This window comes from Hydra vulgaris, chromosome 14, assembly GCF_038396675.1.
Source record: "Hydra vulgaris chromosome 14, alternate assembly HydraT2T_AEP".
In the NCBI taxonomy this organism is placed as follows: domain Eukaryota; kingdom Metazoa; phylum Cnidaria; class Hydrozoa; order Anthoathecata; family Hydridae; genus Hydra; species Hydra vulgaris.
In genome coordinates, this window is record NC_088933.1 from 38,946,384 (window position 1) to 39,005,721 (window position 59,338).

At 27.5% G+C, this 59,338-nt stretch overlaps 3 protein-coding genes across 4 annotated transcripts; 2 read left to right on the top strand and 1 right to left on the bottom strand.

Annotated features, from left to right (window-relative positions):
• Positions 1-812: 812 nt before the first annotated feature.
• LOC100214351 (rRNA-processing protein UTP23 homolog) lies at positions 813-30,106 on the bottom strand. Of its 2 annotated transcripts, none has more exons than XM_065818537.1 (8): positions 29,978-30,106; positions 24,648-24,782; positions 8,748-8,837; positions 6,307-6,450; positions 4,568-4,642; positions 3,176-3,255; positions 2,397-2,594; positions 813-985 (listed from the first exon to the last, which is right to left on the bottom strand). In XM_065818537.1, the coding sequence occupies exons 2-8, from the start codon at positions 24,733-24,735 to the stop codon at positions 890-892; spliced, it is 771 nt and encodes a 256-aa protein (XP_065674609.1). In that variant the 5' UTR covers positions 24,736-24,782; positions 29,978-30,106; the 3' UTR covers positions 813-889. The 2 variants fall into 2 exon arrangements, with proteins under 2 accessions (XP_065674609.1, XP_065674610.1); XM_065818538.1 differs by lacking the exon at positions 813-985 and adding an exon at positions 2,151-2,283.
• Positions 30,107-31,722: 1,616 nt separating this feature from the next.
• LOC100206203 (translocon-associated protein subunit delta) lies at positions 31,723-34,973 on the top strand. Its single transcript, XM_065818508.1, has 5 exons — positions 31,723-31,911; positions 32,889-33,085; positions 33,168-33,257; positions 34,549-34,614; positions 34,688-34,973. The coding sequence occupies exons 1-5, from the start codon at positions 31,860-31,862 to the stop codon at positions 34,793-34,795; spliced, it is 513 nt and encodes a 170-aa protein (XP_065674580.1). The 5' UTR covers positions 31,723-31,859; the 3' UTR covers positions 34,796-34,973.
• A 20,106-nt stretch (positions 34,974-55,079) lies between these two features.
• Positions 55,080-56,079, top strand: LOC100201051 (pre-mRNA-splicing factor ISY1 homolog). Its single transcript, XM_065818562.1, has one exon. The coding sequence runs from the start codon at positions 55,133-55,135 to the stop codon at positions 55,955-55,957; it is 825 nt and encodes a 274-aa protein (XP_065674634.1). The 5' UTR covers positions 55,080-55,132; the 3' UTR covers positions 55,958-56,079.
• The last annotated feature ends 3,259 nt before the right edge of the window (positions 56,080-59,338 follow it).

Sequence of the window (59,338 nt, forward strand, 5' to 3'; positions counted from 1 at the left end):
ACATGTCAGAAGTTAAAAAAGTTCGATTTACAGAGAATCTTACTGGCGGGTCTAAAAAATCCATTCGAATTGTGGAGGTTTCGGAATTATAGAGATTCGAATTATAGAAAGTTAAACGTAAGAGTTTTTTAAGCGCATTTTACTGTGACTTTGCATTTAATCGAATTATGGAGGTTTTCGAATTAAGGAGATTCGAATTAGAGAGATTGTACTGTATTAAAAGTTCAATAAGTCTAGCATAAACACCAAATAATCTTAAAAATGTATGAGTGATTAAAAAAGAAAATGTCTTTACAACAAATACATAAAATAAAAAATAAATTTCTCTATTTTACTATCTTTGCAACATTGAGAAAAAAGCTTTTGAATGTAAAATATCATGTAAAATTACAAGAGACGAGAAAAGAGAAAGAAAGAGACAAAAAGAGGTAAATGTAACTGTAGACGAGAAGAGGTTAAGGTAACTGAGATAAATATAAACTGAAGTGATAGATTCAGAACGGGCTAGTTAACCATCTGCTGAAAAACGATCACATTATTGTATACATTTTGAAGATTGCAAAGAACTTGTCCAAGTAAACTACGTTGGGCCAACGTAAGAACAACATGATGTGTTGCTTGGGAAATTTCAAAATTTAACTGAAATAGTTTGAGTTAAATAGCATTTTAGTCCAATAATTTTTTCACTAACAAACTAACTGGTTCGTCGCCTTAGTACCCCTTAAGTATACTGTTCCATAGTTTCACACTAATAATGGTTATCAAACTGACTACTATTGCACTATCGTACTATAAAATCATTTTAACAATGATAAAAAGTAAATTTTTTTTTTTGAAAGTTAAATACTTTATTAAAAATTTTTTAATTTAACGGCATCATCAAGTTACATCATTGAACAACATCGTTGTCGGCTGAGGCATTTTTCATTTTCTTCAACTCTTGAAGCACATGAGCTGCAATTTTTCTTTTTTTCTTTCTTCGTTTCTAAAAATAAACTTAAAAAACAAAACAAGGATAATACAATTTAAATACAATAGTAATACCTGTATATTTATTTGGTAAATTAAGCTATCTATGTTTTGCATGTTATAGACATTGTTAAAAATAGAGAATAAAATCTTTTTTTAAATACTTGAATAATAAAGACAAGAGTCAAATAAGTCAAAGCAGTCAGGTTGTTGTGAACAAGCATAAAAAACAACAACAAAAGTTTTGGAAACAGTTAAAAACTATATTTGTCAAATTTTTCAATTTTAAGTTTTTAACATTGATTTTCTTAAAGCAGAAAGTCGAAGTACTTAAAAAAAGACAAAGCATGATGAAAGTATGTTTAAAGAAGAATTTAAAGCAAAAGCTCAATCGAAAATTATCCAAAAGTTTTTGTGTTATATATTAGAAATTCTTTATCATAAAAAAACGATATGTTTATATAATAAAAATTCAATGTGCAATTCTTCAAAACTGCTACACTGCGTTATCTACTAGTTTCAATTGAAAACATAATATCATTACATCTTTAATAATCATCTAAATGAATCCATACCAACATGACTTTAGAAAAATGAATCCAGAAACATAGTCATACTTCTAATTTATACTAATTTTAATTTTAAAATTGTTGTATACATTACCCCACCCAATAATGCACCATTCCGTCTTAAAACTAATTGAACCTAACTATCTGGTAATTTTTCTTACAGATAAAACATTTTCTATGTGTTTGAACTCGTTTTAATAGTTTAAGGTTTTCGATAAAAATATCTCTTTAAATGTATGCGCCATTTTGAATAAAAAATATACTTAAAAACTTGCCTAGTAAGCTGATAATTAAAATTTAGAGAGCTGTTTTAACCACCTATAACATACAGAAAAAAAAAGCTTCTACCTAAAGTCTTTCTTCTGAAAAACTGATAAATGTTGATTAGACCCACATTAACCTTAGACCAACATTACTCCACCCTACTCTATAATTATTTTATTAATAATTTTTATTTTAATAAGTTATTGAGATTATCAATAGTAATATATTGTAAATATAATTAAAAGTTTCTTTCCAGTCAAACGTCCATGATCATCATAATATTATTACATTAAAACAATTATAAATAGCTACAAGTTTTATCTAACATACAGGGGTTAAAAAAAGTACCAAATATTGGCGTCCATTGGACCGTCTTTAGATCTGTCTGATGGGGCAACCAAACTTAATTTTTTTCCGACAAATAGATGATTAGTTGCTCCCTTTAGCGGATCTCGAAATGGTCCGAGGAGCGCTTTGACCCCTGAACATATTATATTACAACATATTATTAAATAGTTAAACTTTAATAGGCACTTTTAAATTTTAAGTTTATTTCATATTAAACTTTATCTTTTAAAAAAACTTTAAAAGTACCTTGATAGAGTTTGCATCTTTGATTGGAATTGAATCTTTTGCTTTCTTCTTCTTTTTTTTCATAGCAAGCGGATTAACTCCTTTTGCTTTTCTGCGTTTAGGTCGAGGTTCTTTTTCTTCTTCAACATTCTGAAGTTTTTTTAACTGCTGAAGTCGCTCTTTTTCGACGCTTGATGTCATAGTTTTAACTGAGTCAATCTATTTAACATTTTTAGTATATAAAAATATGCGTAGATAAACATTTTTACATAATGTGTTACTTAAAGTATATTGCATGTAAGCAATGTATTGCTTAAAGTATATTGCTTAAAGCTGCTTACACGCAAAATATATAAATTAGTATTAGTAAAAGTACGCATGCCCATAAAAGTTTAATAAATAATAAAATAAATCTATAGTACAAGAAAAAATTAAATTTTTGAAAGTTTTTGGGTTATCAAGTTAAAAAAAGAACTTAAATGATAATTTTTTAAATGTTTGTAAAATGGATGGTGTATCCTTAGAGAGATTCTAAGATTAGTCACATATTTATGGTAAACATTTAGATAAGTTGTGCTATTTTCTCAGTTGGCTGCTTAAACTGATTATCTAGAATCTTTGATGACCTTATAAATAAATAATTTCTCTTGGTCACTCTTTAATTTTCTTGGTCTTGCTCACTCTTTAATTTAGAAACACTTTTATAAATATTTTAAATACATAAGTAAAAATATTCCATAAATAAATAACTAAAATAACAAATGATTTGTAAATTAAAAAATATATATATATATATTAACCTGATCTCCTCTATCTAAAGTACCTTTAGATGGTTTCTCCAACACAAGTGAATTGTAGTGAATGTAAAGTAATGGCACACCTGGTAATGATTGCAGTAGTATAATTGCAAAAGTAAATTACACAAAAGAAAAGTTTCATGCTAATTTCTTTTCATGAAAACTTTGAAGTGACAATTACAAATATGCCACAAAAAAAAAAAATTAAAATATTAAAAAAAAAATCTATAAATTTAAAGAAAATAAGTCACACAATAAAGTTGGAAGGAAAAAAAAGGTAGTAATCCAGTTAGGTAAATAAGCTTTTAAGGAAAGCCAATATATGCACATTTTTAAGTAGATTTATATTATTAACAATTTTATATCTCTTTGTATGCAGTATTAAGTGTCTTATATTGTTGTTGGAAAAATTTTATACACAATTATTTCATTGTTGTTGGAAAAATTTTATATAAAATTATTTCGTTGGTATATAAGGGAAATGCATTAAAAAGTCCAAAAACATAATTTTGAGATAATGAACAAATAAGTTTTTGCGCAATATTTAAAATAATAAGTATTTGTGTAGTAGTTGAAATAAAATATCTTAATAATTCATTAATAATTGATTTATTAAATTTGTGTGGTATATCAAGCGATAGAGAATTTAAAATACTAAATAGTGGTATAAATAACTCCATACTGCCAGAAATGGACTTGCATTTCCCTTGTATACCGACGATTTGTATAAATAAAAAAAATTACCAACTAGAAATTATAACTTTAAAACTCTTGAACCTGAATGCAAGAAGTTTCTTATGTAAAAACAAGTTGATTGTTTTTCTTATTTTACATTCAATTTTTATCAAAACTTTATTTAGATTTATTTTCGTTCCTAAAATATTATCTTTTGTTTTAACTACTATTTATTAGTATAATATTTATTAATATAATAATAATATAAATAATATTTAATAAAGCACTAACTACGAAAAACAACGAAATATAATTTCTCATAATCCCACAGCTACAATTGCAACCACAACCACAATCAAGACGTTAGTTTTTACTCATGGCATAACAAAAAATGTTTCAGATGTGTTAAAACATTTTTTGAATATTTATTTTCCCAGATGAGTATTTGAGTCAAGGAGGCTATTATTTATATTTACTACTAAATTATATTTACTAAACTTAAAAAAAATATAATGCTATAATAAATAAATCTTTTACTTCTGGAACGCAAACCTTGACAAACTAGTCTGTTGCATAAAAAAAGAAATAGAGTTTGGTAATACTTGGAATGTGGTCAAATATTCTTTAACTTTGAATAGAGACAAATGATCAGACAATGTTAAGACAAACAAAAAATTGAATAAAGATTGACCGAAAATTTTTTTTAAAATAAACTATTACCAGGAATTTTTTTCAACTGATCGCAAAGTTCTTTATCTTGAGTGGACACAAAAAAATGATGAGGATTATCTTCACCTAAAAATAAATGTATATCTATATTTAAAATAAATTAAAATTCTTTATGGTATAGAAAATAAAAATTAAAACATCAATTTTAACAAATTTTTATTTCAAAACATTCCATAATAATATAAAGCATGTACATGAAATAAGTGTGACAGAAGAAAAACAACTAAAAAAAAGATACTCATCGACTTTTATTTAAAACTAAGTATTAATTTTAATCCAATAATATAAGAAGATAAAATAATTCAACAAAATTAATTTATACCTGTGGGCATCTAATAAATTTTCAAACTATTGTTTTGGTGGTACCCATAAGCTTGCGCACAGAATAACATTCAAAACTATTTGATTCTTTTTAAATGTCTTTTTTAAATCTTTAACGTTTCCGCATATTTTTTTTTCATTTTTTGATTCATAATTACCTACTACTTTGCAATAATTTTAAATTCTGGGCAGTTCGAAAGACTTGCTATTTTAGACATAACTTTCATGCCATTTTGTTTATACCATCTCATAGCCAGTTATAATGACTTGATAAATCAGGCCAGAATACGTCTACTACCATGTGATTTAGTAAGAGGTAAAGACACTTTTGTAAACAGTCTTAAACATACATTTTACCAGAAAGTGTAGAATCAGAAATAAAAGGTGTTGATATTTTGTCATACTTGCAAATAACTTGCCAAATCAAGGCACTTTTAGCAAACTTATCATGTTTTGTGTATTTAAATTTCTTATCTGCTTTTCCTCTATATTTGTGCATTATAATAGACAGCACCAGAAATTAGCTGATTATTGTACTTCATATAAGTTCCATCATCTTCAATAACTCAAAAATTTTTAGAAATATACTTGTCATACAACTTTTTTCAGGGGTTCTTCCACTTTTATTTTTGAATTTCAGAATGATTAGGCACATTTTGTGATTTGAAAGCTTGAAAAACATGTTTAATTCAAACTTTTACAACAAAACTATGAGAAAATCTTTTTGTGCGTTCCCTAAGTGAGAGGTTTATTAGTGAGAGGTTATTCATAAAACTGTTAACCAGTTTTCTAACTAGTTAACAGTTATCTATCTTAAAAAAACTCCTTTACTCTATTACCAGACTTGCATTAGATCGATTTTGTTTGGGAAAATTGTTAAATAACATGACTGACAGTGTAGCGATGTATTTGCAACTTTTTTGCAACTGTATTGTAGTTTTTATTTGGATTTTCCCAATATTTGTGCAAAATATTTTTCTAATGTCTTCTTATTGTCATTTTTAAATCTTATTTTAAGGTAAATCGAAAAACCAAAACATTTTTTTGAAATTGTTACATATTGCCAACAAAATACAAATACAAACACAATTAAAAATATATTAATAAAGCCACTGAAAAAAAAAAGATGTGTTTACTCTTTCACATTGATTTTGTGTACACGCTTTAACAACTTTTTTGAGTTGTTGATTTTTCTGAATCAAAACAGTTTCAAAAAATTTTTCATTTAAATATGATTAATTTAACACAACAGTATTTAATTTAATTCTATTGAAAATATAAAAACAAATATTTCAATAAATGTCTAATATCACAATATGATCTGTCCTCAGTAATAATATTACAAAACAAAGTAACCATGTTGATATAAAAAATTTTTTCAAGAATTTAAAAAATTGATAAAATCATACCGATTATACTTAATATACATGCTTGAGCGCTTACAGGTTTTCTGTGGTTACATTTTCGAAGTTTAAACTGTTTACAAACTAACACTGCTCCATAAAGTTGTGGCCCAAGAGATTTTCCTTCTTCAAGAATACAATTTGTAGTGTCGTTGATGCTAGTTAAAGATTATATATTTGTCATTATAAAAAAAAGTTATGTATGTACAAAAAGCTTCCCATCACTCACACATACACACACACACAAAGGAATATTAAATATGGATATTGTAAACCTCTCCTTTTACTACAAATTTTCTTAATTGTGAGAAAATTCAAAAAACTGCAAAAGCTGAACAATAATATAAATAATATACTAAAAATATTTCTATAATAACGATTTGATCTAATTTTACTTAAAACTATTTATAACTACTAATAGTAATACTAATGATAATAATATAATAATTATTTCTATCTAATTATTATAACTATAATTAAATTAAAAAAAGTTTTTGATAGTTTAAATCGATTGATCATGAAAAATTTTCTCTCTCTGTATAAAAATCTCTGTATATATATATATATATATATATATATATATATATATATATATATATATATATATATATATATATATATATATATATATAAAATATATATATTTGGGTACAAGCATTTTATTGCTTGTACCCAAATGCCACACGTGTACAGCAACCTTTGTAAAATATGAAGAGATATGGTTGCAGAGATAAAACTACAACCATAGACTTTTAATATCTCAGATATAAAAATCTATAGTATTATTAGCTAATACTATTTTATAGCATTACTATTTTCAATTCATTTAAATAAAGTATTGACACTCAAATAAAAGGATGTTTTAGGAGAACAAAAATGTGAACTGTTTATATACAGCAACTTTAACAGACGTTATAGACTTTGTTGTTACTCCAGGCTTAATCAATAATCAGCCAATACTAAATTTTGGGAATGAAATAAATGAAACTAGAGTACAAGGTAACATTTTTATAATTTTGTCATGAAGTCATAAAAGGATATGCGAATTTTAGGTTTATTATCAATACAAAGAGTTCTCTCTCAGAGCCTGATCCTATCAACTCTACTAACTTGGATAATAATTTTTTTTTTTAAATGTCAATTCACCTCCTCAGGGCCATGAAGGCCACTACAGTCATGGAGGATACTTGAATTGTGGTTAAAACCCTCTCTTAATTCTATAACTCTGAATCATGAACCTTAACGAACGTGGCCGCTGCGCAAAGAAGCAAGTTGAGCGTGGTACTACCAGGGATGTGGTGGGGAACAAACTCAGAACTTCTTGCTTATGAGGTGAGTACTCTACCACTACACTACTACCGCATTTTGTCGCATAACTTATCAGGTCATTTAACAAAACAACAAATATATTTAGAAATAATTCATTTATGAACTTTATATATTTTTGATTAATACTTTATAGGTTTTGAACTAGATATGGATGAAGTTCCTGATTATTTCAAGTGATAATTATTTAGGTCAAAATAAAGTATCAATGTCGGTATTGAAAGAAATACCGTATTGAAAGAAATTCCTGTAGCAAATAAACCTGTAAACAAAACAAAGAAATGTCTAGTATATGCTCTATCTACACAAGTGCAAAACGCTTACAAATAAAGATAATAAATCTGCAGAGGATAAAAATTGTTTTTCTTATGTGTGCTAATATATAACAATATATATGAAGAGGAAAAGAGATCAAAGCTGTGGCTGAATTGTGATTTATGTGATCATGCTGTGCACTTCAACTGTGTTCTGAAGAGCATTGAAAAACATACAAATATAAAAAAAAATCATTAAAAGAAATAACTTTCCTTTTGCATGCCTAAAATTAAATAAACAACTTGTTTTAATTCTCATCAATTTTGTTTGTTTGTGTCATTCAATTTTCATAAAAATTGTGATTTTTGTTGGTAAAATACAATTTTTGGTACATGCATTCATTTAATATAGTTTACATTTTTGTAGCTATTGTATAAAAAAAGAAATATTAAAAAACTTATTTTTTTAATAATTAGGTTCTTTAGATCTGAATTAAAATTGGTGTCAATAATTGAGTCGCATGTGCCAATAATTTGGGACGACAAACCAATCAACTTCTAATGTTATTATAAGCTAGACTTTTTGTAATAATGCGGAATAACTTCCTTTAGGTGTATCACAAGCTTTTCTCCAAAAAGTGCCAAATTTCAGATGGTTTCATTCACTGGAACAACTTATGTACACAAATTAGTATTAAAAAATAGCATTAGGGTGCCAATAACTGCAACACTATCACACTACCACTGCTAAACCACTAGCAAATACTATAAAACTGACATAAAATAATAATGTAACAGTATAATAAGAATGTATGTATATAGTACTTAATAATAGTACAATATAAAATATATAAACAAAAAAGATACACAATAAGGAATCTCCCTCAATGTAGTTGGATACTTGTTCTTTTATATTAATTTTGTAGGTCAAAGCAAACTGACAGAAAGTCAAATCAACTAAAATTTAAAAACATTTTAAAAATTAATAACTTTAAACGTATTATTATTTACAAATATATATATATATATATATATATATATATATATATATATATATATATATATATATATATATATATATATACACACATGCGTATATAATATATATAATACACTCCGACCTCATTCTTTTTGAGGTCGGCAAAATCTATTTGATACAAAGGTCTAACCATAAAACATAGAAATGAGGTCCGCAAATTTTGGTGACCTCAAACACTTTCAGGTCGGCAGATAGTTAGCAACCCTAACTCTGAGGGTTGTGTATATATAATATTTATATATATATACACATATAATATATAAATAATATCTATCTATCTTTATATATATATATATATATATATATATATATATATATATATATATATATATATATATATATATATATATATATATATATATATATATATATTATTCACCCCTCCAAGGCTGAGAAGGCCACTACAGTAGAGGAGGCTACTTTTTTGTGGTTACAACCCTCTATTAACTCTATAACTCCAAAACACAAACCTCAACGAACAAGGCCGCTGCGCGGAGAAACAAGTTGAGCGTGGTACTACTAGGGACGTGGTGGGGATCAAACTCGGAACTTCTTGCTTATGAGGCAAGCGCTCTTTTACTACACCACTACCACATATACACATATAAAATATATAATATATATTTTGTATTAACTTTATGAAAATAAATTATGATCACGAATATGTTATCGGTAACTGATAAATAACAAAAAAAAACTCTTTATTGTTTAAAAACATTATTAAAAAGAGTTCACAAATTAAATAAGAAAAAACTTATTAACAGTTAATAAAATAATCAAAAACCAACTGTAAAATTATAAGAAAATAAACAAACATTATTTTACGTTTCATGAAAATAATATTTTTTTCAAAATAAAATTTAGTTCATATTTGAAAAAAATAATAAAAATGATTTATTAAATAAGAACTTAGATTTTATTTGTAACTTTTGTTCTTGTGAGAAAAAAACTAACTGTTTGTATGATTTTTAACGCTTAAATAAAATAACTTTAATTACAATGCGGTACTTGAAAAGACGCTAGTGACGCAATATAACTTCTAACGATGCAAAATATATTTGCTGAGTTGAGTTACTTAGAAATGCCTTACGCGTTTTCGCTACGCAGCGAAATCTCGTAACAAGGCCTGAGATATTTATATAATGTTTAAATAATATTTATATATTACATATTCATAATATATATATATAATATATGTATGTATATCAGGGATGCAGAGTTCCTATTTTAGCCCAGAGTCTTGGGAACCATAAAAATTTTGGGACTCTGGGACTCTTTTTTTTATTTTTTATATAAGTTAATAATGTGCTTCAAGAAGAAATGGTCTTGTCACAAAGCACTGCAAAAGAGCATTAAACCGAAAAGTTCACCTCCTTCCTAACCAGTTTGGTTTATTTGGCCAGATTGAGTATCTGTTCAGAATTTCCTACAGTGCAGATATTTTTTAAATCACATTTTAAAATTGCGTATGGACAAATGCCAATAGGCAAAACATCACACCATAAATGCTTACTAAGATAATAAAATTTTAAAAAGTGCAAGAAACTATTTTATATAGTTACATAGTTGCATTGTTTTTTAACTTGCGAGAACCCAAACTATGTGGCATGCCAAAAATAATGCGCATAATTCAATATTTGCTGATTTTAACTAACTTTGTATATACCTTTAATGAAATCTTCTATTTTTCTAGATGCAACACGCAAAAAGAAGCTCCTAAAGAATTTTATGTGCAACCATATTTTTGGGGATCTGGGAAGAGTTGAGAGATGACTTGCATATGGTACACAATCTCACTATTTGTTTTCACTGTGAAAATATCACTGCAGGTGAATTTCTTTTCGATTGGAATTTAATAAAATGCAAACTACACAGAAAAGAAAATGACTTATCCAAAGATTTCCAAAAAGGAATGATTAATAGAGAAAGCGCACTACACAAAAGTTTGCTGTTTCTTGCAGCAGTTTACGTGAATATTAGACATAACTGTATGCTGACAGCGACTGAACACAAGGTTTGTTTATTTAATAAAACTTTTTTCAATAATAAAACTAATTACAAGCTGATTCAACTGGCCAATATAAATACGAATAATGAACTCAACAAAACTATAAAAGTAATATCGAACAATTTTTTCATGTAAAAAAAAACAATAGAAAATGAAGAAAACTAGAAAAATGATAACAAATGATATAGAAAATGAGATAAAAAATGAAGAGAATTCTTTACCAGTTGCAAAGCGACAATCAAATTTATTTATGCTATGTGAACAAGAAATAGAAGGGAATTCTTCAGAAGAACAAATACAGATACAACTAGATATAATTGAAAAGAATTCTTCGGAAGAACAAATACAGATACAACTAGATATAATTGAAGGGAATTCTTCGGAAGAACAAATACAGATACAAATAGATATAATTGAAGGGAATTCTTCGGAAGAACAAATACAGATACAACTTGAAATAGAGTTTAGAGCAGCTCTAAAAACAATTCAGGAAATCAATGTTAAAAGACAACTTCTCCAACCTAAATGAGTTTTTTAGGAGTTTTTTATGGCACCTATAAAGTATATATGTGTGTGTATATATATCCCACCCTGTAAATTTTGGGTCATAATACCAAAAACATTTTCCATCAAAACCTTTTGAACCCTAGAAAGTACATGTTAAGCAAATCTCAAAATGTCTAATTTTAAAATCTAGAATTAAAATCTTGAAGAGATATTTACTTTTTAAAAATCACATTATAAGTCCTACGAAAACATGTTTTTTAAATAAGTATTTTATATAAAAAATTTTCCAAATCACAAAAATTTATTTCAAACAAAATAGGAACAGATTTAAAAATGTTATTCTTTAAATATAAAATAAAATTTTAATGTTCTAAAGTTCATAAAAGCCAAATCAAAAGAATTTTTAATATTTATATTGATCACACCTTGAAAATTTGGGGTCATAATACCAACAAAACATTCCATCAAAATCCTTTTGACTGATAATTCTTGACATGTTTAGATGCAAAAATATGGTAAAATTATAATCCAAAGAAGATATTAGAGTTTTATGGCCAGCAGGGACCATTATTTCTTAATTTTTTTAAAAAATATTATATTTTCTATCATTAAATGATTGTAAAGAGGAAGCTAAATATATGGAATTTGTTTTAAAGATTAAAATTCACTCATAATTTATTGAGCTCATCTCTTGGCTTAACACATCTCTAGCGCTTATTTGTCCATAAACCATAAACAAAAATTGGAAACTGTAAAACGGAAAACCAAATTTTAAAAATGCCCACATTTGCAAAAGATCACAATGAGTGCAGGAAATCTGTCTGCTTTATTTGTACGAAAAAAGCAGACTGTGAAATAACAGAGTCCTACAGGAAAAAGATTTTGGAAGCTTTTTCAAAAAATATCAACTTTGACGATAACAGAGTTTCAATAGGAATTTGCATGGCTTGTCATTTCAAGATAAATCAATCAGCCGACAAGGAATCAGGGCAAAATCTGCCAAAACTTTTCTATTTTGAATCCATTTAAGTTACAACTTTGAAAAACAAGTACTTGTAACTGCTTAATTTGCCAAATTGCAAAAACAAAAGGCAAAAAAAAACATTGCAAAAACAAGAAGAAGCAAGCAATCATCAAGCACAAACAACAGAGAAACATTGTAAAAGTTGCCTTTCAGTAGTTGCCCACAGTCTACCTCATCATTGTACTCAAGGAACTTGCTACCAAAACCTCAGAGCATTAGCAATGGCAGATCCTAATAGAGCTGAGCAGATAACGTCATCAATGATTTCCTCTATAGACTTATCACCAAGAGGAACAATTCCAATTAGTCAACTCCATGGCCCAAGATTGGCTGTGAGAAAAGGTAAAACACAAAAACAATTTTCAGAATAATTGTAAAATCACATTACTCAATGGTTAACAAAGTTTTAGGTTCCTCATCAGCATCTCAGCAACTCTTTCAAACACCTTTAAGCACTCAAAAAATGGTTGTTATTCAACAAAATACAGGACTTTCAAACATAGGCATGAGGAAACTTGGATCTGCTCTCAATCAAATTGAAATTCTACTTGACTGGTTGAGGCAATTTTTCAACAAAAGCTTGCAGACTATAGGAATATTTTACAAGAAAATTTTACAGTGAGCACCATTAAGTTGTCTAAAACTGACAAGCGTCATATTATTCATTACCATGGCTTACATCAACTAAAAGAAGTTGTTGGCATATCAAGATGCCTTGATCAGGGATCCATCCTTAAGCTTGGAATAGATGGCGGTGGCTTATTTTTAAAAGTAAGTTTGACCTTGCTTGACATAAAGCTAGATGAATCTGAGCCTCACAGTGCTATTCAAAAGTCTGTGTGTTGTGTTCTCAAAAAGGCTTCAAAAGCACTGGTGTTAAAAAGCAATTGATTGTGGCAGTTGCACAAAATACTGCAGAAACATATAGAATGTTAAATTTTTTTTTGATCTAATCCAAGTAGAAAAAGCTTGCTCACTTAGCCCCTTGATTGTCTAATGTGATCTCAAACTGGCAAATATCATGTGTGGAATTCAATCACATGCCAGCAAGTACCCATGTTATTGGTATGAAGTTGAGTTAACAAAACTCTATGAGTGTGGTCAGATGAAAACCTTTGGAAAAATCAGAAAACATTTTCAGGACTTCCTCAACAGCAGAGGAAACACAAAGAGTGCCAAATCATTCCAAAATGCTGTGCATCCTCCACTCCTTCTTTTTGAAGACCAAACAAGTGTTTTGGAAGTGATTCCACCAATGGAATTGCATTTGCTCATTGGTGTTGTCAACCATATTGTAAAAAATCTTGCTCAGATGTGGCCAACGACAGTTGATTGGCTTGCTTCACTTCATATTTCTCTTTTGCCTTACCATGGGAGAAGGGGGGGGGGGCACTACAATGGTAATGACTGCATGAAGCTGTTGAGGAAAGTAGATGGATTGAAAAATTTAGCTGAGTCTGAGAATGCAAAACAATATTGGATTTTTGCAACTGTTTGGTATTGTTCAAGGATGTTGTTTCTGCTTGCTTTGGCTGTGTCTTGGATCTAGAATATGAGTTGAAATTCAAGACAAGTTGTAATTTGTAATTTTTGTAATTTGGAGAACTTTTTATATAAAATACTTATTTAAAAAAAAAAGTTTTTCTTGGACTTATAATGAGGTTTTTAAAAAGAGAATATTCTCTTCAAGATTTTCTAGATTTTAAAATTCTTTTAGATTTTAAATTTTCTAGATTTTAAAATTTAAAACTCTTCAAGATTTTCTAGATTTTAAAATTAGGCATTTTAAGATTGGCTTAACGTGTACTTTCTACCCAAAATTTACAGGGCGTGATACATAGATACATACATACATACATACATACATACATACATATATATATATATATATATATATATATATATATATATATATATATATATATATATGGGTAATTCCACGGCGGAAAATGAAAAAGGAGTAAAATTTTATTCTTTTTTTAGTCAACTTTTAGCAAATGAATATTATGTAGGCACCTGATAGTTTATTTAAAATATACCTTTAATATTAAAATTTATTTATTTAAGTCATTTTTATGCCTCCAAAAGTTATGGTTTTTCTCATTGTTGCATGATAAAAAAGGTATCATTGTAAAATGTTATTTTAACCATGAATTAAATTAGCGTGAAAATGGAGCTAACATGTTCAAATTGTTGTTGGTCAGATTTCATACTTTATAAAATATATAAATTTTAAGAAAATAACGAATGAACTTTTGCAATTTTCATGTAACGTAAGTTAACAAAAACATGATAAAGTTTAGTTTTTTCTAAAATTTAGTTAAAAAACTTAAGTTTTTTAATAATACATGCAAAAGAATATTAAGTGTTACATTTTTGCATTTATAGTTTTGAATAGCAATGCTTAGATAAAGCACATTTTTATTTTAAACTTGTGTAACCTAAATTAAAACTACATGCATTTACTAAAGTTCTGGCGCTTTTTTGTTAACAAAATGTATTATGTCATTAAGTAATTATTATTTCATTAACAAGGTTTTAACTACTTTTTATATTTAGGAGAATTTAGAAAAAAATCTATTTTATTTAATGTTAATTAAAATTATTTATATTATTGCTTTTTTATTTGTTTATGTTTCTTATTTTAGTTGACATAAATATACATAAATAAATAAAAATAAGAATTATATAAATATTTGTTTTTAGACATTAAATAAAGGATTTATTTGCTATTCTCCTAATATAAAAAAATCAGTTAGAATCTTTTTTATTTTTCTTTCAGTAAAACAAATCGTTTGTAAATGCAATTATGGGTCATCCATAAAGCACGTCGCCCTATATTCGCTAAATTTTAACCCCTTTCCTCCTGTCACATAGATCACATATACCCGAACCCCTCTCCCTCCTGTCACATAGATCACATATACCTGACCCCCTCTCCCTCCTAAACTACGATAGCAGTTTTTTCAGTAAAAATATATTAAAAGATTTAAATGAAAATATTTTGCAGCATTTTAAAAAGTCAACCTAATAAAAATAAGGCAATACACATAAACATAAGGAATTTAAGTAAAAACTTCGACCAACCAAAGATTTTCTTATTAAAATGACTCAAATGTGTATTAATAAAGTTGTAATACTAATTTTTTTAAATTGCTCTGGGTCTTGCGTAAAAACTATTTTCGATTTGATCACTTTGATAAATGTTATGAAAAATCACTCAGGAAAAGCGCCATCAGTTTTTTAAAATTTCCTTTGTTAATCAATTTTAATGAATGAGTTCAATACTTTTGCAATTCTTTTGTTACATAACTCTAACTCTTAATAATAGATATAAAAAATCCAAATCAAGTTTATTTTCTATAGCCGGTCACCTCTGACAAAATTTTATATGTTTTTTAAATTGACATCTTGTGAAGGTTTCTAATACAAACTGCTTTACTGATTCGCAGAAATCTGACCTAAAAGTTAAAGCAACTTTTTTACCTTGTTTTCAGTGTAATGTAAGTTAAGTGGCATTTTAAGTAGTAAGTTCGCCCTCTTTTAGCCAGACCCAAAACTTTTTATTTTTTTTATTTTTTAAACTAACAAAAAAAAGCGCAATAACTTTATCAAATATTTGCCTATTTAAAAAATTTTAAATAGGCAAATATTTGATAAAGTTATTGCGCATGTAACATAAGTTAAAAATGGAATTGCCCCTATATATATATATATATATATATATATATATATATATATATATATATATATATATATATATATATATATATATATATATATATATATATATATATATATTCATAGGATAAAATTCATAAGATAAAATTTCAATGGGACCCTATCACTTTTCCAGTATTTTTTCAGATAAAAAATTCTAGATAACAAAAACCACATGTTTAATTTAAGAAGAAAAAAAAAAAATTCCTGAGCCATAGTCCATGATTTTTGAGCTTGAAGTCTGGAGTCCTGAAAAATCGATGGAACTCCGCACCCCTGATGCAAAAAAAATATATATATATACATACATATATAGCCCTCAGAATAAAAATAAGGTCGGCAAAATTTTGCCGACCTTAATCTGTTAGAGGTTGGCATCAGGTCAGCAAAAAATATTTGGTACAACAGTTTTACTATAAAATATAGGAACAAGGTTGACAATTTTTTGCCAACCTAAAACATTTCTAGGTTGGCATAATTCCAAGGGCTGTATATATATATATATATATATATATATATATATATATATATATATATATATATATATATATATATATATATATATATATATATATATATTATGCTTGCTAACCTAGTAACGAGAGTATAAAACCATGTTTGCATCATGAATTCGGTAGGAAAAAAAAAACACATCGTTTGTAATCAAAATAAATAATTATAAATTGACTTTTTTCATAATTAAATTAAACTAAAAATGTTTCTATTTAATAGTTTTTAAAAATAATTTTTGAACTTCTTATGTCATAATATAATAATCTAATAGTTCAAGCAATTTTCAATGGTGACATTATTTAAGAATTTATAAAAAACTAAATATAATTTAAAAACAACAAAATTAAATCAAGAAATGCTAAATTAATGCTATTTAATCAAGAGTGTAATTTTATTAGGTTAAAAACAATTTTTTTTTACAAAAAAAAAAAAAAAAAATATCCTTGCATACAACCAGAGTAAAATTTTTTGTGGGATACTGGTCTAAGATAAAAACTGAGGTTCTCTTGTGTACATACAGTGCTATAAGAGACTCATTTATACATAACTATCAATAAGACATCTATACAACACATGTATGTATAATATACATTTATCTTCCTAACAACACAGGCATTAAAAAACACAGTTATATATATAAAAAAAACAGTTATAGAAAAAACAGTTATAAAACAAATAATTCTACAACATCTCTAGTACTTCTTATACCTCCCAATCACAATGACTAATAATAATTTCCACTGTCATGCCTTATAACATTTTATCATGATTAATTTTAGTATTTTACTCCTTAGCAACATTTTATTTTTTACTGGACTTATCTGTACTTTTGGTCTTTTGTCACTCTGCATCCTCTTTTGAATTTATTATGCTTCTCTAAGGCATTCATTACTTATTGCAGCTCTACAAAAATGCATTGCACTTGCAAAAATGTGTAATGCATTTGCAAAAAACCTTTTTACAAATTACATCCGAAAATTTGCAGACAGGCTAAATAAAATTGAAATTTACTATTATTTCAGCGCTTACTTCAGTAAATCCAATATATTACAAACTAAATAATAGATTTTCCTGTTTACTGTTATGTTTTGAAAGAATAATGATAATTATTTCCCTCTATTGATATACTATAACTATAAAATGCTTTTTTAAAAACACTTTGGTATTTAATTCTGTTTGCTGATGAAGCTGCAGTTTGCACTTCATCGCTAACTTTTAGGTCATGTGAAACAATTACTCCATTATCTTTTTTAGATTTTGTTACAATAAGATTGCCATTTGCCATCATAATCTGACATTGTATAAACTTGTGTAGATCTGGTTATCATGATATTTTCCAGCATGGATAACCTTACATTTTTGAATGTTGAAGGGCATGAGAAAAAATTGTGACTATTCAATGTTTTTTTTATTAAAGTATTTTTGTAAGGTGACATATTCATAAGGTGTTTAATAACTGCAATGGTCTTGATGTCATCACCACAAAGTTTTATTAGTTGTGTAATAATGCCAGGCAGATTGTTGATGAAGAGTACAAGTACTGATCCCTGAGGAACCCCACCATGATTTAGAACTCAGATTTAAATGGTCATGCTATACCTTCTTAAAAAATGTGCATAGCAAATTTGACTACTTTAACTACATTTTTACATGTTTCTTTATGCTGCAATTCGATCTCACAGTGAGTAGATCAATCTGACTGGATGTATCTAGTTTATATTTTGCATTTGGCTTTGACAGCTATGATGACTTCTGGTGTGATCCACAACTTTCATGTTAAATGAAACGTCAGTAGTTGAAATATTCTTCTTTACTGCTACATTATACTTGTTGATGAATAATTTATATATCTTGTTAAATGATTTACCTTTAAACATGCTATCATAGTTTAATAGTTCAATATCACTTAATTTAGATTCAAAAATTCATCTGCTCCAAATATATTGCAGCTTAGAAGTTGTGGGTAGTTCTCTGATTTTTCCGATAGCAAAAAATCTTACAATAAAGCAATGAGGTTGACTTTTTGATGCATAATGAAATGGATCAACTACTTGCAGTTTAAAAATCCTGTCTAGCTCGTTTGTGATTACTAGGACAGGAGTGTTTTTTAGAGCACATTTCCAACTTTTGATAAGTTGGAAAAGTATATACTTGGCATAGATGGCTTTCTTCTAGGCATGCTGGACATTTTTTATCCACGACAATGGATAAAAAATTATGGTAAAAATTGAATATTACCACATGTTAAAAATAAAATATTACCATATTTAATTTTTAACATGTGGTTAAACATCTTTTCTTGCACTCTTCTTAAGTTTTTGAAGGAAGTTTTCTTCATAAGGAACTTCATATCATGGACAATAATGGACAGTGTAATCATAATTACTAATGCGATAGTGGTGTAGTGGTAGAGCACTTGTTTTATAAGCGAGAGTTCCGAGTTTAATTCTTACTATGTCCCTGATAGTACTGTGCTCAACTTGTTTCACTGCGCAGCAGCCTTGTTTGCCAAGGTTAATGTTTTGGAATTATAGAGTTGAGAGAGGGTTGTAACCATAATTAAGTAGCCTCCTTGAATTTAGTGGCTTTCTTGGCGTTGGGCAGGTGAATTAAAATTAAAAAAAAATTGTCTGATTATTTTTTTTTAAATAAAAAAAAACTTTACTTTAAATTTACTTTGAATAAATTAAAAAATTATACATATTAGTAAAAAATTTATATATATAGTGGGGTGTAAAAAAAACAAACCATTAACGCTTTTTCTTGATTTAAAGTATAAAATGAGTGGTAATGACAAATCTATGCAAAATTATTCGATGCTTGACTTGAGTGGAAACAGAATTCAACTGGACATCACTAAACACAAACATGATCTGGGAGTACTTCTATCAGACAATCTTAAAGCAGCATAAGCCAGCAGTAAACTTGGTAGACTAAAGAAAATATTTAGAAGTCATGGACTCTTTTTGTGGAAGTACTCAACAAAACCTATATAAGACCCCAGTTAGAATTTGCTATCTGGGCTTGGTCACTACACATGGCAAAAGTGATTGCTATTCTAGAGCAAATACAGCATAAAGCCACTAAAACAATCACAGAAATAAAGCACTTGCCATATGAAGAAAGACTCCAACAACAAGAATATTATTACTATTTAGTTACAATTTGACACATGAACATATTACATAGTTTAGGACTACTTCATAACATTATTTTAGTATTAAGCTCTCAAGTCACTAGGTATTATCCATTTGGTTTGGACCCCTGAGGACTACCTTTTGCGCAGTAGATTCTATTAACTTGTTAAAAAAGTGTAACAGTGTTTATTGATTTAAATGGGACAAAGTTAGGATAATTGGCCTATTAGTAGTATGTCTTCTTAAATGTTGCAACATAAGAAGACTTGACACGGATGTAGAGGTGGATTTTACTTGCTTGTTTTGAGGATGATACCTGGACAGGGTTTCTAGGAACGAGCATTAAAAAAATTTGAAACGTCACATACCAGAGTATTGAATCCTTGTTAGGGTCAATACTATATCCATTTCCTGACGAGACTCTGGTATTTTACTACATAATTTACAATTTTTAAGCGTTCAAATTAAACTAACTTTAGAATAAAAGAATTGCACTGCAGCGTAGAGATTAATTAAAGCTAAATAAACCATATGAATTAAACTCAATCTAAAACGAATATTTCCAATAAACGATGCTAATTGAATTTAATTATATATAAGCTAAATATAAAACGAACAGCTGCACCACACTGTTTAAACGTAATTTAAATATAAGCAAAAACTAAAACAAATAACTTCAACTAAATTTAAACAAAATGCTGAAAGAATAACTATACTAAAAAGCGTACATTAATTTACATAAAACTGAATATAAAACGAGCGACTTAAATAAACCATATGAATTAAACTAAGTAGAAGCTAAATATGAAAGGAATTATCTTACTAATAACCACATAAATTAAGCTAAGTTAAAAACTACACCATATACTTATACTTAAATATACAAAAGTTAGTTATAATATAAATATAAAATGAAGAATCACATTAAATCATATTAGCTAAATAGAAATTAAACAAAAACACAAACAACTCTATCTAACCATATCAATACTAACATCTTGAACCATATCATGAGCCATTTCAGCTGAACTAAATACAAAACGAATCATGCTACTAATAAGGTTATTAGTAGCATGATTCGTTTTGTATTTAGTTCAGCTGATATGGCTCATGATATGGTTCAAGATGTTAGTATTGATATGGTTCCATATAAACAAAAATTAAAACTAAAACAAATATTTATATTTTATAAACTAAAACAAATATTTATATATACTAAAACATACAAAAGTTAGATATAATATAAATATAAAACAAAGAATCGCATTAAATCATGTAAACCTAAATGGAAATTAAACCTAACACAAACAACTCTATTTGACTATAGAAATTAAACAACTTTAAAAAGAATATAGCTAAAAGAACTGGACTGCATGGTAGAAATAAATTAAAACTAAAAAAAAGTTAAGCATAAAAAACAAATATTTTCACTAAACCATTTGAATTAAACTCAATGTGAAATGAATATTCCCAATAAACCACGTTAATTAAATTTAATTATACATAAGCTAAATATAAAACAAACAGCAGCACCACTTTGTATAAACATAAATTAAGTATAAACAAAAACTAAAACGAATAATTTCAATAAACCGTATATAATTCAAGTAAATATAAACTAAAAGCAAAACAAATAACAAATAACTGGAATAAAATAAACTTATATAAAAAGAATATCTATAATATACCATATTAACTTAAACTAAATATATTAACTCCCATATATTAACTTAAACTAAATATATTAACTTCCATATATTAACTTAAACTAAATATATTAACTTCCATATATTAACTTAAACTAAATATATTAACTTCCATATATTAACTTAAACTAAATATATTAACTTCCATATATTAACTTAAACTAAATATATTAACTCCCATATATTAACTTAAACTAAATATATTAACTTCCATATATTAACTTAAACTAAATATATTAACTTCCATATATTAACTTAAACTAAATATATTAACTTCCATATATTAACTTAAACTAAATATATTAACTTCCATATATTAACTTAAACTAAATATATTAACTTCCATATATTAACTTAAACTAAATATATTAACTTCCATATATTAACTTAAACTAAATATATTAACTTCCATATATTAACTTAAACTAAATATATTAACTTCCATATATTAACTTAAACTAAATATATTAACTTCCATATATTAACTTAAACTAAATATATTAACTTCCATATATTAACTTAAACTAAATATATTAACTTCCATATATTAACTTAAACTAAATGCAAAAAGAACAACGATACTAAAATGCATTTATTAATTTACGTATAAACTGAATATAAAACAAGTGACTTAAATAAACCATATAAACTAAACTAAGTAGAAACTAAATATGAAACTAATTATTTTACTAATAACTACATTAATTAAACTAAGTTAATTAACCGCATTAATTAAACTAAGTTAAAAACTACATCAGTTAAATTATTTAGCAGTAAGACAACCATACTGTTCCCATTTTCTTCTCTTAATTACCTGCTAAAACACTGAACATCTGTTCAAAATGATATAACTAATACATTAACACTTTTTCTAATATAATCAATCACTTCTTTCCTCTCAAAAGCATTTACAGCTAAATGTGATCTGCTGGCGACTAGATTTACTTGTTCTAGTTGCAAACTTTATATAAAAGTCATCTTGGCTTAACTACACTTAAAGAAAGGAGAGTTCAAGGTGATCTGATTCAACAGTTTAAACTTTCAAAAGCTATCGGTCAAATCATTTTTGAGAACCCTCAAGTCTATGCACGATAGATTTCCAAATATAATTTGCATGGACAATATCTTCGACTTCAACATCAAAGGGTAAAAAACTGCAAGATTCAATTTCTTCACTAATCGCATATATTCCATTCATTATGGAATACGCTACCTTTAGACGCCATAAGTGCTGAATCAGTCAACTTGTTCAAAGATAGTGTTTACAAATTGAAATTCAATATAGATGAATAATCGGACAAACAATTGTCTTTTCTTTCAGCATGGAAGTGCCTGGTGTAGCACTTTCTTACCAAAAAATATAAACGTAATATATGCTTATATAATTGATTTCTGAAATACATAAACTTAAACTCAAAATGTATAATCAAGGAAAACATAAAAAAATTAAATGTGGCAGTGAAAAATCCAGAAAAAAAGATTACACAAATTAAATCTTAAAAAAAGTATTAATATGAACATATTTAATATTTTAGAAAACAGGCTACTTTAGTTGTGGTTACAACCCTCTCTTAACTCTATCACTCCGAAACAGGAACCTTGAAGAACAAGGCCACAGTAACAAGGCCAAACAAAAATTCATATATTCAAATAATCTTGAGTTTGAAATTTTGAAAAAAATTAAAGGAACTTTGTGAATTTTGAACACTCTGTTACAATAATTATAAATATAATTGAATGTAAACTGCAGCAACATCCATAATACCCTGTGACATAACGAGGATCATTCCTGAAAATCAAACATAGATTTAGCTACAATAACAATAGATTAGAAGATAGTTCAAGTGAGGAAGAAAGTTTTATACAAATTGTAAACATATTTGATAGCTAATTTTTTTAATAAAATGTCATTATTTTTTGTTTGTTGAAATAGTTTATAAATTAAAAACATTGTATCACAAACATTAAACAAGTAAAACAAAAACTAAATTATAAAAAAATTTATATTTCAAAAAATAAATCATTTTAATTTTGTTCAAAATATTTTTTTAGCATATACTTATGTATTTATAGAAATGTAATTCAACTAAATTTTGTTTTCTCACTTTATCTTATTGCAAAACAATTTAAATGAAAAAATTAAATGAAAACCAACATAAGAAAAAAAAAATTATACTTAAAATTTTAATAGTATGCTAGATCAAGAATCACTAAATTAGAAAGGACGTTGTATTTAATAAGTTTGGTATTATTTTGAATTTACTTGTTTGTTTTTTTGATTTGATTATACTCTTTGGTCTATAGATAAAGCATGCTTTTGCAAAAATATTAGGTTTAAAGTTTTATGACCATAATGTTTTCCTCAATTTTAATTTATTCAATAGAATAATTCTATTCATTTACTTTGTTTTATTTTAAATGCATTTCTTGTTCTTTATGTTAAAAAATATATGAAACAGCAAAACAATGTAACAACATTGTTTAATATCAACACAAGCATTCTATATTGACAAAACAACTTCACAGAATTGTTTTATATAGCTTTTTATAACAACTATTTACTTTAAAAAACAAAAGTGCTTTATTGTCAGCATTAACATAAATAATTTTTATAACTGTTTAAAGTGGTTCAAATACTCTAATATTTGCATTTTTACTTTTTTAAGTATCATGTTAAGTAAAAACAATTATTAAAAGTAATATCTTTACAGTGTTAAATATGTTACTTGGACATTATATTATAACTGCAACTTGAGCTTTAAATTATGAAAAGAAAAACAATATTATATATTATTTGAATATAAGAGATACTATGCTTAAAAAATAGCAAATAAAAACTAATGTAAACCCTAACCCAGAAGAATACAGGTTTGTACAATGTAACCCCTTTTACTGCAAAGCGCCATGCAGGGGAGAATGAACAAAGATTTAGAAAAAAAATTTTTTTTTTTGCGATTAGATCTTTTTACGTTAATTCGATCTCTGTTTAAATGGTTCAATATGAAAGAATATTTTAAAATTATTTAATAGTTAAAATAAAAATTAAATGACTTGTATATAAAGAAAGTTTTAAAGAAAAAATTTTAGTTTATTTTAATATTATAAAAAACTACCTAAAACTTGAAAAGGCTGACGAAATCCAAAAGTTGTTTTGTAGAAATTGACTATTTTTTTGCAATGCTTTAGTCGCTTAACTCTCATTCTTTAGGTAAATATTTCAAAGTTTTTATGAAAGCTTAATTCTATAACTAAATCAAAAAGCAAAGTTATATATATGCAAACAGATAAACTTTTATTAAACTATCCACACTCACACACACACACACACACACACACACACACACACACACACACACACACACACACACACACACACACACATATATATACATACATACACAACTATTATTAAGATCTTAAACTTACCGTTTGTGGTAAAAAATGGCTCTTAACTACTCTAACATGTAGCAAGACCAAACTAAGTTTATGTTAAACACAATTAATTTAATTAAAGAAACTAGTTAAATTCATCATATTTTTAAAAATGTTTTTAAAAAGATACAGAATGTTCACAAGCCGGCTTGTAGGCATTTCTTGGTGTATGCAAAAAAATAAAATGTGCCGCTCTAATTTTTATTCACCTTTAGAAAAGGCCAGAGAAAAACAATTGGCTTAAATGAATAAGATTTTAATCATCATAGTGTTGAGAGCCTTAAAATTGCTCTAACAGCAGTTTATGAATTTATACAATTTTTATATTAAAAATATCAACTATTTAAAATGGTCTATTTAAGTAAGGTAAGTAAGGTGTTATATATTCATGCAAAAAAAAAAAAAAAAAAAAAAGAAAGTGAAAATATTAATACCTCTTCAAATCACAATAAAAAAACAGTTACTCTAACTAAAGAACAAATTGTTATTCCAAATTGAAAAAAGTATATTATATACATTTTGCCTTTATCAGTTAAGATTTCCAACAAATTACAACTATTTCTCAATGCATCTTCACTCATGTCTTAAATATTGAGAATTTCAAATAAGAACTTAAATGGAGACATGGTTGTTTGAAAGTTTTCAAAATGCTCTTTCATAGATTTAATCGCACAACTTAAAAGTATATCAAAGTAATTCTCTTGAACTTTGATTTGGAATCCAAGGAACTCATTTTGCAACAGGAACTCGTTTTGCTTTAACTTCCTTGAAAAACCTTTTTCCTTTCTGACTCTTTTAGTTGATTTTGGAAGCTTTCTAAAATTAACGATAGCTGCGATTTCACAGCAATTAGAATTCCATGTGGAAACTCATCAAATTTTAGTCTGGCATCATGCCAAATAAAATTACTTATTTTGAAATCTAAAGTATCCATTTTAGCAGTAATAGATTTGGCTGACTTACTACTGATATACTTTGGTGGTTTCATCACTATCACTTTCGGCAATTTCATGCAGCACCTCTGTTCAGCAAATCTGTTGCATGTTTTCCTTGATCGCTTTCACAGCTCTAATATGACTTTCCCATCTTGTATCAGTTAAAGATTTAACTTTTAGTGATGGACACTTCAATTTTAAAATACTCCAAGGTTTTGTGGAACTAGAAAAAAAGCTCTGAATAATTCCAAAAAATGTCATAATTTCCAATCCAACTTTTAAAGAACCGACAACAACAAGATTAAATGAATGTGCTGTACAAGAGACAAAAAGACAAGAATGGTATACAATCGAATGCTATTGCTGACCACGCAAATGATTTTTATTTTAAGCAACTTGACCATGACTGTTTAGATGTTTTGATGACTTAAACATTTCAGAAATGCGCTGTAAAAAGAAACGCTAAGCTAAACTTAAGCTAGGAAGAACTAAGAAAGAAAAAAAACAATTCCTTACAAAAAAGAAAATATATAAGTACAAAATAAAATTTAAAAAACTCAAACTCAAAGCAAAAATTACTTTTTGTTGCACTTTTAATTTCCTTTGAAACAATTTACTTCAAAACTTATTTTTTGAAATGTTTTATTAAAGTTACGCAAAATATATTTACATTAAGTAACTAATTACTTCTAGTATATAATATTTTTAAATTGTATAAATATATATTTTTTTCCAAAAAGTTGCAAAATAAAAAAATTGTTAAAAAATTAAATATTTTTTAAAAAGATTTTAAAAAATCATAAGATTAAAAACATTACAAAATACTTTACATTAATCAACAAATTACATGCTTATATAAATAAAATTATTTTATATTCTTGTATAATTTATATAAAATGTTTCTACACTCGTTCTAAGCAACTAGTCACAAAAAGTTTTGAACTTTTTCATAATTTAAAGTAACTTAAAAATAATCTTTCATAAAATAATCATTTAAAAGGTTTTAGATAGACATTGAAAAAAAGTTTTAAATGTTTAAATTTATCATCAAAAATACATCTATTTAAAAAAAAAAATTGTATAATATTTTTTATTAATTTATACATGCATTTATTTTAAACAATCATTATAATTAATTTTTTTGTTTTTTTTTCAAAGCCTTTGCATAAAATTTAGAAAAGATCAACAAAAAAAAGTTATTCATAAAGTAACAGTTTTTTTATATTGTCAAAACATCAAAAAAGTCGTGGTCAAATTTTAAAGAAAAAAATATATAAGCATAGTCAGTTTTGCTGTTACTGTCCAAGCCTGTTATTTCTATCTAAAATTTTAATTTGTAAGCCCTTGTTTTTGCCTCTCACACATTGCACAATTATCGTATGCCTGACCTCTCATATCATTAAGTGGAAGTTTATTTTCATTCAATGAAACCAAAAAAAATCCTTTAAAAGCCGTGTTTTGTGATGCAATCACAAAACATGACATTTTAGAGAGTCATCTAATTCCATAATGATTATGGATAACAGCCTATTTAGTAGGGGTGTCCTGGATAAGCTATCCGGCCAGATATGAGTTTCATTCGGTATCCGATATATGGCTGGATAAAAACTTTATTCTGTTTTTTATATACCGGATGTTTCAAGTTTATGTCATTTGAAAATTGAAAGAAATCTAGAAATGTTATATTTTTAAATTCGGTTCCAACAAGGCTGCAAGCAACCACTAATTAAAGTTGGAAGTTACTGGAAGAGAAAAGATGAAGATTGTAGAGCAAGATAACGATTGACGGACGACTTAAAGGATTGCAAATTAATCTAATGTTAATGGTTTATACTCAATTTTGTTATTATTATTATTAAAATACTGCTAAAATTATGTGCGCAACAAATACATCAGTTTATCACTAACTTATGTTTCTTTATCTCAATGTGGAAAAATTGATAGTTCTCCATGTTGAGGTAGCCTTGATCGCTTTTTCTTATAAATAATGAAAAAAATCTTCCAAAAATACAGCAGATGCAGGTGGTGCTAGTAGCTTAAGTGCTAATTCTTTTAGCAGATGAAACTTCTCTTCATGTTTCCAATAATTTAAAACATCACTAATTTTTTCTATAATTGAATGATTAAAGAAAACATCAACTCTTTGAGTAGCTTTTACAAAAAAGACTTGATCAGAATTCAATATATTTTAAACTTCCTTGTGCAGCTGAAGAAGATTCAATATTAACTTTTTTTCCTGCTTCATACCATTTACAATAAATTTTTTTTGGATGATTATGCAGTGGAGTTGTGGAAAATGACTTCTAACCAGATTTATTAAATCCCTTACTAATCTGCTTTCCACATGGAATGCAAATTTAAGTGATATCACAGCTATCACTAACTTTAGAAAGCTTCCAAACAAAACTCTCCATTTTGAAGGTTTATCACAACAATATTATGCATTAATAAATTATATATTTTAGGACTTGAATTACATTATCTGGCAAGATAATTTTTAAATATCCGGGTATTTGATATTTGGTCAGATAATGAAAAAATATTATCTGGGACACCCCTACTTTTTAAAATATTCTATCAATCAATTTCACCTGAAAATTGCTTCTTCATTAAACAATCAAAAGTTTTTGAATTTCAAAGTCTTCTTTTCAATTCAATTGATTTGTTAAAGCTTTAAAAATGATTAACACTAACTTCATACCTTGTTAAGTTATGTGATATTTGCTGAACCAATAATTCTCATAATTTCATGGATAGCTGTTTGATTGACAGTTTACATGACCCTTTATAACTATTTCTTGAATATTATGGTTTGTAAGAGTTTGAGGCCAATCAGAAATTTCTTCAATATTTGTACAAAAAAGAGAGCACACAATTAAATTTGCAGAAACAGTGTTTTGAAGTTGGCTTCCGATGGCTCCTTAATTTTGCTAGATACTCTGTTTTGGCTCAATTCTTTACCCTCCATCTCAACTTCCTGTTCTCTGATTTCATTTGAAATTATTTCATATGGAAAAGTATTCAGCATCATTCTTAGAGCTATAAATTGTTTCTTAAAAACTTAAAAAGTATCTAGTTTAGTTTGGTTTTTATCACATCTTTTCTGTTTTTTTTAGCCGTTTTAGATAATACTGAAAACCTGACAACTTTTTTATTTTATCCATTTTCTAGAAGTTTAACGATAATAAAAGTTATATAAGTTTCTCTGCGCTAAATAATATTTGTAACTTAAATCAGGTTAGATAATTCTTAATATATTTTAATTATCATTACTTTTTATTTTAAAATTGTTAAGTTACTGATATTAAAAAAAAAAAAAAATCAAGAACATATAATAACAACTGATCATAACAATATAATAACTGTGATAATAAAGTTATTATGATAATATTGAAAATAACATTGTGATGTGATAATATTAAAATTAAGATTAAAATTAAAACAATTAAATTGCAAATTAAAACAAGCAAATTCTATTGATACTAAAATATGATAAGCAAAAAAGTATTGTGGAATTTTCTATATAGGCACTTTAAAAGAAAAATGTTATCAAATATTAAATATTGAAATATCGATGTAATTTTAAATGTATATAAATAATGATCAAATATTGTTAGAACAACATTTTTTTTGAAAATTATTCATTTACAATTGATTTAAAAATTTACCGCCCCTAGCTGCCTGTGTGCATTGCACACACGACCAGCCGGCACTGTATATATAAATAAAAGATTCATGTCTATTAAATTAGTTTTTTATAATTTGTTTAAAAAACAATAAAACTTGATTAGTTTCCTCAATTAAATTTTTATTTTAAAAACAAAGAGTCATTAAGAGACAGTAAATATACAAAAAGCAAATCTACTTATATCTATATAAAAAAAAAATACTTATATTAGAAGCAAAAAATTATCAAATGAATCAAAACTAAAAAAATTAAACACAATTCAATAGGCGTACAAAGTTAAGCTAAACTTTTAGCATTAATGTTTAATCATTTAAAAGTGCTACTCTAATGTATTGTAATTTAATGTATATGTAAATAATTAAAAAATAAAATAAAAAAGGTGATATACTTGAATCAGTCAACTGCCAGAAAATTTCTTTAACAATTGTGTGCAAAGTGATGAGGATAATAAGTCAAATAATGTAACATCTGAATGATAATAAATTAATCCTTATTCAACAAGATGGTAAACAAAAAAATCTATTAAATTCATATTCTTATCACATAATGAACTCAAGATAGAACTCAACAAACATAAAAAATTATAAAATTAATAGTAAAATTGTTATTTTGTTTGAATTTTAACTATTAACAGTTTAAATTATTTTTTTTTCCACACACACACACACACACACACACACACACACACACACACACACACACACACACATGCACGCACACACATACACACACAGACACAAATATATATATATATATATATATATATATATATATATATATATATATATATATATATATATATATATATATAAATTGATAACTAATTTAAAAAACTAATTCACATCAAAGCATTAAAAACTTATAAACTTTGATGGTGTAGTGATTAAAACATAAAACATATTTGAAGATGTTGAATTTGCTATAACTCAGTTTTAGTAAAACTACCTAAATTTTAGTTGAATTACTAATTTTGTAAATTTTTTCTTCAACGTTTAATTTGAGTTATCATTGTTTAACTTACTTTGACATTTGAAATGGAGGAAGTATTTTTTTTTTACAGAAAAAAGGTAAAAAATAGACTAAAGAGGAAAAAAAAAACAAGTAAAAATTGTTTAGTAGAAGATTAAAAAAATAATAAAGTGAAAACAATAAATAATATAAATTGAAGAAAAGCATTAAACAAACAGAACCAAAAGCAAAGTTAAAAGAAAAAATGTTCGTAATTCGAAAATAAAAAACTTAAATAATTTAATAAAAAACAAAAACAATTTCTAAGTTTTATTAATTCACGTTGTTTGCATTGTTTATATTGTTGTGTATTTTTTATACTGTTGTGAATTTCTATATTTTGTTTATATTGTCGTGTATTTTTGAGCATTGTTTATACTAAGGTGTACATTTGTGTATTGTTTATATAGTCCTGTATTTATTTTTTTTTGTGGTGTTGTTGCTAATTATTTTTATTATTGCTGCTTTTTATATTTGTTGCTACTATACAAGTGATTTCATATTTTTTGTCTCAACATAATATTTAAATACGTCCTTTCGTTTTTTTTTTAATTTTCTATCATCCTTCTGATCGTTAAACATGGTGTTATCTCACTCATTCATTATCTCTCATGTCCGCTCATTTACTTTTTCCTTTTTTTATGTTATTAGTCTTGTTAGCTGTTAGTCTTGCTTTTTTTGATATTAATGATCTTCTTTTTATTGATTTTTTTGGTCACTATCTATAAACTACTTTTTGTTGTTTGTTTTTTTTTTGCTTTAATATTTCAAAAATTAAATAATTTAATAAAAAAAACTTTGATAAAGTGCTTGATAAAATTCATATTTTATCTAATCACAAGGTATAAAAAAAAGTTATTCTGATGTGTCTAACTAACAGCGCAAGGCAATTTAAAAAATGTAGTTCTTTGAAATACATATAGATCGTTAATAATGTAAAATTTATGTTTTGGGTATAATAATTTTTAGTTAGTTTGTTTAGCTTTTGTACTTTGATATAAATTCAAACGCACGTGGTAAAAGCCCTTATAAAAATGTCTCGTTTTCACACAAAAATACTACACGTTTTGATTCTTAAAGTATATAATCGTCATTCACACTAAAATTTAAAATATATATTACCAATGTGGAAATTAAATATAAAGTTTGCTTGACGTTTTTAACAGTTAATAACTTCTTTCATAACATACGTATATTTGAGAGAAATAAAGCAACAATAAAATTAGTATTATAAGTCTTACTGATCTTCAAACATAATTAAAATGCAGTTGTTATTATCAATTCTAGTTATATTATCTGCATCTTTTGTAAAAAGTAAGAAATGTTTGTTTATTATTTAAAATTAAATTATTAATTTGTATGCTTAAATTTAATAATAATCATAATAATCATAATAAATAATAGTTATTATTATTATAATGACAGCAAAATAATGATATTAATAGTAATGATAGTAATAATAAAAGTAGCATTAATATTATAAGTAAAAATAATAACAACTACAATATTAGCAGTAATAATAATAATAATATTAATAATAAATATAAATTGAAAACATCAATTTGACAAAGTAAAAATGGTTCCAACATTTAGTAGTAAAATATTTCTATTTATTTTATTTGATAAAGTTTTGGTTTAAAAATAAAATAATTTATAAATTATAGAATAAATTATTTCGTCAACTTGATGTTTTTATTTAACATTTATATATTATGTATTATAGATGGCCTTAAAAGTATAGTGATAAAATCTATCATGGTATTTTCCCAGTTAAATAATTACTGTGATATAATCTTGTTATTTTACCATCTGAATTTCGGTATTTTACAACTTGGAATGGCATTTTATGACTTAAACTTTATTGTTTTTACTTCAGAAATGTTATTTTACAATGTAAAAAATATTTAATTGATATTTTTGCAACAGATTGATCAAGTGGATGCATCAACTGAATAATACTTAGTTCTTTCTAAAATTCTTAGTTAAAATTTTTGTGTTTGAACCTGAGATTTAAGTTGTTTTTATAACTATTTGCAAAATAAAATTTTTCTAAAAAAACTTTTGTAGATTATTTAAAATTTTTTACCAACACAATTATAGGTAGAATTATTTTGTAAGTCTTTAAGAATATTTCTATGTTTTTTAAAAATACAAGTTTCTTTCATTTTACAGTTTTCTAATTGATTTTACATTTACATTTTTTAACTTTATTTTTTTTACATTTTAAACATGCCTTAAAAAGTAGTGAAAATTACAATTTTATTGTCAAATTATCTTTATTTTGAAAATAGGTGAATCATGCACTACTCCTTCAGTTGTTGTTCATACCTATACTTCTAGGAGCATAGCATTATCTACAGAAGTTGATTATATAGCTGATTTTTCTGTTAAATGCAAAGAGGGTAGTAATCGATTAAACTTATATGCTGAATTAGAGCCAGGTCATATAGTACCAGTTGCTTACAATGATGCCAATAATCAGTATCAAGTAAGTTTATCCTTATAAAATTTTTGTATACTCATGTACAGTTTGCATCACAAATTTTATTTTATTGTAATTTCATTTTGAGGTGAGTTGGTCAAAACCTCACAAAACAGCTGTTGTTGGAACAACAAGTGTAAGAGTCTTCAATGATGAAGGGCTCTCTGCATATAGAAAGGTAAGCCTTAAGTATGTTGCAAATATGCATGTTACAAAATATGTATGTGACAAAGGTATGACTATTAAAATCATTAAATATGAAGTACTTAACTCACTGTCACTAGAAAGAAAAAGAAAATTCAAGATTAGTTTTTGACTAAAAATATCAAGTAAAAATAATACGCTTTTTAAACATATTATTGTTTTAATAAATAGCAATAAAAAGAGCCAACCAAAATTTATATAGAAAGCCAAACCATAAAAAACTATAATCAACCAAATAAATTATAAAAAAGCATATACAAAATAAGTAGTCTAAGTTAATTATTTCAATATTATTTCTACTTAAACTTTGTTCACACAATTACTTATCTATTTTGTTTGGTCTGGTATATTCAAAAGAATGTGAACTCTTTGTTTTTAGAAACTAAATATATAAATCTACTTTAAAATGTTAAATCTCACTACTAAGGCCTACAGCCATAAGCTGTAATTCTTGGTAATTTAAAAAAAATAGCGCTCAATATTTTTAAAGAACAAAACAGTAATAATTTAGTGTGTGTCTCTGTGTGTGTGTGTGTGTGTGTGTGTGTGTGTGTGTGTGTGTGTGTGTGTGTGTGTGTATATGTATGTATGTATTTATTGCCAACCTTAGAGGTTAGATGTTGGCATCATGTCAGCAAAATAGTCAATTTTGTCTCTTATTTTCACAGTGTTAACATTTGTAGTGTTGGTCACAATTATTTTTTTAAATCCCATTAATCATATTCAAATGTTCTTGAAGTCCTTCAAAAATTGTCTCTCAGTTTCAATTTTTCAATGTTATTGAATTTAGCTTAACCAGTCTTTTATCATTCTTTTAACTACTATTTGATATTTTACTGTAGCAACCTTTTTCCCATCAAAATGCAAACATTGGTTCTCAACCTAAAGTTCTTTTCTCTGATTATTTTGTAATTTTTTACTTTCTCTGATGACTTATTTATGGATTGCTGGTGGAGTTGGTGCAGGAAGATTGACACTAATTATCTGAAGTTGTTGACACATTATAGCAGCATTTCATGTACTCAAATTTTCTCAACTAACCAATTTAATAGCCTTGAATGTTCTCTGTTTAATTTTGTCTTCACTAATATTTGTTGATTATAAGGTTATATAATTAATGTCACCGTCTCTTTTTTCTGTTTTGGAAAATTTAAATTGGCCCAAAAGCTAATTTTAATTTTTTTAGAATAGATAAAAGAGTGGTGCTTTTTCTTACGTTATCTTACATAAATTTATGTTATTTTTAAATTTGCTAAATAATTTAGGCTGAACGTAATAACGAAGGAACAGATAAAGTTGAAGCTCTTCTTAAAGTGGAAGTTTATCATCCCGTATGTTTTTATTCAAACTTTGGTACGAATGTTGTTTTATGTTGTAGTTATTTTTACTTGTATTTTATTTTAGGGTGTCTCTCGAGAGGGTTTATTTGTGCAGACCGAATTCCTTGCTGTTGTTGTTGCCCTTCTTGTTTGGTGGATGGGTAATTCGTGGAGAAGTCAAATTATGGAATAAAATGTCAATGGTTTTACAATTTTATGTAAAGTACCTTAGTAAAACACTTAGTTTTTATAATTGCTAGAAGATATAAGTGAATTTTTTTATTCAGTGGAACAACTAAAAAATTAACGTTTAAAAAATGTCTTTATTAACGGTGTGCGTTAAAAAAATAAATTATTTTAATTTTTTTTTATTTTAAGTTGTTCACGCCAAAAACGCTAATATTGTTATAAGAATGGGTGGGTTTTTTTTTTAAATTTCTGTTATCTTAAAATAATGAAAGCGAAGTAGTAATACTGCCTCTATTTTTACCTAGTCTAAGTACTAGCGAGTGATTAGTAAATCATCATCCATCCTTTTGAGCTTGGAGCCCAAAAGTAAAATTGATTTAAAACAATGTCTAAATTTTATATTTCAAAATAAAATTATTTTGAAAGTAATACCAAAAAAGTATTGAAAAAATAACCAAAAAACAGTTAATGCCGGTGTAGTAGGAGAGAATTAGCGAAAAATAGGGTAGGACAAAAATGGTATAAAGCTGAGATTTTGCAGAGAGAAAGTAGACAGTGTCTGGATGAGCGTAGAAAAAAGCCCCGTTGATTGCGCCACGGGAACATCCCATTTGGGGTACAAAAAGGGGCAATTTTGACAGCACCAAAGTACCATAAACTTTATATCGTTGGATCGAAAGTTTTATGCTGATCAATATTTATATAAAAACTATTACTTGAAAAAAAATATTTTTTAAGTTATTTACGTTTGAAAAGTGTAAAATCGTTAAAATGTTATATTTTTCGTTTTCAAAACATAATAATATAACTTTTGTCTGTGCGCAATTTTAAATGAAAAAAAACTAGAAAATAATATATTCTTTTAAAATAACTTTAAGACTTGAATGCAAATTTCTTTAAAATTAGATGTCCGATATCTTACTTTTCTCAAAACAAATCATCAAATAAATTTCTCTCGTTTTCAATTTCATCACTTGAATCTTCTTCAATTTCAAAATCCTAAAAATGCAAGTTATTTGTATTCCAAAAAAAACAAAAATATTTAAAGATTATGTGTATATTTAAAAAATAAAATTTACCGTTTTATTACTGTAGTCTTGCCCATGACAGCCACCGCATGCAGACATGCATTTTAATCCGTTTTTCCTGCAAGAGCACATATTAGTTCCGCACATATTTCTTGACGAAGTTTTACAATCGCAGCGAATCACTTTTAATATATTGGGTGGTGCCACATCTTTGTCTGTTGGTATTGGAAGAAGACAACCATTATCTAACTTCCATCCCCATTCTTTAGGATCCAAGTTGAAAGATTCATCTGGCATTTTCTATTCAACAACTTGTAGGTGAACTCTAAGATTATGAAAATAAGCAGCACGGTCTGTGGGCGGTAACTTTTCTGGCTTAATAATTACCTAAGAAAAATACTATGAAAATATGACACTTTCTAAATCTAAATGAGTGACTTAAATCCACAAAATTATAATTAAACTTTCAAATATCAACCGCATTTTCCTTAACGAAGATTCTGCATTTCCACCAAAAAGTTCAATGAAAGCCCTTACTGCAGATTCTCCAACTTCTTTTTTGGTTGCTCAGTAATCCGAAATAATTTCAGATACTGATTGTATATTATTGGATTTTTGCAGTAATTTTAAAAAACTAGGTTTTCCTTTTCCCAGTATTGAAGATGTCGAGTCACATCCTGACCATGCGTGAACAAATAACAGATGTTCTTTAAAATCCATTACTCGAGATTGAGCGTCTTTAATACTCCAAAGTTTTTTCTTTCTTTCTTCTCATTTAATTCATCTTTCCAATGATACATTAGCATAACTGCTATATCAGTATCATCAGCAACAACAATGCATGGTGAAATTTCCTTTGCAACTTCCAACGATTTAGAGACAGTTTTTGTTTCAGCATCCTCTTTACAAATATATACTTCATATCCATCTCGTTTAAGGTAATCTGACAAAAGTAAAATTAATTGTGCCTTGTTGTGTGAATTCGATAGAAAACGCTCTTGTGAGTACGGAACCTGATTATTTTCTCTTATAACAAGATTTTGGGAAGAACCTTTGCATTTTCTTCTGATGTGTTCATTAGATTTAATCGAAGATTTCTTATCATAACCATCAAATATAATATAAGTGGTGGCATAATTTTTTCTTATATAGCTGATGTAGGACTCAAAAATTTCTACAAGCCTCATACCTTTGTTCTAAAGAACTCTGTGGAGTAAGGAACCTCCATCAAGGACATATTTGCACAAACTGACATTTGTACTTGCTTTAATTTCGTCGTCAGGAAGAATCACTTTGCGCAAAGATGATTTGTTTGCTTTCAGCATTAGGTTATTTTTAAATAATGATTGTGATAAATGAGTAAGCTCATAATCAAAATATAGTTCAACGTCGTCCTCTCTTTCTGCAATTGCTGCAAGTCTATTAAAAAGGAGTTTTGGATCGACACAACAATCAGTTTGTTTGTCTAGTTTTATGCTATTGGTCAAAACATCTAAAGAAAAAAATGTATTCTTCTTTTTAAACTTTGCTTCATTGAACTTAAGGCCGTTGAGAAATGTTTGTAGACGAACACCTATGTTCTTAGCCTTGTCACAATTGACAAGATCTTCACCATTGACTGACACAAGACCCGTAGATAATAAATATAGATTTCTATCGACAGTATTGAATGGATTTCTTACAGAAAACGAGTCATAAAACAATTCACAATGTTCATAATCACATGCTAATCTTTTAATACCCATTTCTTTATTACTTTCCGTAACTCCGATGTCAAATCCAGATAATTTATGCATTGCTTCATGAACACTTGCAGAATAACAGATGCTCATTGTCCATTGGTTGGGTACATTTTCATCAAATCCTCTACCTCTAGTTAAAGCATCATTGCATTTTAAAGACCGCATCAGGGTCTGCTCTATTACAAGATCAAAAGATAGGCCAGCCCAATACCTTTCAGATTGGCGCACTGCGTGACGACCATCTAAGAATTGTTGATGTAACCATGGATTCGTTTCTGAAAGGTATTGCATTTCTTGCAAATATAACTTGGAGCACTTGGCATAGTTTGAATGCCCTGATGCGGCAAATAGGTTTAGCATTTTTGAGATTGTTTGAAAATGCAAGTACCAGCTACAAGTTCTCTCTGCAACTAAAAATTCCTTTATGATACTAATACAGTATATGTACAAGATCCAAAGTTTTGCAGTGCGTGATTCATATGACTTCTTTTCCGTATAGGTTAATATGGCACATTCAATATTTTTGAAAGCATCTGTATTACCGAGACTGATTAACTCTTCCTCATTCATACCATTTTGCATTGCGATTTTATAAGTGCATTCAAGTCCGGATATATCTAGTTTTGATTCGTCAACTAAAATATCTATAATATGACTCATCAATACACTCTGGACCAACATGTGACCTCATAAAGCTCTTGCAAAAGGTTTTCCTTTAAGCATATGTTTTACTGTATCTTCAGAGTAAACTTGTTCTAAAACTTCTTCCAGGCCAGTCACTGCCATTAGTTTTCCAATGCTTCCGAGAAAGCTCATCATTGTGTGAAACCCTCCGAGTCGACATACTGTATTGAGGTTCTGATCTTTTATAACACCAAACGCTTTCTGCCATAATGGCTGATTAAACGTAACGCAGGGAGTAACTATTTTATATTTATTGGCTTCATCAGTAATGAACAATAGTGTAGAATATATGCATGTTTCATCTGAAGAATTTAAGTCAATAATAGGTAAAAATTTTATGGATGGTTTTTCATAAACTGTTTTTGATTGTGATGTAGTATGCATCATATAACCTGACCAGTTTGGGCGAGGATTATTTCTTGAACTAAAAAACCATGCCACATGCCAAATAAGATCAAGATTCATTTCGGGCGCACGGAATACTTCAGATACAATATCTTTTATTGGTTTAAAACTTACCTTTAATAAACCCTGATAGCTTGATCCGTGATAAGGCGTTATTTTAAAAGACATATCAGATAAATTTTTAATAGACTTGTGTTCCAAACGTGTTATGCTTTCATAATTGCATTTAGAAGATGAACATATTGATATTAAACCCATTCCGTGAAACGTTCCTTTTCCGGTTTGTTTGAATGTTGTGATCTACATTATCAGCGACCCAATGTAGGAAGTGCGGCACTTGTTCTTGCGCGGCATTTACTCTAGTAACTGCAGCAGATAACTTGAACAACTTAACTTCATCGGAGGAAATTGAAAATCCAAATTTGTAAAGGTGATCCACAAGCCATTTTGTTTCAAAAGATTTATCGATATCTACTCCAATTCCAAATTGAATTGGTGCCATCACATAGATCTTGGTCGCGAAGCTTGAGTAATGCATTGTCCTAAAATAATTTGTTGAAGCTTAACTGAGATTAAATGGTTTAGAAATAGCTGTAAACTCTTTAGAACCCATTTGAGTCCATATTCAATATCACCCATATCCTCTAGTGACGGATATACAGATTTATCGACATTCATTTCTCTAATTTCGCTTTTAATTATACTTGCAGCGGCAGAAATAATATCATTTTTAGTGTGATCTTTCTTTTTTTGAAATTTCGATATAACAAAAGAAGCCATACCTCTGAAACAAACTAAATTAGATTGACCAGAGAGTTCTCCAAAAAAATATGATCAAGATAATGTTCAAGTATTTTCGTTTTAAAGATTTCGTCGAATAACACGGATAATCATTACTAAGTTCTTTCATTTTAATGTGCACATCTGAAAGATTATAAAGATCGCAGTCAGTTTCTTCTTCTAACCAGAAACAGAGTTTCTCAAAATTTTCAAACATAATGAGATCTAATGGGCGTCCACGTTGGTAATCGCTTTTAGTTTTAAGCCTGAAGTTGTTCATACACGAAATATGATGAATAGCTTCTTCCGCTACAAGATCATAACAAGACATCAAACGAGAATGTACAGCATTTCCCCAATCATCCTCTCGATTCAATGAACGTTCAATCATTTTTTTAATCAATGGTATGGTCTTAACTTTAGAAATCAGGGAATGTTTGTGATCTACCTTTTTAGTACAAAGACAACATTTTGATTTCCAATCAAATACCTCTTCAAATGAGGATCGTAGTTTCTTTCTTGGAACAGATAATAATCGATCTTTACGACTACCCACAAACTTTCTTCTACAGCTATGATGGACTAGTACTGTTGTACTGTTATGCGTGTTCTGTCGGAACTGGTCTCTAAGCAAACTGAAAATATGCAAAAATCTTTCTTAAATTATAGCTACGTTACAATTGAGTTTAAAATTAAAACTTAACCTAATTTTACGTTTTTTGAGTATTAAAATTGAAAAAAACAAAACAAAACATTGTTGATGTCAACTTTACTTGACCTCCCCCTCCCCAATGTCACAATTGTCAAAAAAGTTCAGACCCACTACCTCCCTATTTTGTTGACGTAAATAATGGGCAGCCCCTAATTTGAAATGAATCGGAAAATTAATGAACTATTAATTTAACTTAACTAATTAATTAATTTAACAAACTGCGCGAAAAATCTTTTTTATAAGATTGTATATTTAAACAAATTTTAACCTACATAGTTCATTCATACTCCGTTCTTCGCTTAATCAAATCAATGTTTTGAGACCTTTTCCATATACTTTGACATAAATTTCTTTGTCAAACCCAAGCTTGCACAATACACAAACAGCATTCTTTTTTTTTTCAAATGTAAAAACTTTTACTACACGTAACGTTTAACTTGTAAGTTTTTCTTTTCCATATAATAGTTTCAATATAATAAAACGCAACCTTTTTTCGGAGTAAAACTAAATTATTTCATTCATACAAAATGTTTTGAAAACTTTTGTTATGAAAACAAAAGAAATGATTAAGTTTTTCGCAGTAAAAATTTTCTTTTGAAAACAAAAAATCGAATGAGGTTTCGCGGCATTCACTTTTAACGCTTTTACGCTTTTCAAACGTAAATAACTTAAAAAATAATTGTTTTCAAGTCATAATTTTTATATAAATATTGATCAGCATAAAATTCTCGATTCAACGATATATAATTGATGATATTTTGGTGTTGTCAAAATTAGCCTATTTTTTGCCCCAAATTGCCCCAAAAGGGATGTTCCCGTAGCGTAATCAACGAGGCTTTTTTTTACGCTCATCCAGAGACTGTCTTACTCTGTGCAAAGTTTCAGCTTTATACTATTTTTGTCCAGGTCAACTCGCAATTCTCTCCTACTTGTGGTAACTTTTCCGAAGAATTACATACATTCCAACTGTCAAATTGCTATTTCCTGTACCCAACTATATATTATATATAGAAGATGTCTATCTTCGATTCGAAAGGTGAAGCCGCTTTTGCCCTAATTAGAAACAACTTACAACATTCTTTATATAAACTTTTGCCCTTTTTACAAACGGTGGATTAAATTTTTAAACAAAAAAAGCGGGTTCACTTTTCGTTCAAAAAATCCTGCAAGCAAGACAGCTATAAAAAAAAACTTGATAAGTATAATTCAAAAGAACGAGATTACTCCGTTTTCCTAACATGGGTTACAAAGTTTCTTTATTCCATTGTGTTCTCCATAATTTTGTTTCCGAAACAAACAAAAATTTTAATTTCAATTTTCATTAATTTATGGAGTACTTCCCCCTTGAACTACGCTCTGAAGGCAAAATTACTTAAAACTAAAAAAAAACCTTCTATTTTTAAACAAGTTTGCAATTTGACAAACTATTATAACTATTCCAAGATGATTTTACAGCAAATTTTTCATTCCTCTGTGCATAATCATCAGAGGCTTCATGCAAGCAACATGTTGCTTTTACGCATGCAGACTTTTACGTTAGATGTTAAACATCTAACATTAAAGTCTACGGCTACAACGTGGTTGAAGACAAAAAAAAGTTCATGCACGTTTTACAAAGTGCTTGCATGTTTTACAAAGTGCTTGAACCAAGTAACTAAAATATCACTTCAGTGGCGGATGCAACATTTTTTGATGTTTGAGAAGCAATTTTTGTTCTATGTCTTTAACTTCTGTCCTGTCAGTTGTTACCTAAATTAGGTAACTACTGCCCTTTAGAGGCAGTAACTATCTAAATTTTGGGTAATTTTTGTTTCCAGGCTTCAACCTTAGCAATTTTTTGCAAAGTACCATTTGAAATAAATACAAATTTACAAATGTTTGGAGTTTGCTCCATGTCTTGTTGGTTCAATTTCGTTAGAGCGAAAAATTTACTGTTTTCTATTAAGATTGATTAACAATTAGAAAAGTTTTTTTAATAAAAACGAGTTTAATACATATTTTAATATAAGTAGTAAAATAATAATATAAAATTGGTAAATATTAAATTTAAAAATATTAATCTAAATTATTTTTTAAAATTTAATTTGATGCAACGTTTTAAAACGAAAATAAAAACCAAGCTGTTTTGTTAAAAAAAAAAGAATAAAGAAAAAATTTGCTAAAATATCTTTTCGCTTTTAAACTTTTCATGACCCGCTACTGTCTGGTTAGTTATCTCAAACATCAAAAAATACTTGATCCATCCCTGTAGTTTGCATCCAAGCTAATTAATGACAAATAGCAATCGAACTAGTTAGTGCAGTTTCCATTAGGGGTGACAAAAAACTGTCTGACGCATCAACGCATCAATTTTTATTGTAATTAACTGCCCATCTCAGCAGCAATTAGACATCCAACCTTCTTCTTTTCACAATTAGCACTTTTGATAACTTATTTGACGTTGTGTTGCCCGTTTCATCGATATCATTACCTCAATCTGAAAAAAAGTGATGCTTTTCCTGCAATAATTTCAATAAATCAAAAAATATTTCAATACATTATACTACTACTTCAGGAAGAGTCCTGTGCTCTCCTTGTAGTAATAATATATAGCAAAAAAATAGGGCCGTAGAAAAAAATAAATAAACATATTCTTTATAGCCTTCCATAATTTGCACAATATCTACTAAGTAAACAAGAAACATCAAAGTTCAAGATTGTTTTGAAGAGAATTAATCTTTTCCCTACTATTATCAAAGCATGAAAAATCATTACAGAACTTCCTATGACTCAATCTACCATTGAGCAGATTTATATTATTTTTACTATTTTTTTTTTAATTAATTATTTTGGGTGTCTCAAGAAGTCCGGTCTTATCACAGAGCATTGCGAAAGAATCTGAATTTAGATTTACGAAAGAATCTGAATTTAGATTTACTTGAATACAAAAAAACAAAGGCGTTAGAACTTTTTTCAATATTATGCTTAAAAATGGATTTATTCCAACTAAAAATAAACCTACTCAAATTACAAAAAATACTGCTACTTTAATTGATCAAATTGTAATTAATAATTTCAAAAACATAAAAATTGAAACTGGAATATTTATTACAGACATATCTGATCATTTTTCGGTTTTAAAACAACACAAAAATCGTCAAATCAACCTTCTAAAAAAGTAAAAACTAAAAAATGAGTAATTAAGAACGCTTCTCTTGTGACATTTATTAGCCTTTTATGGACTACAAACTGGGAATCTGTTTTGAAAACAAAAAATGTTAATGAAGCTTATGATAAATTTTATCATACATTTGAATGTCACTACAATAAAGCATTCCCAATAACAACTAAATTTATTAAAACAAAAACTCTTCAAAATCCCTGGATAACACCCATAATCATGAAATCTTTGAAAAAAAAAGCAACGTTTGAATGAGAAGTTCATTAAAAAAAGAACTTTTAAAAAATTAAACAAACTATAAAAACTATAATCGTCATTTTGTGACGATTGTAAAGCGCTTAAAAAAGTTTTACTATAGTAACCAATTACCAAAATACAAAAATGATGTACAAAAAACTTGGAACATAATAAAAAGAGGTTATAGGTAAAAAAAGATATGAATATTAGTCGTTTACCAAAAAAACTAATTATAAATGACTGTGAAATTATTAACGACGCAATAATTGCTAATTCGTTTAACCATGCATTTGTTAGCACAGGTCCAAGTTTAGCATCAAAAATAAATAAAAGTAAAACTTGCTTCAAATCATACCTAAACTCTAATAATACAATGGACAATAATATGCTAACAAAAACAGAATTGCTTGATGCCATGTACTTACTTAAACCATATAAAGGTAATGGAGTTGATGATGTAAGTAGTAATGTAGTAATTATTAAATCGATGCCTTATTTAAAAATTCCACTTTTGCATATTTTTACGTTCTCTTTAAACCAAGGAATCTTTACCGATAAACTTAAAGTTGCAAGGGTAATACCTATACTAAAATCAGGAGATGAGACTCCAAAAATCAGGAGATGAGTCTCCAATTACAGGCCTATCTCCATACTATCATGCTTTTCAAAGTTATTAGAACATATTATGTATAAAAGATTGTATTACTTTTTAGATGTAAAGAATATTCTCTATAGTAAGCAATATGGGTTTAAAAAGAGCCACTCTACTGATCAGGCTATTGTTTATCTTGTTCATGATATCTTTATCTTAATGTATATTTATTTATCATTTGATGAAAATAAATATACATTAAGTGTATTTATTGATCTCAGATCAAGGCTTTTGACACTGTCGATCATTACATTTTACTACCAAAATTTGAAAACTATGGTATTAAACATAAATATTGCATGGTTTAAAAGCTATTTGTCAAATAGAAAACAATACATTTCTTTTAATGAAGGTAAAACAACTAATATGAACATAACATGTGGGGTTCCTCAGGGATCTATATTAGGACCATTCCTATTTCTCATTTTTATTAATGATTTAAGCAAAGCTTGTACTGAACTAGATACAATTTTATTTGCAGATGACACAAATCTTTTTCATGCACATAATGATATAAATATTCTGTTTAAGTCAGTAAACAAAGAGCTATTAAATCTTACTGAATGGTTTAATGCAAACAAGTTATCTCTGAATGTTACCAAAACAAAATATACTTTTTTCCATTGTTTTCATGACCAAGATAAAATTCCTTTGAAACTTCCAAACTTTGGATTGCCAATCAGGACATAAAAAAAAAAACCACTTTAAAATTTCTCGGCGTACTTCTTGATGAAAATGTGTCGTGGAGAGACCACATACAATATTTCGAAAATACAATCTCAAGAAACATAGGCCTGCTATCCTGAGCTAAGCCTTTTTTAAATCCAACTTGCTTAAAGCTTTTATATTTCTCGTTCATTCATTGCCATCTTAATTATGCAAATAATGCTTGGTGCAGTACAAATAAAAATAAATAAAAAAACTATTTAATAAACAAAAGCATGCAATCAGAATCATTTCCAATGTGGGCCGTTATACACACTCCCAAGAATTATTTGTTAATTTAAATATAATGAATGTCTATCAATTAAATGTCTATCAAATTCTTATATTTATGTTCAAAATTAATAAAAATATATCTCCTAAAGTATCTTACCCATTATTCAAAATAAATCAGAATCAATATCTAACCAGATTTTCAAATAACACTTATATTCAACCCAAAAGTTATTTTGCGGTGACTGAATTTTCAATTTCTACTGGAGGGCCGAAATTATGGAATAAAATATTAACTAATGAACTTAAAACAATTTCTACGCTTAATGAGTTTAAGAACAAATTGAAGCAAAAACTACTGATGAACGACGTAGCGCTCAGCTTTTTCTGAAGTTTTAATGATTGCTACTGTTAATCTTACCTAACAATTAGAGGTTTGTTATTATGGGCTTGACGATCTTAGAAAAGGATTGTGCCACTTGTTATTGCTTAAATTCTTCTTCTTTTTTTTTTTTCAAAAAAAAAATATATATATAAACTTATGGTTTATAAGAATTAAATAAGGTATATGCTGTTGTATAAAGAAAGCTTCAAGATTATGCGTATTTACTTGCATGCTTTTTAGTAATATAGTTTCTTTGTACTAATTCTTTTTTTCTTTCCGATGATTTTTATATTATTAAGTCTTTAGAAAAACGTTTTATATTATATAGTACTATATAATATAAATACAAATAGCAGAGGCAAGATTTGTTACGTTTTTTAATTTTTGTTGTCTTATATTTACGATATAGACTAAGGGGCTTGGTGATAAGACCAGTTATGTCTTCTTCTTGCTCCTGCTATTTGTATTTATATTATGGTTTACGACTCTATTAAATGAAGTTACGTATCTAACAATTTATATGTTAAAATTAAATGTGACAAAAGTAGAAAACATTAAATTTCTGACCGCCTGAAGTTTGTGTGTTATCAACACTTTAGATGTTCAAAATTATCCCACGTAAGGTCAGGTTATCCTGCTACTGGTAACTTGTACCTTAGTACAATCTGCTTTATGTCTTCATCGTAGGATACGCTATCGTAGGATATGCAAAGGCTAGGAGAAGCCAACTCCAACTTAAAATACCCTCTGCCTTAGGGCTCTTGGTTGAGTAAAGGCTAGAGATGGTGTTTCAATTAAAATACTTACCTTGGGAAGATGTTAAACGCATCCGGCTACTGTCTAATATAAGGCTCCCTAGGCAAAGAATTAAGGGATAAACAGATTCTATCTGTTGACCAGCCTCGCACCCCTTCTTCATCTATTAGGCTGGCGCAGATCTATTAATAATAAATTGTTTCCAGTTTAAGATGTTGAAAGCTGGATCTTCTTGACTCAATGCATGAGTTTTTCTCGTATCACTGTTTTTATGACTAGGCAACTCATTCTATATCTCTCCTAATGAGGATACAGCTCTAAAACTCAGTTTTATGTTTCTGAGGCCGGCTGGTAGTCAGGTTTTATGAACTCATTGGTAGCTCTCAGAGAGGCTGATTTCACCAACAGCTGTAAAATATCAGAGTACTAAAGTACCATGTTGCGCATGAATGGTGTCCCTGTTTGTATTTATGGTGTGCATTGTCGAGACCACATTTTGAGCCCTTTGTTACGGCTCTGGGTTTATTAATAGTAAGGGTGTACAGAGTACTAGTCATGGTTTGAGTCAAGTTCTTAAACAAATTTAAAAATGACTAAAGTACCAAAAACTCTAAAACACAAAAACCCATTGTCATCACTAAGTTCTCTAAACCTATAATTCACTAACATTAAAGGTCTTTGAAGTAACTTTTCTTCTGTTGAATCTTATTTCTTGCAAAGTTCACTAGACCTACTTGCTCTTTGTGAGATTAATTTGAGTTCGGCTGTCTCATCTTACAATCTTAGTGTTGGTGGTTATCTTCCTTTAATTCTTAAAGACTCCAATAGTCACATGCTTGGAATGGGCATTTACATTCGTAAAAATTCACACATTTGTCGAGAAAACATGTTTGAATCCACCAACTATTCTTTCATGTGCTTTTGTTAAGTACCACTTCACTCTATCGCCTTTATATATATATTTTTTAACTTGACTTTCACTTCACTTCACTTCATTTGCCTTTTCCTTTGTTCTATATTGCTCTACTTCATTTCAAGACTATTTTTGATGTTATTTCTGATCAAATTGACCAAGCCCTCTCTCTTAATCCATCAGCCAATATCTTTGTTGTTGTTGACTTTAATATTCATCACACTGAATGGTTGGCTCTAGTGTCAGTGACTCTGCAAGCGTTGAGGCCCATAACTTTTGCCTTTCTCAGTATCTAACTCAAATAGTCGTTTTCCCGACCACCCGAATCATTTACCTCCTCTACTCGCCTTATGTCTTGTTTTGTGATCCTAGTCAGTGCTCAGTTTCTTCACATTCATCCTTTTGCGCTTCTGATCACGGTTTGATCTCTTTAAAACTATTATCTCATTCTTCTTCATCATCAGAATGCCCCTATCATCGTACCTCTTCAAACTACCTTAAAGCTGACTGGGACTCTTTACGTGATTTTCTCTGTGATGGCCCTTGGGTAAAAATTTTTCGTCTTCCTGCTGATAAATGTGCTTTTTGCCTAACTTTTTGGATTTAGGCTGGCATGAAATATTTTATTCCCTCTGAACGATTCCAAGTTAAGCTTCACTATTCTCCATGATTTTCCTCACATTGTGCTGCTGCAATTTCCAATAGAAACCGTTACTTCCATATCTATCAGCATAACAATTCTCCAGAAAACTGACGTCAGTTTACTATTGCTAGAAACCATTGTAAAAAGGTTTTGCCTAACGCCAAAGCTGGCTATTCTCAGGTCATGAAATTACGTATTTGATCACAAAAATCAGGCTCTTGTGACTTCTGAAGAATCTTTTACAGCATCAGTAATAAGGGCAAATCTGTTATTCCACCTCTCTTGTACGGTTCAGATTTTGTCACCTCACCTAAAGACAAAGCTGAATTGTTTGCTAGAAACTTTTCATCAATATCTCTTGTTTCCACTAGTTGCGTTCTACCTGATATAGCCGTAAAACAGGTTGATCTATTGTTGTTTTCCAGTCTGCTGTAAAGCAGCATCTGTTATCCCTATTTTCAAAAATTCGGAAGAGCAATATGATTCGTCTAACTACCGTCCTATTAATCTTCTTCCTATCATATGCAAGGTTTTTGAATCTTTGATTAACAAACACTTAATCTCTCATCTTGAATCTAATAAATTACTTTCTGATCATCAATATGTATTTCAATCTTCTCATTCTACAGCTAATTTGCTAACAGTAAAAACCGATAGGTTTTATCATACATTAAATAGGTTTTATCATACATTAAGGCCATCGCTCTTGACATTTCTAGAGCTTTTGATAAAGTTTGGCATGCTGGTCTTCTCCTTAAGCTCTCTTCATACGGTGTATAAGGCAACATCTTTCTGACTATTGAATCCTTCCTTTTCAATCGTAGTATAAAATTTGTCTTCGATGGACAACACTCTTCTTCATATCCTGTAACTTCAGGGGTTTCTAAAGGATCTATCCTTTGCCCTATACTCTTTTTAATTTACATTAACGATCTTCCAGATATTCTGACATCTAAGATGGCATTGTTCGCTGATGATGCTACCATTTATTCTTGTCTTGATAAAAAACCAACACTCTCTGATTGCTTAGAGGGTGCATTTGAGCTTGAAAAGGATCTTATTTTCTGCTACAGCATGGGGCTTACAGTGGCTGGTGAACTTTAATTCAGATAAAACTCAATTTTTTTCAGCCAATCGTTATAGCATTAATTTAGATCTTCCTATATTTATGAACGGTAATTTACTCAATGAATCATCTACCCTTCATCTTCTAGGATTAACACTTACTTCCAATCTTTCTTGGAAACCATATATTAAATCCATTGCATAATTAGCATCTACTAAGGTTGCATATCTTTATCGTGCTCGACAATTTCTTACTCCGTATTCTATTCTTTATCTCTATAAATCTTAAATCTGCGCTTGTATTGAATACTGTTGCCATATCTGGGGCGGATCTTCGAATGATGTCCTTTCTTTCTTTAATTTAGACAAGGTTCAAAAACGCATTGTAAACATAGTTGCACCTGCTCTTGCAGCCAACCTCCAACTGTTATCACATCGTCGTAATGTTGCTTTTTTTTTTTTTCTACAAATATTATAATGGGCACTGCTCTAAAGAGCTAGCGTCTCTTGTGATATCTACTAAAATACATTCTCGTGTTACTCGTCAGTCAATTAAGTCTTATCATTTTACTGTGACTGTTTCTACGTGCTGTAAAAGTTCTTATTCATCTAGTTTTTTTCCTCGAACATCAGTTCTTTAGAATTCGCTTCCTTTAACTTGCTTGCCTGAATCATATAATTTGCAATCTTTTAAGCCGTCTGTCAATCGTTATCTTGCTCTATAAACTTCATCTTTTCTCTTCCAGTAACATCTGACTCTATTAAATGGTTGCTTGCTGTCTTGTTGGAAGCAAAGATGTTTAAAAAAAAAAAAAAAGGTTAGTTTGTTATTTCCCCGCGGATATAAACAAATGAAATACGATTAATCTATTGAGGTTGTATTGACATACCAAAAATAAAATTCGTGCTAAAAACTCCTTTATTATGGTACTTTGCAACAACAACATAGTAGCTACATAGTATCCATAGTAGCTACATTGTATCCATAGTAGCTACATTGTATCCATAGTAGCTACAACAAGAATATTTCTCAAACAAAAAATTAGATGAAATTATACGAAAAAGTTAAGATCAATTTATTGGAAACAATGAGCGCAACTTCACTAAGCTAATATACGTCTGGAACTGAGTATGGGACCCCCTCTCAGTAGGCAAAAAGAAATTGTCAATCATCTTTTTCTTTCATGCCGTTTTGACCATGTTCGAAGTTACCCCGCGTTTGCCATTACCCCACTCTCCTCTATATAATGATAAGCGATTTTAGTTAGTAGAAACAAAAGTAACGGAATTAAAATAGTTATATATAAAACTAGAAGTAATCTGTGAGTTGTGTAGTTGTAGAGCTGAACTGCCAACATATAGTTGTGTCATCAAACTACTCGTACATACTCAAACACTACTAACACATATCATTGTGTAATTAAAAACTAAAAAGGCGCACCAGTTTAGTAATATAAAATATATATCATATAATTATTTAAAATAATTATATGATAATTATACAAAATATAAATTAAAAAAATCATATTTATGCTTGAAACATAACTATCAATATTTAAACTTAAATAAGAAACATAATTGTCAAGTTTCCAAATATTCATATAAATGTTTATTAATTTCGTTCCTATCTTGAATGGTCAAAACTGATTTTAAAAAATTTGCCGAAAAACGCTATCCGGTTATATTTTGAGATTAATTAACTTATTGAGATGTTTAGAACAGGAGTCCTGGTACCAAACTTTATTTAAAATATAAAAGTTAGTAGTAGAGAGTGACATGGGGACGGGTTTTTGTCCCCATCCCCACCCCGCTACCACAGAGGTAGTCCCCATCCCCACCCTATTACCGCAGAAGTTGTCCCCATCCCTACCCTATTCGTGCATTTCGTTGAGGTTTCCCCGCACTGTCCCCGCCAGCGAAATCATTACTTCTATCAAATATTACAACATATTATAATAATCCCTTTGATACTAATATACATTTTCATTTTTTAAAAACATTTTATAACGCATACAGAAGACAAATATAAATGTATTAATAAAAAATGTAGAAGAAAAAAATGCATTTTAGAAAACATAAATATGTGAATTTATTGTAATACTGTTATTAAATGAGCATTTAAAATTATCTTTAATATTAAATGTAAAAATAAATAGAATTTAAAAAAAAACAGCAAATAATTAAATACTAAAAAAAAGTAGTTTTTACATTGGAATATGTTTCATATTCATTTTTATTCATTTATGATGAAACAAAAAATATGTGAAACAAAAATGTTATTTAAATTATTATTTTTTTAATCCATGAATAAAAAGGAGATTATTCACTGTTTCTGTGTTTAGTTGTGTACGCCTGTCTTCAATTGTGCGACCTGCAAATGAAAATACACGTTCAGATGATGTTTCTGTAGCCGGTATTGCAAGAAGAAAGCGAGCAATTCTGGACAGTTTCGACCAAATGCTTGTTTTTTGCTTCCAGAAAGTGAGCAAGTCTTGCGATGAATCTGTGCTCAGCATATATGCATCTCATCTGTTGTATTGGTTTCGGGTGTGCTAGCATTTAGTTCAGTTTTATCTTGTGTTGAAATTTTTTCTCTGTTTGATGATAGGCCTATTCCAGAAAAAAATCCAGGCATACTTGAAAGACTTCTAGTCCTATCATCTATATGTCTAATGCAGGCCTTCATGTAAGCCTTTAAGCCACTAGTGCCGTCACGAGATTTCCACTTTAAAAGTGAGTTATAGTTTAAACATTTAACATGTGAAGCAAACATGCCGCCGACTTCAACCTTTTGAAAATTAGACCAGACATCACTTGTTCCAGAATTTTTAATAGAAGTTATTCTAGTCGATTTTGAAATTATTAGTTTTTCTATGTCTCGTTTGTCCAAAGGCAAAAAAGTAATATTGAAAAATAATTTTTGAAACATGTTTTAAAAAAGTCATTACCGTTACCGTGGTATTACCGCAAATATTGTCCCCATTAATACGGTATTACCGCAAACATCGTCCCCAATACCGCAGTATTACCCTCACTTATTTTAAAACTACCTCATTTCCGCGGTAAAAACCGCAGTTTACCGCGGTAATAGCGCGGTAACCGTCTCCATGTCACTGTCTAATTAGTAGTAAAAGCGTCTTATGACTTATCTCACGTGACTTAGTCATGCTGATCAAGCTAACAACGCAATAATCAAATGAAAATTGAATCCCGGGATCTCCATCAGAAGTGTACAGCCGTTAAATGGTACTTAATCAAAACTTTACAAAGTTAGATCTAAATCAAATCTAACCGTAATGGATAATAATCTAAGCTTGGTTAGAGTATAAGCGTATAATACCGGTAGTTGATTTTTGTTTTACTTAAATATTAGTTTTACGATTGCTCATATTTTAGACAAGCAATTTTTAAAGTTAGGAAAAGATTTTAATGATAATAAGAAAGATCTATTAAAAAAAAAAAAACAGATATAAAGCGAAATTTTTTCAATAAAGTTTTTTCACATTTTCTTTTAATTCAAATTTGCTTACTTATATTTATTTAGTTTGCTTACTATAATTTTTATCGATCATTATCGCAGTTTTATGAAAAGTTTCTTTTTAAAAGTTCTTTTAAAGAAAAAAAGTCAAAAGTACTTGTTTTGATTTTGATTGTCATTTCGTAGTAATTGATTATTTTGAAATTTTTATGTTCCTATCAAAAATTTCCAAATTTTTAATATATACTGTTGACTATTTACAGCCTTTATAATTTACTTTTTGATTTATTCCTCTATGTTTTGTGTGTGTTTTTTAAAAAAAAAAAAATATTTTTTAATAAGTTTTTGTTGCATATATTAAATTTTTATTGTTTTATACTAATTATTTTTTTAAATAAGTATTTGTTAATTAAAGTAATAGGAATTTAAAGTTTAAACCCAGTAGCTAGATGCTATAACATAATACAATAATATGAAAGCTTTATTTAAATGCCTTGATGCAACAATGACCTAACCATTTAATCAACAATTCAAAATAGTTCTTAATAAAGAGTTTTATTAAATTGTAAATTATATGCAGATTATTGTCAATAAATTTGGGGTTTATGGTACATATTTAAAAGCTAACCTGTTTTATTGTTTCTTGGTTTATATTTTTTAGGCTTTAAATTGATTATGCTTATTTTTTAACCAGGTTAAGTGATATCTTTAAAAAATACTGATTCTTAGCTATATCTTTTACAATCTACTATATATTACAAAATGCATTGTATTTTTAAAACATTTTTATTATCAGGATATCCTGATATATCAAATAAACAGTAAAGTTTTTTATTTGAATTGTTGCATGATATATATATATATATATATATATATATATATATATATATATATATATATATATATATATATATATATATATATATTCAAATGTCTAATAATGTTTGTATAATTTATTGTCTAATAATTTCTTTCTTATTTTACTAAATGTATTTGTCATAATTTTTTTTTCAATGTATTTTTGTAATTATTTTTGTATGTAAAGTTTCAACATCTTTAAAAGTTATAGTTGTTTGAAAAGTTAAAGACTTAGATTTTAGTTTGTTTCTGGAATCTTATTAAAATTTTTCAAATTTTTAAAATATTGTTTACCATATTTGATTCCTAAAACTTGTATCTTTGTATTTTTAACAAAAGTAATATATATTAAAAATGATAAACCATTATATTTTTTTGTCAGAAAAATCAGACTTAATTCAGAAAAATTAAGCTTTTTTCAAAAAAAATTAGACAGTTTTTATAAATCTCTGATTTATTTCATAAATCTCTGATTTATTTCATAAATCTCTGATTTATTTCATAAATCTCTGATTTATTTCATAAATCTCTGATTTATTTCATAAATCTCTGATTTATTTCATAAATCTCTGATTTATTTCATAAATCTCTGATTTATTTCATAAATCTCTGATTTATTTCATAAATCTCTGATTTATTTCATAAATCTCTGATTTATTTCATAAATCTCTGATTTATTTCATAAATCTCTGATTTATGAAAATTCAGAATTAAGCATGACTTGACTCTAAGGAAAATAAGCCTAAGAAAATATTATATAGGGTTTTCAAAATTTAAAAAAGAATCTAAATCTAATTATTTTATAAATGCAGAAAAGTTTTTTTTGGATTGTCTGATTATTTTTTAATGTTGTTAATGTTTAATATGTTTGTTTCTGTATAATTTATTCATTTTTCTTATAACAGCGTCACAAAGTATAGATCTGCTCTTTTTTATTTTCATATTTATTATTTAAGATCTTAAAATAAGAATTTATTTTTTACTGAATTTCCTAAAGAATTGTTAAATAAGTTGCCAGATATCAAATAAAAACTCTAAAAAAAAAGTTTCTTAAAGTTCTTTTTTATGTGTATAATTTTCTTTTAAAGTATTTTAAAGTTAACTTTTAAATTTTAAATTTACTATCCAGGATTTTTAAATTTTATAAAATTTATCTGAGATGATGTCACATGACCTATATTTTAAAACTTTATAGTTCTTCTAGTATATTCAATCTTTTCCTTTTTAAATATGTAAATCTTGTTATATATATTAAAAAAAAAATGTTTCTTAAAGTTTCTGTGAATTACTATTACTATATTGATTTTTAGGTATAAAAGTGTTTATTTTTTTTAAGTATTAAAGTATTTTTTTTTATTTATAAAGCTTTATAAAAACTTTTTTTTAAAAAGCGTTCAAAATCATTCTATAACAAATGAAGCAAATAAATTTGCCTTATTTATTGATTTTGTAATCATTGGTGTACTGTTTTCAAATATCTTTGATTTATTTTATGCATTTATCTAATTTGTTTAGCATTTCATGTACAACTATATCTTTTAAGTTTAAAATTTTGTTTTTTTGTGTTTTATACATTAGAATTCAGTGGTTTTTTATTTATTAGTAAGTGGATTGGGAAAATGTCATTTGAAAATAATCAGAAAACAATAATAAATAATAGTAATAATATAAATGTAAATATTGAAACAGTCTTAAACATAAAAAACTAGTTAATAATTTAAAGTTCTAATCTTTCTACAAACTATTATACAAAGTTCAATCTTGCAAATGAAGAGGCCTAATTACAATTTAAAAAGTACAAGATTTCAAAATTTCATTTTTTAATGTAATAAAATATTTCATTATAATTAAAAAAACTTTAAAAATTGTTTTTAATTATTTTCATGAATAGTACTTAATATAATAAGATGGCTCGAAGTGCAGAAAAAGCCATGGCAATTTTGTCTCGTTGGACAGCCATGGTTAATAGCGAAGATAAACCGCAAGATAATGCACGTCGTCCTTTTCTTGCAACTGAGTGTAATGACCTTAAAGAAGCTGAAAAATGGAGACGACAAATTATTCGAGAGGTTTCGAAAAAAGTAGCTCAAATTCAAAATGCTGGCATGGGAGAATTTAGAATTCGAGATTTAAATGATGAAATTAATAAACTTTTAAGAGAAAAGAGACATTGGGAAGATCGTATTGTAGAGCTTAATGGTCCAAATTATGCTAAAATTGGACCAAAAATGTTAGATCATGAAGGGAAAGAATTACCTGGTAATCGAGGCTATAAATATTTTGGAGCAGCACGTGACTTACCTGGTGTAAGGGAGTTATTCGAGCAAGACCCGCCAAAAGCGCCGCGTAAGAATCGAGCAGAGCTATACAGATTTGTTGATGCTGATTACTACGGTTACAGAGATGATGATGATGGATTGATTATACCTCTTGAGAAAGAGGCAGAAGAAAAAGCTCGTAAAGAAGCTGTGACTGATTTTGCTAAAAAGTTAGATTCTGAAGGCATTGCTTTTGAAGAAAAAGATGATAATATATATTTAAATTTAAATTTTGATAATGATGAAAACACAGACAATATTGATAAATCTTTTGTTTCTCATGTTCCAGTGCCTAGTCAAAAAGAAGTAGAGGATATGCTAGTAAGGCATAAAAAACAAGAACTTTTAGACAGATATGCAAGTGATATACTTAAAGCTCAAAGTTCAGAAGCTAAAGCTTTAATGGGCTTGTAGCTTTTATAACATGTCTAACCTGTTATAATATCATGTATTAATAATATGTGTAATAAATTAATGTAAATTTATTAACAAAGTTTGTTTAAACCTAAAATATTTTTTTAATATATGAAATCATATAATCTGGATCCATGTTAAATAATCCAATGGCTTTATGTGAACTACCTCATTTTTTGTTAAAACTTGTTGGAAAAATGTACATCACTGAGATAAGTATATCTTGAAAGTTCAACTTTCAAACTTTAAATGTTTCTCACAAAGTTATTATTTTGTTTTACAAAGTTTTACCTTTTGCAATTTCTTGCATTATTTATAAGAATAAATTTTTGTAGCAAAAAAGAATTTCAAAGTTTTGATAATATTAATATGAAATTTTGAGTTGCAATTAAGGTAAAATTTTATTCTTAATTTGATTGTCCAAAAAAATGTATAATTTGTTTGTTAGTTAGCTGTGTATTTCAACTTTCTTTTTTTAGTTTGAAAGCTGTATTATAGACATGTATCTGTAATACAGTTGAATTTAAAGTAAAATTTTTTATATAAAAAATATATAAATTTATACTCTATACTTAGCATAAATATTATAAAACCTATAATGCAACCTAATAAATACATTTTAAAAACAGTTTCTAAATCATTTGGCAGGTATCACCATAATCATTTATATGTTCAGAATTTAAAAACAAAACTTGTAGGTAAAATTTTCCAACATCAAAATCTTATTGGAAAATAATTTACTGATGTAGACTTAATATTAAAAAATATAAAGTCTGTTTCAGTATATTATTTTTAATATGTTATTATAAAAACATTTACAAATAAATAATATAAAACAAAAAATTTAAAGTTGAAATAAAAGTTATTATTTTGTTTTCTACTTATCTAGTATTTTATATTCTATTTTTTGTTATTACTTGGTCTTTTTCATTGCTTGGTCCTTCACTTCATTGCTGAGGTCAAGATTTTGATATTGGAAAATTTTACCCGCTAATTTTGCTTTAAAATTCCGAACATATAAATATTCATGTTGACACCTGCCAAATGGTTTAGAAACTAGAAACTGTTTTTAAAATGTATTTATTGGGTTTTCAAGATGTAGAAGAAAAATACATTAAATTAATCAATATATTTTCACTTTGATAGCTGCACATATATTAGGAACAATTACAAACAGTTATAAACTGATGAGACACTAGGACCTAGTTAAATATAGTCTTGATTGTAGTTTTTTGTGTAATGGAAAAACTTTTTTTTTTAGCAATTCTGAAAGAAATAAACTTGAAGACTTTGTAAATTAATACTAAATTGTATTATATTTCAAAATTTGTGAAAATTAGCTTACCTATTGTAAAAAAAAAAGTTGCTTTTGTTACTGGGGTATTCTACAAAAAGTAGGACAAATTAGGTTCTAGATTTGTAACCCACCCATTTATATTTTCTTTATACTTTGTAAAAATTGTCATCTATATCACATAGATTACTTAGCAAAAATTCAGCAATAATATCAAATGGGTTTTTAATTACTTTAAAATCACCTATTTTTTGAAAAATTTGTTTGTTTAGCAGTCATTTTGATTTTACTGTAGTTTTGTTTTACATGTTACTGTACAACTAAAAATGTGATCAAGCTAAAAATTAGCACCAGTATAGTTTTAAAGATTGCTACTACAGTATAGTTTTCTTAGGTTTCAAAAAATAATTTCTATTTTTTTGCAATCTAAGAAAACATATATATTAATTAAAACAGTTGTAATATAATGTAATTAAATTATATTATTATTTTATTAGTTTATATGTTAATTTAGCAATTTCTTATAAAAAATTGGATAAGTTTACTAATGATGACCAGTTTAGTCACGTTTAAAGCTTTTTTAAATATTTTTTATAAGATCTAAAAAATAAAGAAACAGAAATGGCTTGAAAAGCAGTAAGCAAAACAACAAAGTGGCAAATGGTATGAAGAATGGTTTAATGATCAGTAATAGAGAAGTAGTAAAAAAATTAAAATTTTCAGAGAATTGCGTCAGATATACTCTAAAAATTTTGAAAAGCTGGTGGCATCCAACATGCAGGTTCAGGAAGGTTAGAAAAAACTACTGAGTGTCAAAATAGTCTTATATTTTGTCAAGTAGGATCCAATCCGAAGTTAGGTTATCCTGAACTTACCAACACATTCAACAAAAATTGTGAAAAACCTATAGATATGGGGGTTGTACTTGACTTAAGACAATAGGTCAAGTACAATCCCCATTTCGATTTAGTTTTAATTGTTTTTTTAGAAAACAAGTATCATATTCTGACTCCTAGCAAAATAGTAGCAAAAACTACTCAGGCTATTAATTAGTGTAATAAATAATTGACTCAAATCAAAAATGTTTTGAAATATTTTGTGTTGACCGTACCCAAAAAATTAAAACTTGTAATTCATATTCCGCAAAATAAAATGTTAAATAAAGTGGTTCCAAATTTTCCAAAACTTAAATATCTATGGACCACTATACAAATATCAAAACATAATCAATATTCTAACTTTTGGATACTTAGATGATCATCAAACTCTAAAATCCTTCCTTTATTTCAATATTATACACTACCCCTAGATATAGCAAAACGTCTTATATATATATCTAAATGTATGAGTGATTGGTTCTTATACATTGCCCAATTAAAAAAAAAAATTAGTTATGGCACTGCCTAACATTTAAAAAGATATCATTATCAAAGGTACTTTAGTCATCAAGGAATGCATTAGATTTGTCAACTTTGCAAAAAGTTTAGGTGTGATACTTGATAATGAATTATCTTACAAAACACAAAGTAAAAAGATAGTTAAAAGCTGAAAAAAAAAAGATAGTTAAAATCATGAACAAAATATCCAAATTAAAACAATTCTTACTTCATAAACATTTATGCCCTATAGTATGTTCACTAATTTTTTTACAGCTAGGCTATTGCAACTCCCTCTACTATGGAATTATTTATTTGTGTAACAAAACTAGTATTTTAAACAAGAAGAGAATATCAAATGTGTCCAGCAAATAAAAAATCTTTGAATCACCCATGTCATTATGGGTGATTCAAAGATTTTTAAGGTTAAGTAGCAAGTTGTAACTCAATTTACTACTCAACTTCAGAGAGAACACCTGATGCAGCTATAAAAAAAAACAAGACTTAAAGAAAACAAAATGCAACATTGGTTTTGTTAGGCGAGTATTATCTCACTAAGATCTAAAACTTTAGAGTATATTTACAAAATCAGTCATAATGAAAAAAATACAGCTATTTAAAAGTAAAAACTAAAATCGTATTTAATGGTTAATGGTAAACTGTTTCACCAAATAATATAAAATCAAAATGGCTGCACTTTAAAAGTGATTT

What these genes read in the sequence shown, in the direction of transcription:
- LOC100206203 (XM_065818508.1), top strand. Translation starts at nt 31,860, where the DNA reads ATGCAGTTGTTATTATCAATTCTAGTTATATTATCTGCATCTTTTGTA. An exon ending in ATGCCAATAATCAGTATCAA is followed by an intron (nt 33,086 to 33,167) that starts GTAAGTTTATCC and finishes TTTCATTTTGAG; the next exon opens with GTGAGTTGGTCAAAACCTCA. An exon ending in GGCTCTCTGCATATAGAAAG is followed by an intron (nt 33,258 to 34,548) that starts GTAAGCCTTAAG and finishes TAAATAATTTAG; the next exon opens with GCTGAACGTAATAACGAAGG.
- LOC100214351 (XM_065818537.1), bottom strand. Translation starts at nt 24,735, where the DNA reads ATGAGAGTTAAGCGACTAAAGCATTGCAAAAAAATAGTCAATTTCTAC. An exon ending in TCAGCCTTTTCAAGTTTTAG is followed by an intron (nt 8,838 to 24,647) that starts GTAGTTTTTTAT and finishes TTTAAATTTTAG; the next exon opens with TTGATTTGACTTTCTGTCAG. An exon ending in AAGATGCAAACTCTATCAAG is followed by an intron (nt 986 to 2,396) that starts GTACTTTTAAAG and finishes GTTTATTTTTAG; the next exon opens with AAACGAAGAAAGAAAAAAAG.
- LOC100201051 (XM_065818562.1), top strand. Translation starts at nt 55,133, where the DNA reads ATGGCTCGAAGTGCAGAAAAAGCCATGGCAATTTTGTCTCGTTGGACA.